This window comes from Melanotaenia boesemani, chromosome 5 (genome assembly GCF_017639745.1).
Source record: "Melanotaenia boesemani isolate fMelBoe1 chromosome 5, fMelBoe1.pri, whole genome shotgun sequence".
Lineage (NCBI taxonomy): Eukaryota > Metazoa > Chordata > Actinopteri > Atheriniformes > Melanotaeniidae > Melanotaenia > Melanotaenia boesemani.
Window position 1 is genome coordinate 7,682,062 of NC_055686.1, and position 59,879 is coordinate 7,741,940.

At 40.4% G+C, this 59,879-nt stretch overlaps 4 protein-coding genes and 1 long non-coding RNA gene across 6 annotated transcripts; 3 read left to right on the forward strand and 2 right to left on the reverse strand.

Moving 5' to 3' along the window:
- The first annotated feature begins 636 nt into the window (after window positions 1-636).
- Window positions 637-4,455, forward strand: LOC121640190 (ladderlectin-like). The gene is made up of 7 exons (XM_041985907.1): window positions 637-751; window positions 845-908; window positions 1,740-1,775; window positions 1,850-1,968; window positions 2,841-2,975; window positions 3,303-3,411; window positions 3,556-4,455. Exons 2-7 carry the CDS (start codon window positions 857-859, stop codon window positions 3,633-3,635), a joined length of 531 nt encoding a protein of 176 aa, XP_041841841.1. The 5' UTR covers window positions 637-751; window positions 845-856; the 3' UTR covers window positions 3,636-4,455.
- A 3,946-nt stretch (window positions 4,456-8,401) lies between these two features.
- On the forward strand, window positions 8,402-20,140 carry LOC121640214. Its single transcript, XR_006010400.1, has 3 exons — window positions 8,402-8,538; window positions 9,777-9,843; window positions 17,317-20,140. It is a non-coding gene; the product is annotated as an uncharacterized LOC121640214 (long non-coding RNA).
- A 1,636-nt stretch (window positions 20,141-21,776) lies between these two features.
- Window positions 21,777-23,328, reverse strand: LOC121640321. The gene is made up of 4 exons (XM_041986032.1): window positions 23,196-23,328; window positions 22,436-22,583; window positions 22,124-22,258; window positions 21,777-22,006 (listed from the first exon to the last, which is right to left on the reverse strand). Exons 1-4 carry the CDS (start codon window positions 23,310-23,312, stop codon window positions 21,777-21,779), a joined length of 630 nt encoding a protein of 209 aa, XP_041841966.1. The 5' UTR covers window positions 23,313-23,328.
- An 8,598-nt stretch (window positions 23,329-31,926) lies between these two features.
- Window positions 31,927-33,411, forward strand: LOC121640205 (ladderlectin-like). Of its 2 annotated transcripts, none has more exons than XM_041985929.1 (5): window positions 31,927-32,065; window positions 32,335-32,429; window positions 32,529-32,663; window positions 32,751-32,862; window positions 33,024-33,411. In XM_041985929.1, the coding sequence occupies exons 1-5, from the start codon at window positions 32,005-32,007 to the stop codon at window positions 33,089-33,091; spliced, it is 471 nt and encodes a 156-aa protein (XP_041841863.1). In that variant the 5' UTR covers window positions 31,927-32,004; the 3' UTR covers window positions 33,092-33,411. The 2 variants fall into 2 exon arrangements, with proteins under 2 accessions (XP_041841863.1, XP_041841865.1); XM_041985931.1 differs by having other exon boundaries at window positions 31,935-32,069; window positions 32,342-32,429.
- A 7,822-nt stretch (window positions 33,412-41,233) lies between these two features.
- Window positions 41,234-44,149, reverse strand: LOC121640322. Its single transcript, XM_041986033.1, has 3 exons — window positions 42,316-44,149; window positions 42,019-42,126; window positions 41,234-41,514 (listed from the first exon to the last, which is right to left on the reverse strand). The coding sequence occupies exons 1-3, from the start codon at window positions 44,147-44,149 to the stop codon at window positions 41,234-41,236; spliced, it is 2,223 nt and encodes a 740-aa protein (XP_041841967.1).
- Between the last annotated feature and the right edge of the window lie 15,730 nt (window positions 44,150-59,879).

Genomic DNA, 59,879 nt, shown 5'->3' on the forward strand with positions numbered 1-59,879 from the left:
CAGGACAGATGATCTAAGACAGGGGTCTTAGAGCCCTGTGTTTCTTGGTAGATCCTTTGAAGACCTTGGGTGATGTGGAGCAGAGGGTCTGGTGAGGGGGGAGAGCTGGGAGTTGACTGCCTCTCTGTGTGTCCTTCATTCTTATCTGTACACTCATGTTTAGGTTTGCCGTCCCAACAGCATGACGCAAGTGTGCACCAAGTAATCTGCATCCAGTTAGATTTGGATGCACACCATCAGGTCTGAGTCACTCCTTACAGTTCCAAAAGATAGTGAAGTTATCAGTGAACTTTTTTCTCATTGGGTGAACATAACAGGGACAAACAAAAACATTGAGTCCTGTTTGAGCTTTAATTACTTTCTTCTTTTATTATATTAAAAATTAAATCTAACGATCTATATGTTTTCATGATTATAGGTTCCTCCATAAACTGGTCTAAATGGAAACTGAGCTTTATAACTATTATATAGTTATAATATATTGTTGTACAATATATTGTTTCAGCTTAAAAAAACATCTGAAATAAAAAAGAAAAAAAAAGACAGATGCATGAATTACTCCTCTTTTGTACAAATAAATTGAGGAACAGTGTGTGTGTGTGTGCGTGCGTCAGTGAATTTTAACTTGCATCTGCTAAGTTCCTGATATATTGGAGATGGAAAGATAAAGAACTGGATATAAGAGCCGGTCCTTGGCAGCTCAGAACAAACCTGAAGATTCAGACTGAAACTGAAGATCGTTCTGCTGCAGGTTTGATACAAACTCTCTTACATCCTCCTGTTTTTAGGCTTTTTTATGGTCAAACAGAAGAATAACTAACATGACTGTCTCTCTGTACTGAAGGTGAGAATCATCATGACTCTGACTCTGCTTCTTGTTGCCGTGATGGCTCTGACCAGAGCTGCTGGTGAGTACATCCGTCTAAACTTGTGCTTTCTGACAGTAAAAACTTTAAATGCCCATCTTGGATTTCCTGAAATGAGTGAAGATAGTAACCAGTTTCAGGGGATGAATGTTGTTTGCTTAAATGTTTTAATATCAGCCTAAACGAGTATTTAAACTGAGGATGATTTTGTGGGAAATGGTTTCCCAGACTGCAGACATGTTTGGGCCAAATCCGGGCTACTTTTGGCTCAGTTACAACACTGGCAAATGTTGTGTGGGCCAGAAGTGGACCAGATGTCAGCTGCCAGCCTGGCTTGGATTATGGCAAGTCTCCTGTAGGCCACATGTGATCCAGATGTTAGTTGTTGGTCTGAATGTGGATTATGGCAAGAATTTACAGGGCCAGGACTGATCCTTAAACCGAAGCCTGCTTGTACATAGACTATGGCAACTTGCTTGTGGGTCACATGAGGTGGTGATGTGGCTGAGTTTTGGTGGCCACACTCAGATATCCCCTCCGTTTGTGTCACTGCTGCCATGTTGGCCAGGCTGTGTTCATAAAATAAATAATTTTATATCAAGCATCTGTCTGGTGAAACAAATGAAACAGAAAATGGGCAACGCCATAAGTCAGGACCAAATCTGGGCCAAAAATGTTTTTCTACTGTATCTGAAATGGATATATTCACACTCCATAAAACTTGGTAAAGCATGATTATTGAAGAAAAAAATCAGCTTTTGCCTGAAATGAGACTTGTATAAACTAACATAAAATAATTATACTGTGGTGTAAATACAATGATTAAATAAACTAAATCAAACCAAGTAACATTTTAAACAACTTCTCCTCCAGATGCTGCAAAACAGACAGAAACTGGACAGAAAAAAGGTAGCTATTTTTCCTCTTTTATGTGAAATCATTTCCACTTTGTCATGATTTTTTTCTAATGTAAATTATTTCAGATTTTCTTACAGAAGTAAATGGCCTTGTCAGGAGAGCGGTTTGTCCTAATGGGTGGACTCTGTACAATTGGCGCTGTTTTCTTTTTGTTCAAACACCAATGGCCTGGTCTGATGCTGAGGTAACACATGAACGTGTCCAATAAATGTACTTTATTTACTTCTTCCCTTGTAAAAGACTAAAAAAGACATAGACATGGGGATTGTTTTAAAGTGAAAGAGAAAAAAAGACCTTATTTAAAGAATGTATTTACATCAACTAGGTTCATGTCACATTACTCAGGGTAAAAATTACATGGAAGAGGTTCAGTGTGGTTCCCTTATAACATTGTGTAGAAACATCACGCTGGTTCTGTCACATTTTACATGTCATGTGGATCCATTTTAAGCTTTTCATTTGTCTTTTTGGGCATGTTAGTTTCAGGGTAAACATAAAGGGTAGACCCAGATAGCAAAACGTGTTTGGCCCAAATGTGGCCCACATCAGTTTTGATTTGGTCTGTATTTGGCCTTGACTTGCGGTGTTGATGCCATGTGAGTGTGGGGGCTGAAATTCAGCTGGCTCACCACCAGATGTGGCTCACATTACACTTTCTGTAGCCCAAATCCAGGCCAGCTAATGATATCTGGACCACGCAGGACCCACAAGCCACTTGCAAGTTACTTACTTACTAGAAGTGCCAAAAGTAGCTCACATTAGGCCCAAATGTGTCCGCTATGTGACTGGGGAGAGTCATCATTTCATAATAGTACATTCTATACAATTATACAACAAAGAAAGCAATACAATACACACAACATGACATGTTATGTTATCATTATGTTATTTCATGAAATCAGATTGAAAGAGCTTATTTGGATGGTTCTACATGATGTCAGTAGGAACAAGTCTAGAACACGATCTTTGGAGGACAAAATTTGTTAATGTCATCCAGCTGTAATATTCTCTGTTTTTGTGTTCTGTTAATTGCATCTCCATTTATTTCCACTGTAGGTCAACTGTCAGTCCATGAAGGCGCACCTTGCATCTGTACGTAGTGCTAAGGAGTACCAACAAATCCAGAAGATGATAGCAGATCAGACAAATCAAAATCCTTTAACATGGCTCGGAGGCTCTGACAGTGCAATGGTATGTAAAATTAATAAATACAAGAATCTGATTTTCCATGCTTTGATTTTGGTTGGAGCATTTAGAGATCCATTTTGTTAAAAGGTTCGAGATGTGACATAATTCTCCAGAGACAGTAATTGTACCAAAATGTTTTCCATATTTAGTGACAAATAAGATAATAATTCTTCTTCTTGTATTATGAAATGTATCTTGACCACATGTTGTTTTATAGAAATACTGAGCCTTCTTTGTGCTTTTCTTTAATTTGTTCATTTTAGTTTATGTTGACTTTAAATCTACTTTGCTTCAATTGACTTTTCATTATTCTTATTTTCTCTTATCAAGGAGGGGAAATGGCTTTGGGCTGATGGCTCACGCTTCTTGTATACAAACTGGTGCCAAGGAGAGCCGAACAACATTGGCAACCAGGATTGCCTTGTAATGAATTTCTCAGGTAACATGATTAAGTGATGTGACACAAACCAATGTCAGCATTGTAGTTGGTCATGAAAAATTACACCAACTAAAGCTGTATAAATAGTTGATCCACAATGCAAAAAATAATCCTAAATAAATGTTTTATTTCTGACATTTACAGGAAAGAATTGCTGGGATGATCAGCAGTGCAATAACCAGAGACCATCTGTCTGTGTCAAGAACTGGTCTTTACGCGGCTGATCCAAAAACATCAAGCATCTAAGCAAACAACCAAATTATTGGAAATTCATTCTGTCTTTATTTCTCTATTATTGCTGTGATGTTGCCTAAAAAGTGAATCAATAATTGACATAGTTGAATCTCTGAGGTCCTGTGCTCTTAACTCTTTAAACTCTGAACCGTTTTTTGCTATTTTCGGTCAGCCTGGTTTTGTGATGTAAAACTGGCTGTAGCTGAACCCTTGTAATCCCAGTCAACATCCAGACACGATGTTTTCAGGACAGCCTCAGTTGTCAGATCATGAGGTTAAAATGATGTAAAATGAAAGTAAAGGCCAACCGTTTAACACTAAACAGAATTTATTACTAACAGAACTTGTAGAAATAACACACAGATCAACAGTGGCCAAGTCTTTTCTCATCTTTCTCATCATATCGTTCTTTCAAGTCTTGACTTTCAGGAGAAAAAATATTGACATGGAAATAGAAATATTTAAACAGAAACTTTTTACATATTTACACTTTTCCTTCAGCTGTTTTTATCTATTTACAGTCATTTAGACGTGACAAGCCAGTTTATTAGTATGACACATTTCATGTAGAGAACAATTCAAAGTTCTTTACATAAAACATTAAAAGCATTACAAAAATAAATAGAGAGCCTATAGAGAACCTTTATTTTTGTTTTTAAACACACAGACAACTTTATTACTTATTGATCTTTGTCTGCTCCTGATTGGACATTACCATCAATTTATTTCTAGCTAATTGGTCAAACATTTGACAGGAAGCAGCTTCATTAGTGGCTTCTGGTCTCTTAGCAACATGGTATGATTGTGATCTTTTAATTTGTTACATTTTATTTTGCATTTGGATTGTAAACTTTCTGAAGGGGATATAAATGTTTGGAAAATGTCAATAGATCATCTCAGGGGAAAGCTATCCATCACATTTTATGGTACTGTTCCTGAGAAATTATTGACAAATGACGGGGCGCTGATGATCGAGCAGAGTTTTAAGAGTTGAAATTAGCAGACCATAAGGGATCGTTTTTAAAAATCATGCTTTTAGCTCCTCTTGCTTCTGCAGACTGTCCTGTTCCTTCTGTTACTGAAAATAAAAGCTTAAATCATTGAAACAAGCCTGTCTGTGAATGTTTGCTACACCAACAATTATAGTACCACTGAGTGATGTTTTACTCATATTTGAAAAAATAAATACATCCTCTTTAATTACTTTCCTTTAGCAGACACATTTATCCAAAGTGGTTAGGCAGTAGCGTTAAAAGGTCTTGAAAACAGAAAAAGATAAAATAGAAAGCCTTTATTGTTATTATACAGAGTACAATGAGATTTAAAAGCAGGTCAGTAAATGTGCACACATAGTAACATTTTTTTTCTCTAGAAGTGTAAATAAAATATAACGTAAAGAGTCTACACACACAACTGAAAGGTGTTAATAGAATAATTGGTTGCCTGGGGGAATTTTAGTCCTTTAAAAACACCCCAAAACTTTAGTGAAATACATACATTGTCACTATTTAAAGAAAAGGTATGTCATACTGTGACCTCAGGGTGGGTGTACAGCGATACGTGTAGCATGTTGGGGCTCCAAATATGAGGCCACAATGGTCAGCGTGGGTCAGACACATGCCATTTTATTAAACACAACTAAAACCTTAAAAACACAGAGGTGAAAGACATGATGATAGACAGTCGAGCTCCGGCCGAGAACCCAGACACTCACCGCAGCGGGACTGGGCTTATACTACAAACAAAACATAAATCCAATTACTTCCAAACAAAAACACCATGCTATAAACTGTGTGCACCACAAACCAAATCACCCTCTAAGTGAACTCCCAGTCCCAGACCACACCAGTGACAGAAGGACGCTCCAGCCACAGTACTAGAAGACAGGAGGAGACAGTGTTAAAAAGCTAAAACCACTTAAATGAATTATGCTAAAATGAAATAAAAAAGGATAAACCAAACCATGTAAAATCAAATTAAACAAATGGCAGCCAGTGCGGTCCCTAAAAACAAAACACATAAAACCTTAAGCTTCTTGTCACAGCTTATGTCAGACCCACAATTAAAAAAATCATAAAACAGTACAATAAAACACAACAATAAGTCCATCTTACCAGCAGACCAGGGAATCAATGCTCATAGTAGAGCTTGCCCACTGGGTTTAAGTAGTCGCACCCTTCAGTCACACCTGCCATGAATCCCTTCCGGCCGCTGCAGCCCTCTCGAGGTCAACTGCTACAATCCAAAAGCTAGTTGTGAGTAACTCACAAATTTGCCCTATAGAGGAATGGAGAATGGTCATGAGGTTTGATAAGTCTAAATTCATGCGGTTCACGAGTAGGGGTGGGGAGAAAAGCCATCATAATGGATGCACAAATATGAAAAAAAAAAATTTTTTAACTGTTGATTAATAACCCAATGTCACGGAATGCAAAAGGGGGAACTCAAAATTGTGGATGTGCACATAACAGACATGATGGCTTACAATGAAATCCATCCGACACCCTCTGCATTAAGAACTAGCGTGTGGAAGTGCTTTGTCTTCTGTAGGTGGTTTTATTTGCTGAAAGTCTGATTTGTTTGGGGAGGTGTGCATGTGCAAATGTGTGCTAATCTCAGTTCACTTCAAGAGAACCAAATACAGGAAGCAGATAATAATACAAACGGATTATGTGGTTAACACAACCAAAACATCTGTGTGTGTATAGGATGATAGGCAGATCTGGGGCCTCATTTATCAAACTGTGTGTAGCAAAGCAAACTACAGGTGGTGTCTGCGGCGCAAAAAGCAAATGCTGCGCACTTCAACTTTCAGATATATCAAAGCGTGCCCACACACATCCTACACCTGTTTCTGTTCATAAATCAGAATAAACTCTAAAGCAGGAGCACGTGAGGGAACTCCTTCTCACGCCCACATGGTGGCTATAAATGGTCAGGTGAACGCCTATAATACATATTCATAACATCATTTTCATGATGGCTCGGGAGAGAAAAAGAGGGAAGAAGGGGAATTTTTCGGGGTGTGAGACTGAGATCCTGAAGGACCACATTGAGAAATGTAAAAATGTTTAATTGGTGGGTACAGCGTGGGCATTGCTTGTGTCAGAAAGGCAGAATAGTGGTAGCAGGAGGTAGATGCTGTCATCACAGTTTCAGAAGGGAAGACACGCCAGAGGCATCAGAACATGTGGCTGCATATCTCAGTCGGTAGAGGATCTGTCAGCTGGGTGGGCGGTGCAGAGGGAAACAGCTTTTAACGAGGTGGCCAAGGAGTTGTGGGAAATAAAGACTGTTTAGCATTAGTTAAGCATTTCCTTAATTTTATTCTGTACCGTTGGTGTCGCCGTTTCCCGTTTTTCCAGATCATGTGCATACGCGTGGTTCAGAGATGCATGAAGGTAGGAACATTTTTCCCATCAAGCTTGGTTTTTATGAATCCCAAAAGTTGACTATATTTGGTGCACCAGTTTTTGTTCCTATGCCAGCTTTATAAATAAGGTGTCTGGAGAGAGTTTGGGATTTTCTGATCTTCAGTGTTATTGAGGGTCCTGATGAGCTTTATGTTGTCATTTGGGGTTATCTTTTAGATTATTTGTAATTAGGAAGTGACTTTTTAATGTATGAAGAAAAGAGATTACTTCTTCAAACTCAAACGTTTTTAATGTGGCCTATACTTAGCACTAAGTTTAGAATTTCCTAAACCTGTTTCCTTCATTATATTGTTGCAATGATGTTTTTATTCTCTGTCATGAAGACAAAATTATCTGATGCATGACCGAGCTGTTGCAAAACTTCAAAGTTTTGGTCAAATATAAGAAGCCACAGAGACAAACATCCCTTTTGAAAACCACAGCATGAGCTTTTTCTTTTGTTTTTTTTTTTTTTGCACACATGAAGGAACATAAGGAAAAAGGCTGCATTGTACTTGGTGATGTAGAGAATAATCACATAATTTAAAACCGTATGAATATTTGTCATTTTAATCCACTTCAGCCAACAAGCATTCACAGTGCTAAAAGTCACATAGTTCACATAGGATCTTGTCTTTCTTCCCCTGACACTAAGGCATTAAACATCAAAGAAAAAAAGAAATTGAAGCTAATTCTTCTGTCTTTGTTTGTTTTGCTGTAATGCTGCACAAGGAGTGACTTTGTTAATGTCTCTGAGGCCTGTGTTTTTATTAAGAGCAGACCACATGGGACATTTAAAAATGCTTTTAGCTCTACTTCTTCTGCAGAATGTCCTGTTTTGTCTTTTACTGAAATTAAAAACTTAAAGCATTAAAAAAAATTGCTGTGGATATGTGTTACACTTATAATCATAGTAATGAGTAATATTTTAATAATATTTGATCAATAAAATTTACCCTCTTCCAGCTATCAGGACCCTAAAAAAGAAAGGTAAAAAAAAAACTCATCTCTACCAGGGTTGAAAATTAGATTCATCCAACTTCACAAGAGTGGCAACACTTATTACGCTGTTATTATTTAGATCTAGTTCAAGTTTATTTATAGATAAAATTGGTTCAAAGTGTTGTTTAATAAAAACATTAAAGCAGTTACAAAAAATAACACAAAGAAGTAAATAAAAAACACAATAAAAAAGAATAAAATTTTGTGCTAAACGGCAGTAGGTCGTTTATTAGTGAAGGAGCTGCAGTACAGGAAGTCCTCGTGCATTTAAGTTTCTGGCCGTTTCTAGACCGGAAATTATTTATTGTGAAAGGCTGAAAGCGGAAGTCATATAACGCGGACCAGCATTGTGGAGATAAACTAAGCTAACAGAAGACCCACCTAATCTGTGGCCGTAACTGTTAGCGGCTAAACGGGGCTAAACGTTAACAATTTCTTTTATTCGCTTTCCCCCGGAAAACTTCGTGCTGAGTTCCAGGTAGGAACACTTGCTTACTGTGAACTTCCAGCTCTGTTTCTGGACTTTATTTTCAGTCATTTCTGACTCCGTACACCCGCTTTGACAGCACAACTTGTAAAGAACTAAGAATTTTGTTAGTAGTTTTTATTCAAATAGTATCTTCGAATAGCAATTATCGTTCCTGCTCTTGTTTAATTTTTAAAATCACTCTCATCTTAATGGATGTGAGGAACTTTATTCCTTATCGTTCAGCCACATCCTGCCTGACGTGGAAAACAACACAGCTCAAGTTGTGAGATAGTGAATGTAAACAATACCGTTTAGAAATACTCTGCCTGCGCGTTGTATTTATTTAGCCCCGTTTCCACCAAAGACGAACCGGTGCTGGTGGTAGAGCCGGTGAGAAGTGCCTTATTCTCAACATTTCATCATTAGAATTAATTTAAATGACATAGGTTAGGATTATACTGGGTTGCAGCTTAAGCAGACTGCTGTTTGCTGAGAGTAGTGTAGGCACGTCCAGGTCTTGGCCTTATAAGGTTGTGTTTTTTAAGAGACTGGAGTTCAGCAGCCTCCTTTAAATAAACATACGTGTCTCCATGTGGTTGGCTTACTCAGGACTGAGGAATGTCTTTGTGTGAAGTGTTTATAAGGGTGCCTCACACATGTGGGGTTCGGTTGTCATATTGATCCAGAGACCTCACTGATTTTTCTGCAGAAACCTGTTTAATAAAAAAAAAAAAGATGGTTTTATTACATCATCAAACAGGGAAATTCATGCTGTTTGCACAGAATTCATTTGTGTTTGCTCAGATTAAGTTTTCTTTGTGCAAAAAAATTCCCCTCTGCTCACTCAGGAACGAGGCACAATAACAATGCCATAGATATCAGGCTCCTCTGTAGGAATTTGTATCGCGCTAAACAGTTCCCTGACTCGTCCTTTATGTAAGGGTATTTCAAGGGGAATACATGGCTCCTGACACACCAGGTGCCTCCCCTCTCATGAGAAGGAATATTTCCCATTTAAATCATCTGCAACTGGCAGAGATTTATAGGTTTGCTGTGACACCTTGAGTCAGATCTCCTGGTAACTTGGTGCACTGACCTAGAAAAACGCTCGCTATTAGGAAGTAGGTGTTCCCCTAGAAGAACATGAGATTAGAGTCTGAGGACCTGAAAGGGACATTTTATAAGTGAGGTGACAGAAATGCAATAAGATGACTTAATTTCTGATTGAATGTTTGTTGATTTTACAGCTCATTGAGACGAATCCAGCGAGGAGTTTTTCATCACTGAAGCAGAAGCATGAGTTCCTCAAGAAAGGTGACTTTAAATCTTTCACTGCTTTACCGAAAAAGTTTCGCAGCCCTTTCTCTGCGTGATTTGATTTAATTTTTTATATAAAGTCATAAATATCCAAGGGTGGAGGCCTCAGTTACAGATATGAGCAAGAGATCCTGATTACAGCAACAAACACAAAAAGAAACAGAAACACACATGCTAGCATGTTGCTAATGTGCCAGTTTAGGACACACAAAACTCCGTTTGCTGGATGTTTTGTTTCATTAATGTGAGAATGATAAGTGTAGGCAGAGTTGCTTTTCTCCCCGAACCCTGATGGTCAGCCGCTGCCTCTACAAATACATCTCAGTTGGCAGAGCTTCCAGAGTACGATTCCGCCAAGGGATGGACATTAACGTCTTCTTGTTGGGTCCTTGGAAAAACCCGTAATGCTACTGCCTAACCACTGTAAGTCACTTTGGATAAATGCACCTGCTTAATGATTGTAATGTATGATCATAGCTGCAACCTGACCTTCATCTGAACAAGTGTGCCTCCAGGCTGCACTGGTCTCTGCAGACAGATAGTGGCCTCCAGTAACCTGCATGACTTTATTTAGACATCTGTTTGAGAATCAGAGGAGGTGCTGCCACTTAGTGATCATTCAGATTTTACCCTCAACACTTAAATATTTCATTAGGGTGAAGTTACTGGAATAACTTCATTACACTTATTAGGGCTGGGTATCGTCACTAATTTTCTCAGTCGACTCAGTTCGATTTACAACAGTTTATTTAGATTAAATTCGATTTGATATCGATTCATTTACAGTTAATTATGTAACACCACCTGTTTTTCTTGAATATTAAAGACATTCTCAGATAACTATTTTTTATAAAACACAGACTATTTATGTGGTAATCAAAATCAGTTATCTAAGAGTAATCAGATTACTGTAGTAATCTGATCTGACACAGTTTTGAAATACCAGAACAATACAGTGTTTCCTCAGTATCAGAGCAAGAAATGCTGTGATGGAAAATACTCAATCAGAAAAAAGTTAAACTTTTTAAATGTCCTGATGAAACCGTTTTATTCAGTGGAGTTGATCTAAATATTCTTAAAGTTGACACATCAAATAACGTGTTGATGTTAATAAAACTCAGGAAAAAAATGCTGAATCCATATAAACCCGTAGTACGATTATTCCTTCAATGACGTAGATTTAGATAAACTCGTTATCAGGGAGAAATACTCCATCTGCTCCTCACTGGAGCAAGAGGCTTACATCTTCACCTGCCTGAGAGAATTAAAAAAACTCTCATTTTTGTCTGATTTTCAGCAGGCTGACGTGTTTTCCGGCTCGTGCACTCCGTCCTCTGACAGAAACCAGTGTGTGCACGTGTCTGTGTGTGTGTGTGCTCACTGCCGTGGACACAGAGCAGCGATGACATGCCGTCATGCAAATCGAATAAATAGCATCAGACTGTTTACTTTTTGATGAACCCGTTCTGGAGAAAATGTGAATTTGAATGACCATGTTGGTTTTATTTTAAATGACGTGTGACCAGCCACGCAAAAACCAGGAACAAGTCTCCCGAGGGGCATTTTGAGTTATTTACAGATTCTGAAAGTGTGGATTCTGAGCTTTCCAGTGATGTTTAACACATGGTAATCAGAAAATATTTGACAAAGATGTGGCCATTTGTATGTTGGCACTCCTCAGACTAGTTTTCTGAGAAAAAGAGCCTTAAAGATTTTCCCTGGGGAGCCAGGTGGGGGTGGTAACAAAAGCTGTCCATTTGCATTACTTTGTTTGCATAAACCCAACCCCCCACAGTGGTTGTCAAAAGGTGCTCTGGGAACCCTCCTTGAGTGTGACTGGCTTATTGTTTGTCTTTACTTTACAACTAGTTACATAACAGTAGACCCACATTCAATTCTAAAGGGGCTGTAACCACTCTGAGTTCTGTCCATCAGTCGATATGCAGGCAACATAGTGATATCACACCATCATCATCCTCTTCTGTGTGCTCTTCTGGGCTGTGGCCTTTGGTGCTGGGCATGTAATGTCTTTTGCCTCTTCAGAACAGAAAGGCCTGATCTTTTCATAAAGATATGTGTGCCTGTCCATGGTCAGTCCAGGTGGGACCAGGACAGGAAGGCTGTCAACAGGGGGCAGAACTCCTGGGCTGCGCAGTAGCTGAAACCTGACAGGCTCTGCATCACTGTGAGTTCTAGCAAGCACCACACCAGGTCTGTTGGCATCAAAGCTGTGACAGAATATAAGCACACGCAGCAGGATGTTAAAAAACATTGCTCACTGTTTTCTCATGAAACACTATCATGTCTATGAAATTATTTTTATATACACATACACGGTGTGGAAGTTTGAATATACATACCTGAAGTGCTGATAACTCTTGATCTGTGGGACCTTTTAGAAGTAGGGACTCAGGAGTGCCTGCCAGTCGATGGTCTTAACTATCACCCTGCCATCTGCCATTCTGACCGGCTGCAGGATGTTGAGGCGGCTCCTGCTGCTTCTTGACTGCTTCAGATTTTCTCTCCTCTGAAGGGTTTGCACTTCTTAGCAGCTGGTCGTTATTCTGTTGGCACTGCCAGCAGAGATCTGTACGGGCCTGCAGCTTCTGATGTGTGGCAGTAGCTGCTTCCACAGTGCTTGATTTAAAATTGCCCTGAAAAGACAGATGATTATTATTATTATGTATGTATTTATTTATGTATTTATTTATCGTTTACTATTTATAATTTATTATTTATTTTTACACATACCAAGCTCCTTAGCAGACTTCATGTAGAGATGCCACACTGAGGCCTGGACACATGAGTTGGCAGTAACTTCACATGCCAATCCCTATGCCCAGAACGTCGGCCAGGCAGCATGATGGCATTGTCTTCAGCGTAATTCTTGATAAATTCCACAGCTCTGTTGATCTGTTCATGGCTGATGAACCTGTGTGTCTGTGGCCGTGGGCTCTTCTTCCTTAAACGTGGTCTTGCCCCATTATCATCAAAGTGTCTGATGATGTCAGTCAACGTGTCTTTGCCAATTCTGGAAAAGGCAAAGAAAATACTTGTTTCAGATTATGGTTCATGCTAACAGGCAGTTTAGCTTGTAAAGCAATCACCTGGGGGCAGTTTGGATGCATACATCCAATTACCAGATGTGTAATGTAACAAAGTATTAATACTTTGATTTTGTACTTACATTTTAGTTACTTTCTACAAAGTAAAATAATAAATTTAAAAAACATGCTCCCAAAGCTATAGTATGCATTAAGTATGGCCCTGACTTGTACTAGCACTCAGAGTGACTTTAATTTTTACTTGGGCCATTTTCTAATAAAGAATCTGTACTACTACTAAAGTGTCTTAGTTTACATGACCCCGAAATACCTTGGTACATCATTAGCATTACAGTCAACACTTTTCTTTGGTACATGAGTGTGTCAGCACATCATCGCAGTTTTCTGTTATTCAAATTAATAACAGTAGCTCACATTTTCACACCTAAACATCCCATTAACACTTATCATGTGAGCAGTTTCGATGTGTGCATAATTTTGCATTGTGAAACTTACCCCATGATAAAACTGAAAAGTCTTCCTGCAGACTTCACTGCCTCCGATCATATAAGAGGTTCTGGGATGCTTTCTTTTTGTCAGGGGCTTCTTGGTGGATGTAGTCATCTCTGCAGTAACCACTGTACGTCTGTTAGCTTCAAGATGTTCTATTATTCTCATGCCCCGCTTCTCTTTTTCTGCTGCTAAAGAATATCCATATGTTGTACATTAACTCTGGAGAAAGTTTGCGGCTACACGACTGTGTCCCAGGTTGAGAATTCTTATTTCTTCTTCCATAGCATTTACAATCAAAGTTACGAATCTTCTCCAGCTTTCTTTCTTTGTCTTCAAATGTTACAGTAGAGATAGCCTCAGATATCTTACGGTCCAGCTCCTCCGCCGTGAGTCCAATGGATTCTTTGTCTTCCTCATCTTCAGCTAAGGTCAGCTGTAGATTAGGAATGTTCATCTATTTCTTCAGCTTCATCATCTAATTCGGATCCAGAATCAGAAGTGAGATCGGCGTCGGCATGGTCGGGAGAATCTGTCTTCTGGAATAAGTACTCCCAAAATGTGCTGTAACGGTCATGATTCAGTTCTTATGCAGTGCGTTCCTCCTGGTCCATCTTCATTCAATGATGTAAACACACGCATGAAGTAAAAGTATCTTTACTTTGCTTAAATTCTACTCAAATAAAAGTACCCATCTAAAAATTTACTCGAGTGAAAGTAAATAAGTACTAAATTTAAAATTTACTTTGAGTAAAAATTACTTAGGCTAGGTTCACACTGCAGGCTGAAGAGACCCAAATCTGATTTTTTTTTTTTTTTTTTTGGCCCCTACTTCTTTTCATGACAGTCTGTACGACGCAGATCTCCTCTTTAAAACGATGCCATTCAAAATGTGCTGGCTACGGTTGGACAATAACTTCGCTGTTACCATCCATGTTTACTCCCGCAAACATCACATGCACGTGCACTGTCACGTCCTCCTGTCTTCTACGCATGCGGGACACTTTTGGTGCGCATGCGTGAGATCACATACAAGTCACATTTAATTGTAAATGTGAACGGACTCTCCAAAAACATCAGATTTCATAAAAAAGTCTGAATTGAGCATTATGCCCTGCAGTGTGAACCTAGCCTTAGTTACTTTCAATTACCTGATGTAAACAAAGGAAGAGTTATAAATCCAATGCCCCCAGTAGTGGTTACTGTCATTAACCCAGCCCCCTGGGTAGCTGAGCCTGCCCTCTGAACTCACCAAGTGGGCGCCAGTAAAGTAGAAGTAAACGTGCTTTCCCATCAGGCTCCAAAAGTCTCCAATAACACCAGAAAAAGTCATTAGATTAATCGCTATTCGTTTCTTTGAAATAGTCACTAGGTGGGTCTGAAAACCCGCTAAATATAGTGCCAAAGTAGTTAAATTAACAACTAGGGCTGCAACTAATGACTTTTCTGATAGTCGATTAGTCATCGACTATTAAAACGATAAGTCGACTAATCGGATTAGGTATCTCATAATTATTAAAATGCAACTTATTTCACTTTCAGCTTTTAAATCTTGCATGAGATTATGCAAGTCCGACGGGCAGAAAAGGCGAGCTCAGACAGACCCTCATTTACACGTCATAACCATAGACTGTATATAAAAGATGGACGGAGCCTCCGTGACGTCACCCGTAGGCTTGAAAGCAAAAGTGAAGCTCGTTAGGCGTTCCCACCATCGCCACCTTGGCAGCGTCACGCATGTCGTTATTCCTGGAAAATCCAAAAATGGGCAAAGAGGTGGAGCTGAGAGGGGGACTGTGAAGGTGGGGGTGGATGATTGACACCCATCAAACTCCAAGCTGCCTGTAGCTAAGAGCTAACCGAGCTAACCCCGAGCAACGGTAGCTAACCAGCTAACGGAGGTAGGCAGGCTAAAGCTAAGGCGCACTGTTAGCCGGCTAAAAACCGTGGTTGTGTTACACTCTCCCTTCTTTCCGCGGATATTGGGACACGTATGTGCAGTAGTGGGTTGCTAAACACGTTAGCTTTAATTATTTACTGAAGAACTTTGCTGTGAGAGTGAGTTTCTCAGTCATCATAATATAACAAACCACGCGTTAATTTGCAGTCAACACTTCAAAGAAGACATGGGTCAGCATAGCTCCTATGTTACATGCTTTTTTGTTTTTCCACCGCTAATGATCAGTCTGTGCGCTAGCATGCAGAGCCAGCGCATAGCGTCAACTCCCAACCAGGGAGGGCACTGAGCAGTGCTGACTCCGCCCACAAGTCAGAGGCAAATTTCTAATGAGCTACTGGTCCTGAGCTAGAGTTCCAAATAAGCATTGGAGTGGGTCATTGGTGTTTGAGCTTTGCAGATGTACTTCCATGGTACACAAGGTCCGCTTTACAAATTTCACATGAATTTAATTTATTTTGTAAGTTTAATGTGACGTTGTCCCAGACTTTTGACATTCTCTGCTGCCATGGTCCGCCGCCATATTTTTCCCCTGGCAGACTTTATTGCGCATGTGTAACTCTCAGCAAAGATAGGAAAGATGATGTCTCACTCTGTATTTTTTTTTTTTTTTTGTGCCAATAATAGTCAACGGTTAAATTAGTTGTCAACTATTTTTATTGTCGACTAATCGTTGCAGCCTTATTAGCAACACTGATTTAGCCGAGCTGAGATGTGTGCGCCACTCTAATCGATGTACCAGAAACCGCACCCAGACAAATGTTCCTCATTGTTAGGAACACAAACTGCGATTAAATGCGTAAATTTTTTAACATGTTAATTTTTTGTAATTAATTAATTAATCAATCATTCAAAATTACCGCAAGTCCCATCCCCTACTTTTTACATGTTACATAGAACTTTGTAAAAGAGAATTAAGGTTGTATGTAGGGTTTGAAGTCTTCTGGCACCGTGCTGAATCTTCAGCGTGCAGAGTTTTTGCAGCAAAAAAAGGGACACAATTTAAAAACTTGATGTGTGCCCTAATGTTGATTAATGTCACTGAGTTCATCTTCTAGTGGTATGGTATAATGTAATGTGCTAACCAATCAAAAGTTGAGCGGGGCCTTGGAAAAAGTGTGGATGAGATCCAGCTGAAGTTTAGATCTACGCTATCGGCTGTTGAGATTAGATAGAGCAGAGACGGTGAATACTGTAGCTGTAAATGTCGGTACCTCAGTTTTGTTGATGGGGTGGAGGTTAGGCCCATGAAGCCTGGTTGTTAGATGTTACGCCACATATTTTCGGACACATGTTCTCTTCTCTGTCCGCTGAGACAGGATTGTGAGCGGCATGCAACCATGTACGGTCTAAAATGACATGTTGTTATTTAAATAAAGTAAATAACATCAAGTCATTTAGCTTTTAAACGATGAGCCTGAAAGAAAAAAATGTTTGAACGCAGTCTGACATTAATGAAATTAGCTTCTGATCTGTGATGTACAAAAAAGGCAAATCCACCTCTGTTGGTGACCCAGACTCCATTAGAAGAGATCCGACTGAAGAACTACCATTTAAGATGTTCAAATCTGGACTGAATTATTCTACAATAATTCATTAACACATAGTTCAGTATATAATTAGGAAAGCTTTTATGTTATTTGTGAAAATGCAAATATGGGTTAGTTTTATGGGGGAGGGGGTTGTGATATGTTAAACCTTTATTTGATTTATTAAAACACATACATTACCCATTTATGTATGTTTGTGTCTATACTCCCCACCACCATTTAAAAAAAAAAAAAAAACACTTCAGACTTTGGATAACTTTTTGCCTTTACCCCTTGGGTGTCCAGAAAATAATTCACTTAATTTTTCTATGCCCTCGTCTTCCAGTATAGTCCATATGATTTTATGATTTAATCAGTGTTTGTTTTAAAATGAAGATTGACAGCATGCAACTCTTCTCTGCGATTACAGGAACATTTAGAAGAAGAGGAATCCAGACATAACCGGTGTGAGCACGACAACACATCACATTCAGAGATGGAAAACAAGCATCACACTGGGGAGAAACCATGCCGCTATGATCAGTCTGAAGCAGCAGTCAATACACCACAACTGCAGAACCACCAGAGGCATTGCACTGGACGGAAACTGTTGAGCTGTGATGTGTGCGGAGCATCTTTCACAAGCTCTGCTCATCTGAAGCGGCACAAATTAAGCCATGATAATAACAAAGCATACAGTTGTGATGAGTGTGGGTCATGTTACAGAACACAAGAGTACTTGAAGCAACACAAACGTATTCATACTGGTGAAAAACCATTCGAATGTGATCTGTGTGGGGCAAGTTTCTTCACATCTGGCCATCTACAAATCCACAGACGAAGCCATACAGGAGAGAAACCATACAAATGTGACCGCTGTGATCGAAGCTTCAGACAGCACAGTGACTTACAAAAACACATACGCATTCACACTGGAGAAAAACGGTACTGGTGTGAGGTTTGTGGTAGAAGGTTTGCACGTGGGTGCACGCTCCGAAATCATCAGAGGATTCACACAGGAGAAAAACCTTACACCTGTAACGAATGCGGGAAAAGTTTTGCCCGGAAATACACCCTGGATGTTCACCATCGACAACATACTGGAGAAAAGTTATACTGGTGTGAGCAGTGTGGAAAAACCTTTTATTCCTCCTGTGGTTTGAGAAATCATCTAAAAACTCATAGTAGCAAATAGAGCTACTCGGTTAAGGCAGAAATAATAATCTCGATTATTTTGACTGAAATAATCTTGAGATCTCGATTATTTAACACAGTTATTCATTATTCACTTTAATAATGTGAATTTTTATCCATCCATCCATGCATACATCCATACATTCATACATTCATTTGAAGTGTTTGGTAATACAGACTAGTGCCGTCATATACGGCTCTATGGTGCGGCTTGACCACAGATCCGTAGTGATACCGTTTGTGCAAAGTGTTGATGAATTTTTCAAATCCTGGGTTTTCACTGTGTTAATTGAGCAGTGGTCTTTGGCTAGAAAAAAAAGTTATGTTTGTGGGAGGAGTCTGCAGCAGAGCGCTGCAATGCCAGTGGTGCTTGACTTGCAACTGAAAACAGCGCAAGAGTAAATTGCAAAGGAGCAAAAAATCCGATCTTTTAATTTTTATGATCGTAACTGAGATTAAAATTTGATTATTCACCCAGCCCTAGTAGCAGAGAAGAAATTGCAAAGGTCTGATTACATTGACACCAAAACTAAACTTGATGGACACCCTCCCCTAATCGTCAGCTGGACGTTGGGACTAATTATTTTCTGTGAGCTCACTTTAGATTTCAGTGGGTTTATTGTTCAGATTTTTTATGTTTTGTATCATAAAAATATGGAAGCCTGTTTCCGCCACTTATAATTATAAGATTCAAAGTCATTATTATGATATTCAGAGTAAGGAATTTGATCAAATGTCATATTTACAAGATTGAATGTCATAATTATGAGATAAATCTTTGAGATACAACAGATAAATGACTCTTCTTTATCCCATCATGACTTTATATCTCATAATTATTACTTTATTTCCTTACTTTTTTTTACCTCAGTGACTTTATCTTATTACTTTTACTCATTATCATGACGTTTTATCTATATCTTTTAATTACTTTTTATAATAATTATGCCTTCAAAATTATGGGTCTCATAATTATGACTTTATCTCATAATGACTTTAAATCTTGTAATTATGGCTTTCTATCATAATTGTGACTTTGAATCTCATAATAATGTCTTGTACTTTAAATGTGGTATATAAATAAACTTTCTTTTCATTCGTAGACGGACTAGATTTCATATCTTTTAAGTTTCTTTGCCCCCCATCCCCCCAAACAAACTGGACTTTTCGATCAAACCAACTAGGATTTGAATGAGTAGAGCTGAAGTGAATGCAACCTGAATGTGACCTGTGTATGTACGGTCTTAGAAGAGTTCAAAAGTTTGAAACTATCAATTGGAAATTGGAATTTTGTTTGAACATGATTTTTTCTGCATTGCATTGTCTGGATTATATGACATCATTTTGATGAACTGACTGTGTTGAGGAATGGTAATGTTTTGATCCTAGAGTCAAGTGATGAAGCAGCCAAACAAGTTAATGTCGTTTACCTTCTTGCTACGTTGCTACTTATTAACAGGACAGTTGTGTTTAGTTTTAGTCTTCCTGAACAAAAAAAACTTGTAATCTGAGGAATAATGCCATCAAATTAATTTTAAAAGCTATGTTCACAAAAAGATATGTGTAATAAACTCTTTTTATATATATATCTATGTACTTACCTTTTGGATAATTTGGAGTGTATCGTTCTGCTAATTACTGTGTTGTGCATTCTGAAATTTCAATAAAATGTGCAAAACATTTTAATTTCAGTTGTGTAACAGATGCATGTTCAGTGTGACGTGTAAATTGACAAGGGATGTTCCGATATATTTTTTTCTGTCCGAAACCTACTCCATTAATAAATGGGGTTTAGGTATCTGCTGACAGAGAGTACTGATCCGATACCTCTGTTAATTTTATTAAGAGGTATATTAAATTTATAATTTAAATAACATTTATTACAGACTTTGATGTATGATTTTACTGTCATTCATTGACCTAGCCTAAGTTAATCTACAAAACATGAATTAACAAATGAAAACAATGATTGCCACCGGTCACCCAGGAAAATAAATTCAGAAACTTTCCCATTCATCCGAGTCTGATCCCAGTTTTTCCTTGCATGTGTTAGGCCGCATGACGTGCCAGTCAAAATAAAGTCCCGCCCTCTTTGAAGATTCGGCTCTCCCCAACTGGAGTTGGCTCGTCTCGTTCACTAGAAAAACATCTGTTCTTGGAGCCGGTTCGTTTGCAGACAAGAAATCGCTGCTTTCCAGCTGCTGCTCCAACGTTTGTACGCCTTTAAGGATTTATTTTGAAAAACTTGTCCGAGTGAACTTTTCAGTGAGCTGTTGGAAGTTTTTCAGCATCAGTGATGAAGAATTGCTGTAAGTGCTGGAAACCAGCAGGTGTCGCTGTGGTGCTGCATTTGAAGCTTACGATGTTTTATCAACACAGTAAACCTTCAAATATCACTGCAGGTCTGAACTTCCATAAAACTACAGTTTGCCAAAATCCAGCCGCTGTGAGTTAAGGCGGATTTATGCTCGTGCGGCATCTGCATAACCATCGTAGGCGCTGCGTAGCTCCGCACAGGCTTGAAGCGCACCTCTTCCAGACCTGACGTGCACCCCCGCTACGAAGACGGTTACACGGAGGAACTCCCTTGTGATTGGTCAGTTTGGGTTCACATGTTGCCGGATATCTGGATCTTCTCGCTGAATTTGTGTGGTAACTGCTGTTTTTAAAAACAACCAGTGGATCAAGCTGATGAGAGGTTGATCGAATTATTTCTTTGTTTTCTTCCACAAGCTAATAAAGACACTGAACCATAATGGACTCCATTGTTGTTTTAAAACAGAAAATACCTACCAAACCATCTAAAGAACTCCAACCTGGTGAGTTTACCGGGTGTTGTGCTCGAGCCATTCTGCTCGATCCCAAGTGTATCTGTCTGCGGCCTGCAAGACAGAGGCGTGTCGAATAGTGGGCGTGTCGAGTAGTGATGTCACTAAACGACACGCCCACTATACGCCATGTAGTGGGCGTGTCGATTAGTGACGTCACTGCTCGACACGCCCACTATTCGACACGCCTCTGTCTTGCAGGCCGCAGACTACATGGCGTATAGTAGGCGTGTCGAGCAGTGACGTCACTAATCGACACGCCCACTACATGACACGACGACGGTTCTTAAAGGGATATGAGCCCAATTAACTACTAATACAGTTTGAACGTTATTATAGCTGCTCAAAATTCATATTTGCCCTAATGAATCTATTCAAAAACATACGACCAGTGCACGCTGACCACGTACGGACCAGTGGGAGCGCGCACGGACCATCTGAGCTCCACAGTGTGTTTCACTGGTCGCCCTGCTGCAGGACTTAATATTAAAGTCGCAAATTATCCTACAAAAGCTGGCATTACTTCATACTCAGAAAAATGTATTTTCCATTAATCAATAGGGATCAATAAGGAAAGTTTTCTTTGACTCTCAGGAAAAAACAATGAGGACAATAACTAATGAGCTAAACAATAATAAATAGATAAGGTCAGCAGTTGTGTGTAAGAGCATAATTTGCAGATTTATTTGAAAAGGGGGGCCTATGTTGTAATATTATGAATGTGAAAGTAGTAAATTAAAAAAGTAAAAGAATGTCTAATGGCAGTAATTTTATTAATCCTTAATGGCTCCCATGCTTTCTCTCTTGACATCAACAGAACAACACCCAAAGACCTGCAGAACTCACTGGACTCAGTTAAGGTCAATGTTCATGACTTTACAATAAGATAGGCACTGGTGGTGTGAGTGGCAGAGGAGGCAGCTGAGGCACTGGTGGTGTGAGTGGCAAAGGAGGCAGCTGAGGTGGCATGAGTGGCACGGGTAGCATCGGAGAAAGGTGAGGCACTGGCGGCATGACTGGCTGAGGAGGCTCCATGGTCACTGGTGGCATGAGTGGCAGAGGAGGCAGCTGAGACTATGACTGCAGGGACGGAGGAGGCTGCAGTATTGATGGAGGAGAGAGAGAAACAAGCATATACTGTATTTAAACTGAAAATTGTGAGAAATGAAGGTGCATGTATGTTAAAATATAAAAAATATCTAAACAAAGGAATACCTAAGGTTACCACATTGCTGCAGGTGTTAAGATGCCTTATGAAGAAGTCCTGTGTGGTGACTGTGCGGCCACAATACAAGCAGTGGTGGTGTGGCGTTTTAACACAGCCACGCAGGCACCTGAATATTTTATAACCTGCAAACAAATACAAATTGCATTTAAAAACCATTTGTGCATGAAATTCTTATACAGTATATGTTCACTAATACAACATATATGCCACCATTGGTATGCCACCATTGGTATAAAGTACATATTTACAACACTGCAAACACATGCATGGAACTCTCTGGATTTGAAATTTAAACATACCTCCATGATGGACAGCTGCCCTTTCATGAGTTTGCACATGTGCAAAAATATTTGCATATTCACCATGTTTTTGACAAACTGCACATTGGTACTTTTCATTTTCACAAATCACTGGAGGTTTACCCCCAATGACAATAGTAGGGTGGAGCTGAAAGCAAACATAAACATAAATTTGAGCACACAACTCCATCAAAAACACAAAGGTCATGTAACCTCAGGATCCATTAACTATGGTCAAATCATTTCTGTTACTCCGACCAAAAAACATGTTGATGGCACACTCTCAGAAGAAACCCATACAAATTGCTTTCTCTGCACTTCTTTGTACATGTTGTTTAGTAAGCAGAGTCTGAGGCCAGTTCATTTGTTCAGGGTAATGTGCATTTATTGATTGAGAAACAGTAACTTTTATGGCTATAGCAAGTAGTGTTTGACTGTAGAAACAACTTTAGCAAAACTAATGGTAAATCAGAAATGCCTGCGGACAAGCTGTCAATTAACTGATATGGCCAGTTCATGTCACCATCTAGGTGATAGTAATAATAATCAAATTTACCGGTATAATGCTAGAAATTATTCCCTTTTAAGTAGAATAAAACGAATATGATGTAAAGTTATGTTGCTTATCAATATGGCTAATAACGTTCACTCCCTCTGAAACTTTTGAAACTCGTTCTCGTTCTCTTTATCCACTTATATTTTATAATGTAGATAAATATTACTTGCTACGACAATATAAATATAATACACTGACACTTACAGTCTGCATACGGTCCTTCATTCTTCTTATTTTTTTCTTGTTTTTTGGCGGGTGCCGGAACCAACGTTCAAGGTTAGTTAACTTCCTGTTTATTTTTTTTTTGTAGCTTTGGCGCATTTTACATCTCGCGTGGTTTAACGTCATTTCCCTCTATTTAGTGGGCGTGTCGAGTAGTGGGCGTGTCGTTTAGTGACATCACTACTCGACACGCCCACTATTCGACACGCCTCTGTCTTGCAAGCCGCAGACAGACCCTACTCGCTCGATCACGTGTCGAGCATTGTCTCTGAGCAGGATTCAGCATGCCAAAAGTCACGTGATAGACCAAACGAGGCCTCGTTACGTCATCAGCGCGTATCGAGCAGCTAGCGGGATCTTTGAAGGGATCGGTCTTGTCAATCTCTCAGAGATTCCAAACGCCGAGGAGATCGCGGGTTTTTGAGAGGAGATTCTGCGACATTACATTTTGACAACAAAATTAGGGAAAGCATCACATCAGCATCAACTTGTACTGGATTACATTTAGCTTTTAGAGATTTTGGGAAACAAACATCTGCCATGGTAACTGTTGAAGGAGCTCGGAGTGTGAGAGAAGGACGGAGCGGACGGTGCCTTCAACATCACAGGTAAGCTTAATTCCCCTTTCTTTATATAGATGTTTTTTTTTAAATAGCCTTGCAAAAAAACAGACTTTAAAGTTAATCATAAACTACAACCAGAAGCATCAGAGGAAACGTCTCAGTCTATAGCTGCAGAAGAAAAACCACAAGCTGCAGGACCTTAGACACCAAGCTGGTTTCTGATCACCATCAGCAGAGAATTTAATGATATTAACGTTGGTTAATTACAATTTTGTTCTTGTGTTTCTTTAAGATGCAACCTCTCCAAGCTGGAAAGGTAGTGTGCCAAAAGAGGAGCAGACTGAAGCCTGACAGAAAATACATTTTTAAATAAAAACTTGACACGTCACAATGTTGCCAAAGTTTTTTCCTCATAATACATTTCAAAATTCAAAGTGTTTATTGTCGTTTGCACAGTAAGGAAACAAGTTTCCCTGAACAATGAAAATCTTACTTTGCCGTCCACCCTGAATGCCATAAATTATAAAATAAAAAATAAACAATAAAAAAAAACTAGACAGAAGATAAAGATAACAAAAAACTGAGTAAATAATCTATGTACATAAATGTGCAGTGTGCCACATTCAACAACGATCAGCTATGCAAAAGAAAACAACTCATGAGGTAGACGATAACACGCATTTGCAATATCTATTATAAATAATAAGACACATAAAACAGTAAACAATTTTACTACAGCTGTATAAAATCACTAATACAATCACTATCCCTGTTGCACAAACACTCCTTCCCTCATGCCTTCCCACTGTGAGTAACTACTATCATTACAGATTGGTTTACTTAAGTTACACCACAATTCTGTTACCTAAACAAATGTTACCTAATACCCCTCCTTGTTATTTATATGAACAGCAGAAAGTAAATATGACAGATGTGAGGTGTAAACGCTGTCCTTCTGATGCATCAGACTCCCACAGCCTGCCGATGGAGCACTTTGATTTGGTCAAATGATTCAGAACAGCAAACCATTTTCATTTGGGTCAAAGTTGGCTCGATGATTCATGAGGCCTCGGTTTCACCATCCCTACCGACACCACCCCTGCTGCCACCTTCAGATTAGGAGGAGAAACTGCAACATGACACCAAAACAACGCGCACCCCCTACGCTTGAGTGCGAAAGAAAACTCACCAGCGTCAGCTACGCCATAGCCGACCGCACATAGACACCACGTACTGTGAGTGGTGCATTAACACTGATGTTAATCATAAACTGACCATGAACTAAACTAAACAAAGATTCCAACCCAGCAGCAGATCTGACAGATGGCTGAAGAAGAAAAGAATTAAGATGTCTAAAGTCCAAACGTCAACCTAACGGAAATGTCTCATGGGACGTTAAAGAGAGGTGTGCATTAATGAACTGGTAAGGACCAAGGTTAACAAAAATGGACTGAAGTGATTCATGTTTAAAAGCAGATGTGCAAAGTTCCTGAATATTAGGCAAAATGTGTATCAGGTGTTATTTTGTCCTAAAACATCGTTTTACCCCCACTCACCCGTTGACCCTTTCAAGCACAGTGTGTGGACATTTAAAATCTGTTTTCTACTAAATTCATGGGTGAGGATGGTATGTTTGCAAATTAGACACTTCACTGGACATTAGTGAGTCATCCAGTACTCACGTACAACTAAATATTATATAATTTAACATATATACAGACTATTTCCAAGTTTGCCTCAGTAATAAACGAGGAAAGATGATACAGCTGTATTTATACAGAATACATGTTATAGGTAATATAGTGACTTCCACAATCGCTGGTGAGGCAAAGTGTAGCTGCTGTTTTTATTGCTTTAAAAATTTGTGGATTTTTTCTGAAGATTCCTAGAACCCGAAATGATTTATTGTGAAAGGCTCAAGGCGGAAGTCATGTATTGGTCATCTTCACTGTGGCGTCCTTCACTATTGAGGAGGTACACTGTGAGCAATGCTAACGTTTGATCAACTGCCACCAAACCCGAACGGCAGAAGAAGTCGCATGCACAGAGCAGAGCTCACATATTGTACACCCACAGTCTGCCTGATTCGGAGATAAACATGTCTTTCCTGCTTGAGCTATGGGCCAGTGAATGTAAACGATACCCTGTATGGAAATACGCTGCCTGCACAAGACACATTCATATGAAGAGAAGCAATGTGACAGCCATGGTTACCAAGGAAACAGGGCTGTGGACACTAGTTCCTTAAAAATAGGACTGTTTCTTTCATGTTTCCAATCTGCAGCCAGGGGTTATTGCCTTATTGTGGACTTAAGAAAGCAAGCCCAAAAACCTGCAACTGATGAAATATCCAAGCAATTTTACAGAAACACAAGCCCAAAGTCGTTTTTAAGAAGCAGACTTGGCAACACTGTGTCTGATCAGTTCTGTGACAAGCTCGCTCAACTCACTTCAGCTGTATCACAGTTCCAACCAATCACAGGCTTGGTTTAAGACATTCTGATTGACTGCTTCGCTGTATCATAATAACACTGGAAAAGAGGGTTTATATGTCAAAAGGAGTTGTTTGTTTTAAAGGTTATTACATTACATTTTCAATCAGTGTTATATTTAATTCCCATATTATTACATAATTTGACACCCCTTCCAATGTTAAACATTTGCTAAGGATGCATGGAAATATAATTTAGACCAAAAATTTAATATTGTAAAACATGGAATAGGGTGGAATTAACTCATATGTTGTTTACTATTATCCTCATCAATTTAAGAGTTGTTTTTACCTTAATTAAATAAGGTGGTATAAACCTGTTCTAGAGGAAAGGGAATCTGAAATGACCTGAACCCTAGTTATCCTGTAGTAACAGGCATGGTTTCTCGCTGATATACTTTGTGTGTGCTACAAAGTGCCTTGGAAAGTCCAACAAATGTTCCTCCTTCACCCACCTACTAGGATTCTGCGCTTCCTGTTGGAGTGAAACCTAGAAAGTGGCCATGAAACCTAAGGGAAAATAAAGAATAGGGGAATACTGTTCCCAGTGGTTAAAACAGTACGACAGGGTAACTAGGGTCCCCCTCTCTGCTGATGTCAGAGAGCCCACTGGTTTGTAGCCTCTCCTGGCTACCACCTTGTTGGGTTTGTGGACAATGATAATGCCAGTTTCATCCATGTTCTAAATGGACTTGGGTTCAAACTGGTGTCTTTGCACCACTTTATTCAACTTGGTGAAGAACCAGCTTTTGTGCTTATTAAAGGTACAGGCACATGCAAGACCAGTGGCCCCGAAGTGCTGATTGAAAGGGATGGATTTCTTTTCAAAAAGCCGATGAACCAGTCTTTCCCCTCTATGTCCTTCTCAGCCCAGGAGCATTGTTGTGGATTGGATATTTGTATGCCAGTTTTCAACTCAAGAAAAAGGCCAAAATAGACATCTGAGACTGTGACCAGGAGTCTTATTTATCAAGCTTGCGTGGGAACAAAAACCAGCGTACGCCAAAAATAGTCAACTTTTGCGATTTATCAAAACCAAACGTGACAGGAAAATGTTCCTACCTTCACGCCAACTCTGACCCAGGTGTACGCACAAAATGTGGGAAAACAGGAAACTGTGACGCCGACGGTCCAGAATAAAATCAAGGAAATGATGTGAAATATGAGACATTTCTGCAAAATCCACTATTACCTTTTACACCACGTTAGATATTAAAGCTGTTTGCAGAAATTAATAAAGATGCATATTCGATATTAATTCTCCTAAGAGTGCATGCACAGAAAACAAAAATAAAACAAAACAGGATTTTCAAGAAAAAGGGAGATGATATTAACAAGAACGTCAACCACTAAAATATGTTCTGTCATTGTGAAACAAAACATCCATGTTATAAAAAACATTCAACTAAATAAGGTGACAGTCTGCTTCCAGCATGTCAGAAAGTCATTCAGCAAAGCAGGACGCAGACTGGAGGCTGGAGGCATCTGTAAATATTTATTTTATAAATTAAAACAAATGACTAAACTACCGGCACCCTTGCTGCCATTTAGCAGACACTCCTCTCCAAAGTGATTCATCACTCTGGGAATCGAACTTCGGTATCCCTCATGGGAGACGGATGCTCTACCAATGAGATATCCAGCCGCACGTTCCGATACCTCCGGCATGTCTTGCCTTCTGACACTGCCATGAGACCATCTACCACCTGCTGCCACTATTCTGCCTTTCTGACACCAGTAATGTCCACGCCGTGCCCACCAATTAAACATTTTTAGATTTTTCAACACAGTCCATCAGGATCTCTGTCTGACACCCCGAAAAATTACACTTCTTCCCTCTTTTTCCCTCCTGAGCCATCATGCAAATTATGTGATGAATATGTATTACAGGTGTCCACCTGACCATTTTTAGCCACCATGTGGGCGTGGGAAGGCGTTCCCTCACGTGCGTCCTCTTTAGAGTTGATCCTGATTTATAAACGGAAACAGGTGTAGGACGTGCGTGGGCACACTTTGATAAATCTTACAGTTGAAGTGCACAGCATTTCTATTTTGCGCTGCAAACACCACCTGTAGTTTGCTTTGCTACACACAGTTTGATAAATAAGGCCCCTGGTATGGCAACAGCTAAAATTCCTGTTCCTCACCGAAAAGTAGACAATTTCTGACAAATCCTACAGTTAGCGATTGTTGCGCTTAATCTCCAGAATGGATCAAATTCATGGCAGCATCTTGTGAACGTTCTGTAGTTAATCTGAAACTCCTTTGCAGTGCTTGGGATGGATTTATTAAACAGCTTCACTGCTCTGACTAATCGGAGCATGACATCAGGTGGTATCTGGCCAAACTTCCTCTGCACAAATTTTCTGCCCATTTTCTATCCACAAAAAAGAAGAAATGAATACATGTATCACCATGCATGCATGTGATTTTTTTTTTTGCAAAGCTGAGCTAGCAAGCAAATACAATAGTGTAGCAAAGAAAAAAAAACTATCCTACTGCTCTCTCTTTATAATTAAATTGTAAGTTTTTAATTTAAACCACTGTGTAGAAGACTAAAACGAAGAATGCAGAAAAACTGAAAAGTTACATTTAGGCTCAAGTACACAAAAAGTCCTCTTACCTCAATGTGAAGAGTTTAAATATTAAACTAATCGTGTAGCTAATCTGTAACCACTATTCTGGATATTTCACCACCACTATATTTAAACAGCACCCTCTAGTGGTTGAGATGTAGCCACTGTGACAACGAGCCCCGTTCTCCCTATTTATGATTCATGATTGTTTGTGTTCAGTAATTTCCATCAACAATTAAAAGCCATTTAGTTTTTTAATGTCAGTGATATAGGATATTGTATTTAGGGAGTCACATCAGTTAAATATATATGTTTCAGGAATTTCAAGGGACAGCTCAGGCAGGGAGGGTAAAAAGATCTGTAACTCTGACAAAAATACCCAGTTCCAGCATGTGACCAGTTGTTGTTCTTGTCATGGAAAACATAAGCTCTAATTGAATAAAAACACAGTTATACTCCTCTTTGACAGGAGCTTCCGTTACTTAACAGACATATAAAGCACACTGACAACAAGTCGAAAGTCAAGACCAGACTCAGCATCAAGGTCTTAGTCTGTCTGGATCATAGTCTGGGTAGAGTCTTCCTACCTCACCTAAATTCCATCTCTGATAGCAGCTTCTGCGGGTCTCTTATGGTAACACACAGCAATTATCACCTGTACAAACAAACATTCACACACCCGCACACACACACACACACACACACACACACACACACACACACACACACACACACACACACACACACGCACACACACACACACACAGAGCCATCCTCAAGCACACATAAACACTGACACAACCACTTTGAGGCCAGAACTAAAGGGTTAGTTATTGTACACATGCTCCAATAATGTCTTCCTGCAGTACAGCCTGATCACCACTTGGTGTCACTGTAGTCACACTTATGATAAACTATTAATCTTTACATGATCCTGACAATCTTACTCTAAACAGAGTTTCTCACTTCACCTGCAAGCATGCAGAAGGACACAAAGCATCCAGTTACAGAGACAAACACAAAGACAAAGTTTAAATGTTGAAACAGATTAATTCTGGCATTGACTTCTAAATTCAGCTAAACGCTGTAAAAAATATGAATTGATAAGAAACAAACAAATAAATAAAAAAATTAACAAGACAAAGTAATGTTTATTTGCAGTGGTTTTGCTTACAGAGGTATGAAAGGCAGTTTTAGATGAATAACAATTCATGTAAAAAATAGTATATTTCTTTATTTTAGAGACCCAGATTGCAGGTATTTGAAATTGTGCAAATTTCATTCATTCAGTCATTCAGTTTCTACTGCTTTGTCCATTAGGGGCCGTGTTTAAGCTGGAGCCTATCCCAGCATTTTAGCAGGTGAGAGGCAGGGTACACCCTGGACAGGTCACCAGTCCATCGCAGGGCCAACAAAGATTTCATTTCATTTTCATTTCATTTTCATTTCATTTTCATTTCATTTTCATTTCATTTTCATTTATTAAACAGGAAAAGATTAAAACAATCGGGCCTGACTCAGTTTAATAACTGTTTTTCAGCAGGTTCCTGCTCTGCAGAACATACAAACCAGACTTACATCACAAATTCCAAGACAAGACAGTACGATCATACAAACACAAACCAAGAGAAGCAGCTTTAGGGGAGGCTATGTAGCCACCTCAGTGGTCACAGCTCTACCTGTCCATTAGATGGCGAGCAAATATTCTTTTAAATAGTCTCTGATGTGCTGTGGGATCACATGCCAGGCTTTAGTGAGCACATAAAAGAAAGCTCTCTGACCATAGCAGTTCCTAAAGGCCAGTAAAGGCAAAGGTCCATTTGTAACAGATCTAGTCGAGCGTTCGGACCTTGAGCTGAGTTTTGGTACCAACGCAGTAAGTGCTGCTGAGATGTGTCCATTCAAGATTTGATAATACAATTTAATCCCATGGCTTATTGTATAGTTCTGAAATGTCAAAGCATTAGACAACGATAGATTTGGGATTGGGGACAAACAACCATTCACTCACACACTCACTCCTAGGGAGACTTTAGAGTCACTAATTAAACTAACATGCATGTCTTTGGATGGTGAGAGGAAGATACTGACTGTGATATTTCCATGTAACCATACTTCATTAGAGACAAGCAGTGTGAGCCGAAGATGCAGTGAAGATGATATCACTTAAATGGACCAAACACATCTGCAGGTAAAGAAATCACTTTAAAACAAGCAGGTTCTGTCATGGGTGATTGAGGTTTATTTATGCCATTTAGGCAAAAATGGAGTGACATCCTGGAATAAAACACAGACAGCTGAGTCAGTGATTTATCCATCATTTAATAACTTATTTGTTATCTAAAGAAACTGCACTGTTACTATCAACCATATGATGAAGAAGTGTATAGAGTAGTAATATATGGAGTTCTGTCTGCTTTGGGACCATAAGTCCAGCCTCCTGATGTGTTTATATAAGCTTTAACAGGAGAATGGCTGACCTGTTGCTCATGATGGCAGCTGCTAGTCACAATTAGGAGCCAATAGTTTGTTAATTCTTAGCTGTGCATTTTCCATTATTCATTTTCATTGAGAAGTTGGAGGTAATTGCCTGAGAACGGAGCCAAATTTGTTGCATGTCAACCAACAGATTGCATCCTTTCCCTGCTGGGATTCTGCACTGTCTAACATTGGTTGTCTCTTAACAATATCATTACTTATTTGTGGTCACTACTGATGCATTGGTTCTTAGATTTCATATAACAGTTAGTTCTTTGTTTTTGGTTGTTGAGTTTTGCAGCTTAGTCTGTTTCCAGAAACACTTTTGTACAGTATTATATACAGTTTACACAATCTGTGCATAAACCTGCCTCTCGTTCTCTCCACACATGAACTTTTTAAGTAAAATTCTACAAACCAAAGTCGCCCTTTCAGCCACACTGACTGTGAGACTTTTAAGTTCCCTTTTACCATCAAACCTTTCAACTTTTTCTACCCTCTAGCATGCATCCCCTCATCGTGCATGTCTTAAGTTCCTTCATTTTTGAAGATGGAAAGATAACTCAACTATATAAGAGCTGATGTTGGGTTTGTTTGACATGAGACAGGAGGGCTGAGCTAAGCTGGAGAAAAGTGCCTTTATCTGAAGGTGATCGTCATCTTTAACCTGCATTCGGTCCATCATGAAGATCCAGACGCTCCCTTTACTTCTGTGTGCTGTGATGACTCTGACTGGAGCTACAAGTGAGTATTACTTGTACATTAAGCTTTTTCTCAGACAAAATATACCTGGAAATAGAAAAACATTTCACATTCTCTGTTCATTAACACACTTTAGAGTTTTCTAAACTACACAAAATTAACTTACAGCTATTAAAAAACACATACATAAATGAACTAAGAAGACAGGAGCACATTGGGAACAACATGTCCTTCAGTATTTTGTCCAAACACATTTTCAGATGGAAACTGAAAACTGCTGCTCTCGATTCTTTCTGTGATTCACTATCTAGAAAAATGGTCCTCAACTTGTCCTGATAACTGGACTAAAATCAACGGTCGCTGTTTCGGCTACGTTCTGACACCTATGAGCTGGCGTGCAGCTGAGGTGAGACAGATGAAGAATGATGAATCCTGCTAGAAACATGACGTTGTTTTGTATTTGTTCTCAGTGACTCCACTCCTTTATGTTTCTATCATACTGTAGAGGAACTGTGTCTCTATGGGAGGACATCTTGCATCTGTCCACAGCGCGCAGGAATATCAGGACGTACAAAGCCTGGTATGGTCCATCACTCGTAACTATAATGAAGCATGGATCGGAGGCTCTGATCAGACAAAGGTAATAATTAAAATGGAAAATCTGATTTCTACTGAAAAACATTTTTATAAATTATTCAAACATTTTCTTCTCTGATCTGTCCTCTAGGAAGGTGTCTGGACTTGGACTGATCGTACAACATTTTTCTTCAAAAGCTGGTGCCCTGGAGAGCCCAATAATTTTGGCACTGGGCAGCATTGCCTGCACATAAATCATACAGGTAAAACACATTTCTAGATGGACTAGAAATAGATAAATAAAGGTTGTTGATTTTTTTTTACACAGCTGCTATCATCTTGATGTAAAATGTGTTTGTATACAGTCATGAGATCATCCTGAAGTTTTGCTTTGTGCAGCATTGACTGTTTTTGGTACTTACAGGAAAAAGGTGTTGGGATGATAACTGGTGTCACATTAAACTTCCTTCTGTCTGCGCCAAGAAAATCTGACGACTCCTGGACTGATTCAGGGACACGATGAAGCTTCCAGCGTTCCAACACTGGTGGATCTGTGTTTCTGTTCATCCTGTTCAACCACATGTGTAACCTTCACTCATTATCACTCTCCATCTTTATTCTTCTCTATCGCTGTAACGCTACATAAGGAATGAAGCAACCAGGAACATAATCAGTAGCTGGATGTCTGTATCAGGTCTTGTGACTTTAATAAGAGCAGACTGAGTTATGAAAATGATGATTTTAGCTAAACTTTCCTCTGCAGACTAAACTATCTCTTCTTGTCTTTTCCAAATTAAAAACTTTAAGCATTGTAGTAAATTGTTCTGTGTGTTTGTTATATCTTGTATTTTTATTTACTCTGCATGTTACACAGCTGCAGTAGCAACAGATTTTATAAAAGTTAAGTTCCATATTAACATATTTCATGAAAAATTTTAGCTCATTATTGACTTTAATTGCAACAACATGTTTTCAAAACTGGAATGTTAAAACAAAAGGCTGGAAAACAAACTGCACAAAAAATAAACAGTAGGGGCAACATGTAGCCCCTAATTAGTTTATTAGACAGCAGGTCAATAACATAACTGGGTATAAAAAGAGCAACTTAGAGAGGTAGAGTCTGTCAGAAGAGGTAAACTGTCTACAGATCGAGTATTTTCAGCAGAATGTCTCTCAATGTAAAATTATAAACACTGAATATTCCATCATAGACTGGACATAATCTCATCAAATGATTTAGACCATCTGGAGACAACTCTTTGTGTAAGTAACATGAATGAAAACCAGTATTGGATGGAGCTCTTCGGACCCTGAGGCAGCCATACATTAAAAACACACATGACTCTATCATGGAAATCACTCACTGGGATTGTGAACACTTCCAAGAATCAGTTCACCGTGTCATCCACAACAGCAGCTTAAAGCTCTATCATGCAAATAAGAAGAAGAAATGCTGCTGCCCTCTCCTGGTCAAAGCTAAGTAGAAACAGACGGAGGCAAAGTGGAAATTCTTTATGGATATCATGGACCATCTGTGTTGTTAACAACACTCAGTTTCATATAACAAGGACAACAAGGAAAATTTTTTAGTACAAATCAAAAACACCTGGAGGAGCATTTGACGACTAATTAGGTTAATTTGTAGCAATAACATGACTCTGGATAAAAGGAATATTTGAAAGGAAAAATTGGCATTTTTTTTCCATGTTAAGGTGAAATTTCTTATCTGATGTTGTTTCTGTTCTATTCTGAACAAAATGAGGGTTGGTGAGATTTGCAAACCATTGAGTTTAGTTTTTAATTTAAAATTATTTAATATTTAATTTAAATACAATTTAGCCACCACATGTACAGGTTTGTATGTATGACCTGAAATTACAAAGCAGCTGCAGGTTAAAAGTTTGATTTTTCATTAATAATAAAGTATTTGACCTTTGATGTAGGTGAATTATGGTGGATTTTCTTCCTCTAAATGATGTTGTTAGTATGGCCATTTGAACACAGTGTAAAAGTATTTAACTCTGCTGAATAACATTAGTCATTTTCCAAAAGAAAAAAAAAAACTACTAAATTATTCCACATAAAGCAAACTAAGACATGGCTTAGCCTGATAGTTAAACATGATGAGGTTAAACTGTAGATTTTTCTCTATATTTAAGAGAATTTGCGCTTCTTCTTTTTTACTTATTGTGAAATTTTGTGGTTTCTAATTTATCTGTTACTTCACTGAAAGTTTTGTAAGAGTTTCACCAGGTATCTGATAATTACTGCTTAGTCACTGAGACAGAGAATTAAAAAACAGAGTCACTATGAAACGGGAAGAAGTCAAACACAAAACAGCAAGGAGTTCATTTATGGTCCAAGTCTTTCCAAAAACAATTGAAATGTCTGTTTGGGCTGCAGCAGAGATTCTCAGAGGTCCCCGACTTTCCCAACAGGTTCTCCAAACAGTACAGGGGGTCCACAAAGTTTTGACTATGACAGAGTGGGCGTGACATCCACACAGAGATGAGCTGAGGTGTATCTGCTTACTATTTAATTATTTAGATGTTTTGTTCACATGGATTTGATGTTTTAGGAGCCTGAAAAAACTAACTTTAGAACCTAATCCAGGTCCTGAAGTGAATCAATGAAGTCATCAAAGTCTGCTGTACAATGTGTTAAAACACATATCCTCAGTCATTAAAAAAAACTTTATCGTACGTCACACCTTGTGTATCCAACCTATTTTCATCCTTGTACTGTGGGTTATTGAGGTCGGCCGTCAATGGTCAAAATTCTTCCAGACACAAACATGTTTTCACCTACAAGTGAACCCAATGGTCTCAGGTGCAGCTATGACTGTACTGCAGGTAATACTTCAGTATTCTGTACATGTGTATTATCTTCTTCCATGTGCCTTTTAAGGCGTTACTCAACCCGAGCAGTACTCTACCACCTATTAAACAAAGCTGGTAAAGCAGTTTTAAAGCTCAGAGGGTTGACTTCAAACAGAGTTGAGATAGAGAGTTGTTTGTCCATTCAGAGACACTGTAGTAAAAATGGTGGCACAAATATGGCAGCTACTACATATGAGGACCCACAGCAAGTAGATAGAAATGGCTCATTCTAAAAGAATAAAAACATAAAGGTTATTTTGTTAGGGATTAGATACCAATAGGAACAGCTTTTAATGATGTATTCTGTTATTGACATTTGATTTTGCTACACGCTGCACCTTTAAGTTGTTGCTTAACAGAAGGAAAATATCTACAGCCATTCCCTATACTTACTCAGTAAATACCCTCATAAAGTACTGGCAGGTATTACCAGTTCAGGTTTAAAGTCAGATCCAACTAGTGCAGATTCAGGAAGCAGAAGAGCATCCAGAAATACCCGGCTCTATAAAATCTAACCTGATTCACTGCTATTGCCTCCAGATGCACCCGGCTGGACTCAACTGTAATGGCGAGATTTAAAGTAAGACACTCAGACACAATGCTTCACCTGCAGCAGCTCTAGCATGAATGAAGCATGTGTAGAGCTCCCTCTCCTGATCCCTGCAGGCATTACCAGTGCAATCTCTTCCTCTCTTCCTTAGCTAGGCTATTTTTCTGATGAATTAAACTATAAGAACACAGTCATTATTAATGAGAACAACGTGGGTTTAACTGGACTATAATTGAACTTGAATGAACTGTATTGATTGGACTGTCTAGGTAAAATGCTTTAATTTGACTTTGTTGCTAATTGGTACCATACAAATTAATTTAACTGAGTTGAACTGAGGTGAATTAAATTAAATTGAATTACATTTATTTTAACTGAACTAAATTGTTGTGATAGACTGGAGACCTGCTTCTCGTCTGCTAGATGTTGGGACAGGCTCCAGCTTGGATGGATGGATGGATGGATGGATGGATGGATGGATGGATGGATGGATGGATGGATGGATGGATGGATCGATTGATGAAACATCCTTTGATATTAAGTCATTTAATGCATGAAGCATCTAATCTCATGTGACAAATGAAAAATTTAGGATTTTACATAAAATCCTGAACATTATTTAGTGTCTTCATTTGTCTCAGTGTCCAACACAGAAAAACTGTCGATCCATGCAGGCCAACCTTGCTTCAATAGATGAATATGAGTCATTAATGACTTGATAATAATATTCACTCACAGCAGTCCTAGAACATGGATTGGAGGCAATGTCTGGTAACTGGTATATGTATATATATATATATATGTATATATGTGTGTGTGTGTGTGTGTGTGTGTGTGTGTGCAAATTGTTTAGATATTACTTTTGAAAAATTAGCAGTAAAATTAAACATTCAAAGTGAAAAACAAATATGTAATTATTAGCTATCAGTATAAACACAGACACAGTGTACAGACATGAAACATAAACTGGCTTCAATGTGCTTGTTACTGTATTTGGCATTTACTTAGCGAGGGTGTTGACCAACTATGTGTGTTTGTCTATAGCAACATACTGATTCAGTTTCATAATTAAATGATAACGTTTCCAAAGAAGCTCACACTTTGGTAGTTGTTGACTTTTCTTATTTTGCTACAAAAACGCTGGAACATTAAAATGATTCCTGAACACTCAGAACCACAGAAAGCGTAAATACCCCCTGATGTCTTCAATAGCAAAGTTTAAGAGAAGAAGTAGTTTGTTGGGTGGAAACAAATCTCTTCAGCAGAGTATTAACATTAATGCTATGTAGACAGGCTCATATAATTTAAACATCAAATAAGACAAAGAACAATGAAGACAGTTCGTTATGAAGTATATGGAGAAATTTCTAGTTCTGGTGCTGGAACATATACACATATAGTAAAGGCAATGAGCTCTTTGTAAACTCAACTTGTCACACTCAACTGTATTAGAGACTTCGATGAACATTATAGTTTCTTTTGCTTCCTTTTAAAAAAGTTTATTAATCAAAAGCTCCGTTCACACTGCAGCTCAAATAGGATTTTTGACCCATATCTGGCTCATATCAGATTTTTTAATGATAGTCTGAACGGAACAATTCAGATTTTTTACAATCTGACCCAGGCCACTTTTATATGTGGTCCTAGATCAGACACATATCCAATCTGTTTGGAAGTTCAAAAAGTGTTAGTGTGATGACCCACGAAAGGATGTGGGACCATTATATTTACCAATAAACATCTTGTGGGCTGGTTTGGGGTCAGATAGCAGATGTAGGGTTGGTCTGATCATTTCATAAAGAGTATCAAATTAAACATCCATCCATCCATCCATCCATGGTCTTCCGCTTATCCGGAGTTGGGTTGCGGGGGCAGCTGCCTAAGCAGGGAAACCCAGACTTCCCTCTACCAGGCCACATTCACCAGCTCATCCGAAGGGATCCCAAGGCATTCCCAGGCCAGCCGAGAGATGTAGTCCGTCCAGCGTGTCCTGGGTCTGCCCCGGGGCCTTTTCCCTGTGGGACGTGACCAGAACACCTCACCAGGGAGGCGTCCAGGAGGCTAAATCAGAGCAGGTGTGTTTTTACAAGGGTATATAATCAGTTTGTGGGGGAAGCTCTCGAGAGGGAAGTAAGGAACCAGAGAATGCATGTGGATACAACTGGATTAATAAACCTTGCTTCATTAAGAAACACAGGACTGCTGATTTTGTTTCTTCCATTTATTCCACCAGTTTGGCCTCTATCTTACAAATGGAGGCAGTGGTGGGATCCAGGCCATTAAAGCGCAGCAATGCAGAAATCAACTAAAGGAAGAAAACAGCAGGTATTAATGGAGGAGCCAGTGGAAGATGTTCCAGCTGAAGGGGATCTCCAGGGCACAGTTGGTGGACAGTCGACTGAGGGCCATAACCTGACTGAACTTTCCAGTTTTATTCGGGGCTTGATCCAGCAGCAAAAGGATCATGAGACAAAATGGGAGCAGGAGAGACGGCATCAGGAGGAGCAGTGGAAAAGAATGCAGCACCAGTTCAGCCAGCTCAAGCAGGAGGTACAGTCAGAACGCCGAGAGCGCCATCAGGCGCTAGGGGGAGCAGCTGCTGGGCTCGGCTCCATCCAGAGGCCTACTGCCGGGCAGTCCGTTTCTTCTCCAGATCCAGGGCGTACGCAGTCCTTGGATAATTCAGGAGTTTATCAGCCACTTAGTGTCTTGAAAACCCTCGACTGGAAAGGTCCCAAGATGCACCCTTATTGGGAGGATGAGGATATTGAACATTACTTAACAACTTTTGAGAGAATTGCTAATGGATGTCAATGGCCAAGGGCAGAGTGGGCGTTGCATCTTGCACCTCTTCTTATGGGTAAGGCACGAGCTGCTTATGTAGCTATGGACACTGCAGAGACAATGGATTATGAAAAGGTGAAAAGTGCTGTGCTGGAAAAGTTTGAAATTAGCGCAGAGACTTACTGGATGAGATTTCGGGATACAACAGTGAAGGACGAGGAGACCCCCAAAGAGTTGCATACCCGTTTTGAAGGATCTTTATGAAAAGTGGATCGTTCCGAAGGAGAAAACAAAGGAGCAAATAGGAGATGCCATAGTGATGGAGCAGTTCATGAGATGTCTCAGCACTGATCTTCGCACATGGGTTAAAGAGCGGAAGCCCACTTCTTCAAAGCAAACTGCAGTGATGGCGGATGCTTTTTTGGCAGCGCGGCGTACACCTAAAGGTTTTACTAGTACACGATCTAGGCCAGCAGTTGGCAATGGGCATAAATTTAGAAATTCAAAATCAGGTTTCCCCACCAGGGATGGACCCCAGATTCATGAGTTTAAACCCAGAGGTTCCTTGGCATGTCATTTATGGTGTCAAGTAGGTCACTTTAAAGCAGATTGTCCGAGTCAGCATGTGGGTAAAAATTGCATATCCCTTTCACCAGATTGTATAAATTTGCAACGAAGTGAGGATAATGTATGTATAACCCCTAGTGAGCCGGAGCGCACTATGTGCGTATTTATAGAGGAAAGTAAGGAACCAGAAAATGCATGTGGATTGTTGTGGAATTTTTAGTTATCAAAGATCACACACTAAGTGAGAATCGAACAAAGTAGTTTTATTAAGAGCCGGCCGGCAATGAGAGTCACACAGTCAAAGGAGTTTGTCTGCGAGAGTCTGCCAGATACAAGTGAGCTTAGTTAATATACCAGGCATGAGCTGATAACATCACAGTAGGAGGTCATTGTTTTAAAATTACTCACATAGCTGTTAACAAATGTTACGGAGTGAAGGGTGCAAAGGAGGAAGCTCATTAAACTCTCAACATCTGTTGAGGGGATGAGAGAGGGGGGAAGGTGTGAGAAGGAGTTCTTATCTAAATACACAGACATACAAAGGGGATGAGAGAGGGGGGAAGGTGTGAGAAGGAGTTCTTATCTAGATACACAGACATACAAAGTGTAACCTACAAACTATAAGGGTATATGAATAAATTTTCCATTACAATCCACCCCTTTGATTAAAATGCAACATATTAATCACACATAAAGAGGTTAAATTTTCCAAAGAGATTGATAGATCTTCCACAGTCCATGCTAGTTCCCCAACCCCCCACCAGGGCAAAGCCATCATAAATCCTTTCATCTGTGGAGAGAAGATACCGCGTTTAACACGATGGGGGTGATGAAAGGGTTCAGGAAAAGGCCGCAATGTACCATTTGGGGTTAGAGTAAACGCAGAGACATCAGGGAGCAGATAAGCCAGATAACATGTTCCAGACCAATTGACAGGAAGGTAAATATAAGAGTGTCTGCCACATGTCCAAACCATGTTGTGAGGACATCCAAAGCCGGTATCTGATGGGATATAAGACCAAATGGTGTTAAGAACAGAATTATTGTACATAGGAAGGTCAGGAAAAGGTAAGAGAGCTGTAAGGTTAAACACAACAACTCCTGAGGCCCACTCTGTAGAGGGAGAACTATCAGGGAATAAATCACAAGGATTTAAAGTGAACGGGTCAGAGCGTTTGGGGCAAGGTGAGGATATACATGAGGCTGAAATGATACGCTGACAACCTAGAGTGTGTCCTAAAAAGAATAGTGCATCTGTCCCATTTCGCTGAAAACAAAGAGGTGGAGAAGAATATGGATTTGTACGATCCCTTAAGCGGAAGACAGTTCTGGATGAAACACAAGTGGAGTTTGTGTTGCTGGAAAACTCAGCTGGTCTCCTCCAGGAGAGGGGAGGGCACTGGTGTGGCCAAGTAATGTTCCTAGGGTGTAATCTATTACCCATGATCAGAGTCCACAAAGTGGTATTCAAAGGGACTGGATATGGAATAAAAACTGATTGAGTGGGTGTGGCATGCGGCACCAGTCCACAAACATAGCAACTGTCATTTGTCAATTTATGAGCAGACATATTGGCAACTTGCCACCAATGATTCTCAGTGTGATCATGATGCTGAAGGATGTGGTTATCTCGGCGGTGCCTCCTGAAGGAGGGTGCTTCTGTCCCCTGCAGTCGTCTGGCGGGTTGGGACGAAGCTGGGGTGCGTTGTGTCAGGTGAGGTCCGGTTGGATCCAGGTACCAGAGGAGGGAGGTGATAAGGATGAAGAGGATGACGCACGACCATCCCCTCACGGCAGTCTGGGTGTACTTCATGTTGTCCCGTGGAGAATGGACCATCTCGCACGGGGCTGACCTCAGGGATTATTCTGCCCTGTGGTTGAGAGGTCAGCTGGAGTTGGGGTACTTTGAAACCTTCTACAGTGGGACGCGTGAATCCACGTGGACCTTTCAGCGACCTTCACGGCTGTATGAGTGACCAACAGGACCTGGAAGGGACCCAGCCACCTTTTAGACCGCCAGTGCTTTCTCCTCGTCTCTCGAACCAAGATCCAATCTCCCGGAACCAAGGAGTGAAGCAGATCTGATGCTGGGCGTGGCAGGGCCTCTTTCACCACACTCTGCACCTGTGAGAGAACTTTGGACAGATTTTGACAATAAGCAAGCATGTTACTTTCACAGTATGTGGTAGACACGGAGAGTCCTGGAGGATCCAGACCAGTGTAGGGAGGTCTGCCAAACAGAATCTCAAATGGACTAAGATTTGTCCGGGCACGTTTTCTCATTCTCATGTGCATAAGAATGAGTGGGAGGGCTTTTGGCCAAGACAGTCCTGTTTCTTCACAACATTTAGCCAACTTACCTTTTAAAGTGGCGTTCTCTCTTTCAATTGCTCCGCCTGATTGCGGGTGATAAGCACAATGAGTCTTAAGCTGGAACCCCAATAGTCCACCTACCTCTTTCAGGGCCGCATTGACAAAGTGTGAACCATTGTCAGATGAGACCTTAACTGGAATCCCCCATCTTGGAATGATTTCGGTCACCAGAGCCTTAGCCACGACTCAACTTGTGGCATGCTTTGCTGGAAAAGCTTCAACCCACTTTGACCACATGTCTACCATAACTAGACAATATTTCTTACCTTCTGCAGGTGTTAACTCAATGAAATCCATCATCAAATGATCAAAAGGCTGATTAGGTGGTGTATGACCAGCTGGAGGGCAGGCAAGAGGGCGGGCGGTGTTATAGCCTGCACAGATCAAACATTTTTTACAGTAATTTTCAGCCACCACAGTGAAGCCTTTTGTGAACCACAGAGATGTTGTGGAAGATACCATCCCCCCTTTTGACACATGGTCCAACCCATGTGACAACTTAGCAAACCAGGGGAAGAAATGGCGAGGAAGGCAAGGTTTTCCATCAACAGAGCGCCATACACCTGCAGAATCAGGGGTGCAGGAGTTAGCCTTCCAGACAGAGCGTTCCTCTGGAGTAGAAAAAGACTGGATGTCCTGTAGAGAACAGGGAGGAGAGTGATCCTCTTCTGTGAGAGGAGAAGAGGTGAGAATGTGCGGAGAGGCTGACAGAGCTGCCTGCTTAGCAGCCTGGTCGGCCAAGGCGTTGCCACGGGCAACAGAGGAAGTGTCTTTAGTGTGAGCTTGACATTTCACTACAGCGACATCTGAAGGAAGAAGAATAGCGTCAAGGAGAGCCGCAACCTGTGTGGAGTTCAAAATAGGCTTACCATCAGATTTCATAAAATTACGGTGACGCCACAACGCACCAAAGTCATGAACTACACCAAAGGCGTAACGCGAATCGGTATACACAGTCAGGGACTTACCTTGTGCGAATTTACAGGCCTCAGTGAGAGCAACAAGTTCAGCTGTCTGAGCAGAGAATTGTGAAGGGAGGGAGCCAGAGAGGAGAACCTGATGCTCATCACAGACAGCAAAACCCACGCTGTTCTTACCAGAATGGTCTCTGAAGGAGGAGTCATCACAAAAAAGAATGAGATCAGAGTTAAGAAGAGGCTCATCAGATAAATCTGGTCTCGGAGTGCAGATTTCAGACAGAACAGTCTCACAACAGTGATGAACACCATCTTCTGCGGTAGGAAGAAGAGTGGCAGGGTTAAGTGATGTACACCGTTTCATAGTGATGTTAGGCATATCGAGAAGAACTGTGGTGTATCTCAGCCATCTAGCTGCAGACAGATGAGAAGTCTTTTGTTCGAGCAAAATGATGGATACAGAATGAGGAACAAAAACAGTTAGCTCACTGTATCCCACAATGTCACGTGATGCAAGTACAGCCTTCTCACATGCAGCCACAGCTCTCAGACAGCCAGGAAGACCCGCAGCAACAGAGTCGAGCTTGGAAGAGTAATAGGCCACCGGGCGCTTGTGAGAGCCGTGCTGTTGAAGGAGAACAGAAGACATGAAACCATGTTTTTCATCAACAAACTGAAAGAAAGGTTTGGCTGGGTCTGGCAGAGCCAGGGCTGGAGCAGAACACAGCGCTTGTTTCACAGACAGGAAAGCCTGCTCAGCCTCCGGGGTCCAGAAGAAATGGTCATAAGCAGATAGATTCTTACCATGTATACAGGAAGTCAGGGGGGCCTCAAGTTCAGAAAAATGTGGAATAAAGGCCCGACAAAACCCTACCATACCTAGAAATGACATCAGCTGTTTCTTGGTAACAGGTTTTGGTGCTTTCTGAATGGCCTCAATCCGTTTAGGGGTCAGGGCCTTGGTGGTGGCAGAAATGTGATGCCCTAGAAAGATGACTTGAGGTTGGCAGAACTGTAGTTTACGCAGACTGGCTTTATGACCCTCAGAATGAAGATGGAGGAGGAGGGCCAGTGTGGCCTCCTCACACAAGGAGGCAGAAGGACAGCAGAGCAGAAGGTCATCAACGTAAGTTAATAAAACTACGCCCTGTGGAAGCTGCAAAGAAGAAAGAGAATCTCTTAGTACCTCATTGTAGATTGTGGGGGACTCACAGTACCCCTGGGGAAGCCGGGTCCAAGTGTATGGTTTCCCATTGAACTCAAAAGCGAACCAGAATTGGCTGTCTGGATGAACAGGAACAGACGTAAAAGCATTTGCCAGATCTACCACGGAGAAATGTGTAGCAGTAGGAGGAATCTGCGACACGATGGTGTGGGGGTTGGGCATCATAGGGGCCCGTGAAATAACTGCTTTATTGACAGCTTGGAGATCTTGGACAAAACGCCAGTCAGGTTTGGCTGGTGGTTTACGTGGTTTCATGATTGGGAAAATAGGAGTGCGAACAGGCGAATTTGGACAAGAAACAACAATACCACTCCTAAGATGTGAATTAAAGACAGGTGTAATACCCTCCAAAGCTTCAGGTTTGAGAGGATATTGCTTCTGGCAGGGGCGGTAGTCAGATTTCGGAGTGATGACTACTGGGGGGCAGTTCTTAACCAGGCCCACATCATGGGGAGAGGTAGCCCACAAATCAGAGGGAACCTGAGAGAGGGCTGGGGGAACAGGTGGCAAGGGTGAGTCAGCAGATAAACATGTCAGAAAATCATCATCTACCAACTGAACACTTTTCTGGCAATGAATCACAGAGAGCATGCTCTGCTTAAACACACCCAGCCTTGGAGAAAACAAAACTGCTGAGTCATGAGTGGATTGCCACTGAGACTCTCTGAGAGCAGTAGCAACAAAGGGGCCCAAATCCTTCCACTCAGTCGAGTGGGACTTGGAAAGAGACACGTGTGGGTGTGTGTGAAGTTTAAACAACCTCTGTTGGTCAGAGGTTAGTGAGACAGACAAAACACACATACTTTCATTCCAAAACATACATGTCACAGTCAGTTTGTCAGAGCAGTCCCTAAAAAAGATTTTTTCATACTGCTGATCTGGCCCATCAGGACAGATGTAGGATGTGCAATGTAATTCCCTCTCCCCCATCACCTCTGCCCCAGGGGAGACTCTGGCTCTGCAGAGGGACAGCCAGTGTGAAGAAAGAGGGGAGCTTCCCATTTTCCACTGATAAGCATAGCAGGGAGCTCTTGGGTTATATTTAACCATCATTAAATCTTTTTCCTCAGTGTCAGAAGATGAACATGATATGGTCAGCCCCTGAGACCCAGAGGAAATCTGAATTCCCAGTTTGCACATCAGATCACGGCCCAGTAAATTTACAGGACAAACTTTGGACAAAAGAAAGGAATGTGTAAATGGATGCTCACCTTGTACTGAGCAGGTTAAAGGTACCGTGAATTTTTCTTTGTCATGATGGCCTCCAGCAGACACAGAAATAACAGTCTTACCACTGAGTGGTGGAGTGGGATTTAGGGTGCCTGTCTTAAGAACTGAGTGAGTTGCACCACTGTCAACCATAAAAGAAACTGGTTGATTATTTACAGACAATGTAAACAAAGGAAAACGTTTATAAGCTATAGTAGCTAAATGAGTGTATGTGTGTGTGTATGTGTGTGTGTGTGCATTTCACTTCCCTCAACAGTTGCTGCAGCGAAAACTGTGGTGGGTGGAGAAAAAAGCTCCTCTGGAGTCCTGTCTCCCGGGTCCGCCCCTCAGTCAGCCTGCTGGTATTCCTTCTGGTGGGTGGGCCCATTATCCTGAGGGCAGTTATCCTTCCATATTGGCCACAGCGATGACACGGCCCATGTCGTTGTGGGCAGTTATCCTTCCAGTGTCCATATTTGTCACAGCGATAACATGCCCCACGCTGTTGTTGGTTGCCGCCCCTCTCTCGTCTTCCTCTGCCCCTTCCTCTGCCTCTCCTATCTCTATTGGATTGTGGCTGATTTTGGGAGGTGAACAGAGTCAGGGCTGTTGACATCTGTTTTTCTTTCTTGGATTCAGCTTTTTTCTTGTTTTCATCCATGACATCTTGTGCGTGTTTTGCTTGACGTTGAAGCTGAGCCAGTCTGGTCTCATGTCTCATCCCCACATACTGTCTCTTCACCACTTCCAACATATCTCTGTTCATACCTTCAATGATGGTCTGACAGAGAAGGCGTTCCCATGGTCCTGGAGTGTTCCCCAGTTCTCCTGCAGGGCGCTCCAAGCCAGAGTGTCTGGTGAAAACAGTTTCACAGCGGTGTAGAAAAGCCTCCATGCGCTCATCTGGGCCCTGTATCAGATTTCTCAGGGCAGCCAGGCTTCCTCGATTAGGGAACACAGTCTTTATGCCATCACAGAGTGTGGTGATGGCTTCTCTGTAAGGTCGGTTCGGCTCATCGTCCCAGTTTGGATTTTTCAGGCCGGTGTCATCAGGAGGGAGGTGGGGACGGATCTTAGCCAGATCACTAGCAGTGAGCATTTTAGCAAGAATTTTTCTCAGTTCAAGTCCAGTGGGGCGGTGTTCACGGCAGAAAGTTCTCCATTCCTCGCTAGCTTTCTCACCATCTTCAGTGGGGTCAGGAAGATTTTTCGCATGTTCCATGATTTCAGAGGGGGACCAAGGGCGATAAACCAATATGGGGCCGGTGGGTCCTGATACTTCCACCATGGGGGCACTAAAAATCTCAGTGTCTTCATCTTCAGCAGTATTTTGTCCCAAAAATAGGCCCTTTGCAGTCTGTCCAAATTTGTAGAAAGGGGAGGTTGCTGACACCTCCGGTCCATAGATCTTCCCGGACTTGGTACGTGAAGGGCTGGTCATGTCTGCTGACGGTCTTTCGGTTCCCCCTGTAGCTTGGCCATGGTTGGAGTCAGCGGGACCTGATGTCTCATCTCTCCGTCGGTCCTCTGGACGACGCTGCTGAGGCTGCTGGGGCTGTTGTAACACCGGGGGACAGGAGTCCAGATCTGGATCCACCTTCAGCGCCTGTAATCGTTCCTGCAGTGAACGATATGGAGAGGGTTGTGAATGCCCTAAATTATTATTATATGGTGGAGGTGCACTAGACAGGGATGCATTATCCCTCCTGTTTCCTATATCTCCAGTCATATCTAATCCCCCACCCATTTCTTTAGTATTAGCTTTCCTAACCCTACATTCACTCTCATTTTTCCACATTTCAATGCATTTATTATGCCGTTCCCACTTCTCTACATCCGTTGCCTTGATTTTCTTTTTTTTTCTTTTTCTCATCCCAGTCCTTCTGTGCTGCCTCATTCAGCTTATCTAATTCCTTCTTACTCAAACTCCCGTTCTCTGGAAAACCATGTTTCTTTGTCCAGTAAGTCATGCAGTCCGTGCAGTCAGGTCCATATTTCTTTTTCATATCTCTTAAAATTTGGGAGTCCCATTTACTCTCCTTCCCCGTCACAGCTGTGTTTCCCATTGCAGCTAGGACGTCTCCTTGCTGGATTTTCTCTCGGTTTTCGGGTCGCCCAAACCCAGGCACAAAAATTGACTAAAACGCCTATTATTACCACCGAAGTTTTCACCTCAGTGCCGGACTAACTCTACTCTACCGCAATAGAATAGTAATCTACCTTGCCTCACAAGATAGCGGGACCCTGCGAAAAGGAGCAGTAAATGGGAGTCTGATATGAAAACTTCTCACCGTGTGTGATTCTGGATGCTGCTCCACACGCAGACTTCGTTCTGGATATCAGTGGTGTCTGAACGGAGTTCCTCCGCCGTCCCCTGATGGTTAAGGCTGACCCAGGGGCTGAAGTATCCTTCAGGATGATCAATCACGGGTTCTGGTCCTCCGGTCAGTCACTCAAGATATCCTGCCGACAACGCCAAGAATTGTTGTGGAATTTTTAGTTATCAAAGATCACACACTAAGTGAGAATCGAACAAAGTAGTTTTATTAAGAGCCGGCCGGCAATGAGAGTCACACAGTCAAAGGAGTTTGTCTGCGAGAGTCTGCCAGATACAAGTGAGCTTAGTTAATATACCAGGCATGAGCTGATAACATCACAGTAGGAGGTCATTGTTTTAAAATTACTCACATAGCTGTTAACAAATGTTACGGAGTGAAGGGTGCAAAGGAGGAAGCTCATTAAACTCTCAACATCTGTTGAGGGGATGAGAGAGGGGGGAAGGTGTGAGAAGGAGTTCTTATCTAAATACACAGACATACAAAGGGGATGAGAGAGGGGGGAAGGTGTGAGAAGGAGTTCTTATCTAGATACACAGACATACAAAGTGTAACCTACAAACTATAAGGGTATATGAATAAATTTTCCATTACAGGATACAACTGGATTAATAAACCTTGCTTCATTAAGAAACACAGGACTGCTGATTTTGTTTCTTCCATTTATTCGACCAGTTTGGCCTCTATCTTATGCATGTGCATGGTATCAAGATAAAACACATATGTGAATATATTTATCTTTTTAAAGAACATTTTAAAACAAGAGAATAATCTTTCACTCTTTAACCAGACGAAGAGATTCCTTTCTGTGGTGTGACACAGAGAAAACCTTACATGTTTTATTACCCCTCTGTATGTCAAGAATAAAAATTTCTCGGTGTGAATTTAGCTCCAATTGTGTCCCCCACTTTGCAGCAGTCAGGGGAGCAACTACGAAGACAAAAGAAGAACATATTTATAAAATTAAATAAACAGAGCTGAGGTTGAATTTTAATTAGGGAGAAAATTGTGGCTTCATTTTCTTTAAGGCCTAGTTCACACTGATTAGCTGAGATTGTTAGCATTAAGAAGGTCTGTAGCTGTCCCAGGCTGTGTGTTCATCTGGTGGATAAGATGATTTCTTACCAAACCGATGAAACTTTAAATCCCCATGTCTCTGGTGAGGGAGGTGACTCAGGTCTGTAAGAGACAGCATGAGGGTTTCGATGGTTCAGCTCGTTAGATGACGGTTCATCAGTCAGGGCGAACACAGTGTCAGGTCCACGGTGTTTAGTCTGCAGATGTTTCTGAAATTCACAATTCACAAATTTCCCTGAGGACCTCCAAAGGGATTAATAAAGTATTATTTCATTTCATTTTTCATTTCATTTCATTTCATTAACAAACGTAAAATAAACAGAGAATTGAAGACCAAAGAAATTTGTACCAGTACTGAAGGGTTCATTCAAAAGGAACCATTTCTAATAGTGTATTTTATTATCATTTAGAAGGGACTCCGTTGTGTTATTGAAATATTAGGATTACATGAGAAATTGTCATGACACTAACTGATGGTGAGTAAAATTAAAAATGGATGGTATCACTTCTTCCTTTAAACCAGTGGACTGTCCAGTCCTGTTAAAGTCCTCTGGGTTAAAATGATGGCTGCAGACGACTGAACAGTCCTTCGGCAAAAAGTCTCTCCTCCTGAGTGCTGCCACCTATTTTGCCTCCTCCATTTATCTTTTGGAAACATACCAAACAACTCCATCTGAACATCGTTCAGTTCTCAGTTCTTCTGTAGCTACGGGTCAGCAGTTAAAGTTAATGTTAGCACCATGAAACTGATTTAATAGATGATGTTGGAATGACCTACTTAGCACAATTATATGAAGTGGGTGATTGCTAAATGCCACTTAAACCATCTTACTGTAATCATCGTCTTACTAAAACATTTTTTTCTTGTCCTGACATAAGCTGGTTTAATTTATGTTAGCTTAAGAAATACACCAAATTCAACAATTCATAACAGTTAAATAATATAAAACCACTTCTTACTTTCTTACTGAAATGTTATCTCTCTTATCTTGGTTTCAGTGTGTCTTTTACAGGAACATCCGTATGCAGCACAAAAATCTGCCATATTGGTTTCACACACACAGTCTGACCCAATATTTATTCCAATTTATTAACTCTGAAGAAGTTTCTTCTCTACTCCACCGAATATGAGCTCATCCTCATTGGCTTCGTATGCTGCCTTTCAAATGTGTTTTCAACAAACTTTGAATAGACCCCCACCCTCCCCTCCCTTTACCTCTTGTGTTACACTGAACATTCACATGTCTGCCATCTAGTGGTGGAAAGTAGTAACAGGTTTAAGCTCTTTCCCTTGTCACTGGTGGCCCTGATAGACCTCTAGCCTTTATGGCAGCGGTGATAAAGCATTTCAGCTGAATAGCTGTGGTGTGCAGTTGCTTACTGCATACAGGTTGCCTTCATTGGCTGCAAGAGCACTTCACCGGTTGTGGGTCAGTCACCAAGCGATTCAGTGGCTGATGGAGCTGAGATGGCGGGTATGTAGAGGCCTTCTGTAAAGTATCACCTCTATATAAAAAGATGGCGTCACCCAGCTCAGACGTGTCACTTGGTCTCAGCACATCATGCAAAGTAAATGCTACAAATAACAGTACCAATGATACAGAACTTCTTAAAAAAGCTGCTGGTATTATTACTGACCTTGAGGAGGACAATCGGCATCTCAAAGCTGAGCTGAAGAAAAAAGAAGTACTCCTCCACAAACTCATGGACGTGGCTTGTGGACAATCCAAGCGTCTTGCCTCACTCAGCGTTGCTCTTCAGGACACTGCTCCGTGGGATCCATCCACCTGCCCACGGCCCTCTTTCTGTTCAACTCCCAGGCCAGGGTTGATATCAGATGAAGAGGTATTTGTCCGCGGGCCAACGAGGATATCAGAAAATACGTCCCGATCGCCGCCCCTGAGCCTGTCGAACAGATACGTGGCCCTGGCTATCTACTCCCCGGCGCCCCTTCATACTAGCAGAACGGCACAGGTCCCTCCAGACCTGGAGTCCTCTCTTGACTTCCCTGCGCTCCGGAGGAGTACCCCAGATTGTACTGCTTTGCTGTGTGATGGTCCGGCTGATGCTGCTCCCGTTCTGGTGGAGCCCGAGACTCGTCCATCTCCTGGCCCAGTGTCCGAACACCACCGGATCCCTCAGCGTTCCACATCCCGGCCTATGACTTCGGCCTCCCGCCAACGTAGGCTCCTCAAAGAGGCTGTGCTCCGGCGCTCCGGGGGTGTTTTTCCTTCTTCCACACCACCTCTGGCAACGCAATGCGCGGGGCTCGAGTCTGTTGTCCCACAGCCTGTCTCCGACATGAGAAAATACAATCCAGTTGAAATCTCTTCACAACCCCAGGACATCCTACATTCATCCCCACCAAGGCCACTTTTCTCTCCTACTACGGTGATATTTGGAGATTCAATCATAAAACACATCCGATTTTTCAATGCAGTTACGCACTGTTTTCCTGGTGCTTCAGTCTCCGATATTTTAAGTAAACTCCCGGTCATCCTGCAGTCAGCTCCTGTCACAGTCCACAGGCTCATAATTCACATGGGGACTAATGATACAGCACACGAGCATTCTGAAATCACTAAAAAACACTTCATTGAGCTTCTCACTTTCCTCGACTCTGTAAGACTGAGTGTCTTCATTTCAGGCCCCATTCCCACGTTGTCCCGGGGCACAGGCCGGTTTAGCAGAATACTTGGACTTAATACTTGGCTCCACTCAATCTTCAGTTCCCATAATGTTAGTTTTATTGACAATTTTAATTTATTTTGGAACCGTGCCTCACTGTTTTGTGGAGATGGCCTTCATTCGAACAGGTCGGGTTGCCGCATACTTGCGGCTAATATGCAACACGCGGTGCAAACTTGCACACGTGCATGACTGTTTACATTTACATCAAACACCCCCACTGTGACCTCAGCCTCTTCTTCTCCGATGACTGCACATTCCACCGCCGCTGAGGTCGCCTCCTGCTGGCCACTGCAGGTACTTCCCATTGGAACAGTTGTACGGGAGAGAATCCATGGTGCCATTGGGTCAAAATCAAAATCATTTGTTCCTTTTTGCCTTAGAAAAAACCTAATTCAGGTTAAAATTACTACTCCTTTTCTTACCCCATGCACAACTAATTTTTGTCTTCTTAATGTGAGGTCCCTAACAAATAAGTCCTTTCTCTGCCAAGAGTTCATCATGTCAAATAATATTGATTTTTTATTTATTACTGAGTCGTGGCTTACACCTGGCTGTACTATCCCCTTAACTGAAGCCTGTCCACCTGCGTACTCTAGCTTCAATCACCCAAGATTGTCTGGTCATGGAGGTGGAATTGCGGTGACCTATAAATCTGATTACAAATGCTCCGCCCTCCCTAATGATACGTTTTCTTCATTTGAATCCCTGGTCTTTCTTCTCTGTGGCCCACCACCAACATTCTGTGCAGTTATCTATAGGCCACCTAAAGCCACCAATGAATTCATTGAAGAATTCTCAGATTTTCTTGTGTGCACTATTGCCTAATTTTGTTAGTCTTATAGATTCTTTTAACTTAGTCCAACATGTAAAAAATCCAACCCATAACAGAGGACATACTCTTGACCTTGTCCTCTCCCTCGGAGTTGACATTGATAATGTAAACCTCTTGGATTTCTGTGTTTCTGACCATTCAAAACTAATTTGCATTCTACCATACAAAAGCTTACATCAAGCAGCCGTACTCGCAGTTTCAAACCCAACTCAACAAACAGTTTTAGCACCATGTTTCTGGCTGCACCGATTAGCAATTTGCAAACAAATGTGTCATCAGTAATTGAACTCCTGGACAATTTCAATAATACATGCCAGGAAATTCTAGATATTATTGCCCCGTATAAAACAAAACCTATCAAAAGGAATTTCCTACCCTGGCTTAATCATCATACGAGGCAGTTAAAACAACAATGCAGAAAAGCAGAATGCAAATGGAAAAAAGATAAACTTGTGGTATCTTTAGAAAACCTTAGACACCATATGCTTGCCTACCAATTGGCAGTGGAAGAAGCACGCAAATTGTATTTCTCAGAGTTAATCTCAAACAGCAACAACTCTAGAATATTATTTAAAAGAATAAACTTAGTTACTTGCCCTCCTACCCCTCCTATCGATGCTTCTGCTGCAAAATGTGAGCAGTTTCTCATTCATTTTGTTAATAAAATTGCCAACATTAGGAATAACATTCCACCTGCCCCTGGCAACTTTGATATCCCGAACCAAACTGGGTCCTCACTGACACATTTTAAACAAATTTCTTTATCCAATTTAAAGGATCTTATTCAGCATGCAAATCCTACTACCTGCAAATTAGACATTCTGCCCACTAGATTTTTGAGGGACATCTTCGACACCGTGGGTCCCCACATCCTCTCTATTATTAACAGTTCATTGTCGTCTGGTTGTGTCCCTCCTGGTCTAAAGAGTGCCGTAGTTCGACCGATTCTAAAAAAAACCTCAATTTTTGAACAATTTCAGACCTATATCAAATCTGCCTTTTTTAGCCAAACTTTTAGAAAAGACTGTTGCCACCCAGCTGACCGAGCACATGAAAAATAACAACATGTTTGAAAAGTTTCAATCCTGCTTTCGCTTACACCACAGTACAGAAACTGCCCTTATAAAAGTCACCAATGACCTGCTCTTAGCCACTGATACTGGTCTATGTTCAATTTTAATTTTACTTGATTTAAGTTCAGCATTCGATACAGTTGACCACGCCACTCTGTTAAAGCATCTCAGAAATTTTATTGGCATTACTGACTCTGCATTATCTTGGTTTTCCTCTTACCTTTCATCCCGGTCATTCTCTGTAGTACTTGGAGAGTTTTCATCTTCCTCTGCCCCCCTATCATACGGTGTTCCACAAGGTTCCATCCTTGGACCTATTTTATTTTCCATTTACATGCTTCACATAGGTCAAATCATTCAAAACCACAATATAAATTTCCATCTATATGCAGACGACACACAACTATACGTCCCGCTGGCTATGAACGACCCTGAATCATTCACTCCCATTTTTAACTGTCTTTCTGACATAAAGGTCTGGATGTCCCAAAATTTTTTAGAACTCAATGAATCAAAAACAGAAATAATTCTATTCGGTCCATCTCAAGTCACTCAAAATCTCACTTCTCTTGATAGTTTATCCAATCTGGTAAAACCATCTGCCCGTAACCTGGGGGTTATTTTAGATTCACAATTTGATTTTAGCCCTCAGATTACAAAGGTTGTCCAATCTTGTTTTTATCAGATTCGTAACATAGCCAAGATCAAACATTTTATTTCCCAGTCTGACCTGGAAAAGGTGATACACGCACTAATTTCTTCCCGGTTGGACTATTGCAATGCACTATACGCAGGTTTAGGTCTGAAGTTGCTCAGTCGTCTCCAGCTGGTCCAAAACTCTGCAGCAAGACTTTTAACAGGCACTAAAAAACATGAACACATCACCCCTATCTTAGCTTCCCTACATTGGTTACCGGTCAATTTTAGAATTGATTTTAAAATCTTATTAATTACTTTTAAAGCCCTCCATGGTGTAGCCCCCACCTATATTTGTGACATGCTCTCCCCCTATGTCCCGGGTTGGTGCCTGCGCTCCTCAGGTCAGAGCCTCCTGACTGTGCCCCCCTCCCGTCTCCTCACTAGAGGAGACCGAGCCTTCTCAGTCAGAGCTCCTAAATTGTGGAACTCTCTGCCTGAGGAGCTCAGGGCAGCCAACACTGTAAGCACGTTTAAAACTAAATTAAAAACTTACTTTTATAGAATGGCTTTCTTATTGTGAATTTGTTTTTATTAATTTTATTGTCTCTTTTGAATTCATGTTTTATTGTTTTACCTTTGTGTATGTGTTCTTAAATGCTGTGAAGCACTTTGTAACTTTGTTTCGAAAAGTGCTATACAAATAAAGTTATTATTATTATTATTATTATTACACTGAACATTCACATGTCTGCCATCTAGTGGTGGAAAGTAGTAACAGGTTTAAGCTCTTTCTTCAGATATGGCCTCATGCTAGATATCATTTTGCAAATAGTTTAGATATTACTTTTGATAAATTAGCAGTAAAATTAAACATTCAAAGTGAAAAACAAATATGTAATTATTAGCTATCAGTATAAACACAGACACAGTGTACAGACATGAAACATAAATTGGCTTCAAAGTGCTTGTTACTGTATTTGGCATTTACTTAGCGAGGGTGTTGACCAACTATGTGTGTTTGTCTATAGCAACATACTGATTCAGTTTCATAATTAAATGATAACGCTTCCAAAGAAGCTCACACTTTGGAAGTTGTTGACTTTTCTTATTCTGTTACAAAAACGCTGGAACATTAAAATGATTCCTGAACACTCAGAACCACAGAAAGCGTAAATACCCCCTGATGTCTTCAATAGCAAAGTTTAAGAGAAGAAGTAGTTTGTTGGGTGGAAACAAATCTCTTCAGCAGAGTATTAACATTAATGCTATGTAGACAGGCTCATATAATTTTAACATCAAATAAGACAAAGAACAATGAAGACAGTTCGTTATGAAGTATATGGAGAAATTTCTAGTTCTGGTGCTGGAACATATAGACATATAGTAAAGGCAATGAGGTCTTTGTAAACTCAACTTGTCACACTCAACTGTATTAGAGACTTCGATGAACATTATAGTTTCTTTTGCTTCCTTTTAAAAAAGTTTATTAATCAAAAGCTCCGTTCACACTGCAGCTCAAATAGGATTTTTGCCCCATATCTGGCTCATATCAGATTTTTTAATGATAGTCTGAACGGAACAATTCAGATTTTTTACAATCTCACCCAGGCCACTTTCACATGTGGTCCTAGATCAGACACATATCCAATCTGTGTGGAAGTTCAAAAAGTGTTAGTGTGATGACCCACGAAAGGATGTGGGACCATTATCTTGACCAATAAACATCTTGTGGGCTGGTTTGGGGTCAGATAGCAGATGTAGGGCTGGTCTGATCATTTCATAAAGAGTATCAAATTACCATTTTGTGAATATATCTGTATATCCAAGTTATTAAGCCCTTAAATGAAACATCATTAAATCATCAATAAATCATTGAAAAGACACAATAAAAATAGTAAAAGGTTATACCTTACACAAACACAGTTATAAAGTTTCAGATGACAAATTAATCGAGCTTGTTGATTAAACCTTGCACAAAAATGATTATATGCATGTGCATGGTATCAAGATAAAACACATATGTGTATATATTTATCTTTTTAAAGATAAATAAGATTATTTCTTACCAAACCGAAGAAACTTTAAATCACCATGTCTCTGGTGAGGGAGGTGACTCAGATCTGTAAGAGACAGCATGAGGGATTCGATGGTTCAGCTCGTTAGATGACGGTTCATCAGTCAGGGCGAACACAGTGTCAGGTCCACGGTGTTTAGTCTGCAGATGTTTCTGAAGACATAAATTAGCCCATCTGTTCCTCTTGCCATTTTCATATGAAATAAAGAACCCACATTTACCTCTAATGTGAGGAGCCCAGCAAGTAATGAACCTGATAAAGGTACCAAAGAACACAACACCAGTATAAAACAGATGTTTTTTTTTAACACAGTGTCAAAGAAAATAAAACAAACATACATAAGAAACGTAAAATAAACAGGGAATTCAAGACCAGAGAAATTTGTACAAGTACTGAAGGGTTCATTCAAAAGGAACCATTTCTAATAGTGTATTTTATTATCATTTAGAAGGGACTCCGTTGTGTTATTGAAATATTAGGATTACATGAGAAATTGTCATGACACTAACTGATGGTGAGTAAAATTAAAAATGGATGGTATCACTTCTTCCTTTAAACCAGTGGACTGTCCAGTCCTGTTAAAGTCCTCTGGGTTAAAATGACGGCTGCAGACGACTGAACAGTCCTTCGGCAAAAAGTCTCTCCTCCTGAGTGCTGCCACCTATTTTGCCTCCTCCATTTATCTTTTGGAAACATACCAAACAACTCCATCTGAACATCGTTCAGTTCTCATTTCTTCTGTAGCTACAGGTCAGCAGTTAAAGTTAATGTTAGCACCATGAAACTGATTTAATAGATGATGTTGGAATGACCTACTTAGCACAATTATATGAAGTAGCTGATTGCTAAATGCCACTTAAACCATCTTACTGTAATCATCGTCTTACTAAAAAAAAACATTTTTTATTTCCTTGTCCTGACATAAGCTGGTTTAATTTATGTTAGCTTAAGAAATACACCAAATTCAACAATTCATAACAGTTAAATAATATAAAACCACTTCTTACTTGTGAAATGTTATCTCTCTTATCTTGGTTTCGGTGTTTCTTTTACAGGAACATCCGTATGCAGCACAAAAATCTGCCATTTTAGTTTCACACACACAGTCTGACACAATCTGATTAATCTGCCAGGGTCCGAAATCCCGGCCCAAGATGGCGGCCGTGTTGACGTGCCTGACAAGCCCGAACGCAGCATCTACGTGTTTATATCTATGGCTGCCGCTGTTGATGGTAAAGTAGCGCAATACTGTGTTTGGTGCTAAAGATTTATTACAGTGAAGTAAAGCAACTCTCCACCCAGTTATTTTTATTGTGAACAGAAATATCCATCCATCTGCGCCAAGAAAATCTGACGACTCCTGGACTGATTCGGGGACACGATGAAGCTTCCAGCGTTCCAACACTGGTGGATCTGTGTTTCTGTTCATCCTGTTCAACCACATGTGTAACCTTCACTCATTATCACTCTCCATCTTTATTCTTCTCTATCGCTGTAACGCTACATAAGGAATGAAGCAACCAGGAACATAATCAGTAGCTGGATGTCTGTATCAGGTCTTGTGACTTTAATAAGAGCAGACTGAGTTATGAAAATGATGATTTTAGCTAAACCTTCCTCTGCAGACTAAACTGTCTCTTCTTGTCTTTTCCAAATTAAAAACTTCAAGCATTGCAGTAAATTGTTCTGTGTGTTTGTTATATCTTGTGTTTTTATTTACTCTGCATGTTACACAGCTGCAGTAGCAACAGATTTTATAAAAGTTAAGTTCCATATTAACATATTTCATGAAAAATTTTAGCTCATTATTGACTTTAATTGCAACAACATGTTTTCAAAACTGGAATGTTAAAACAAAAGGCTGGAAAACAAACTGCACCAAAATTAAACAGTAGGGGGAACATGTAGCCACTAATTAGTTTATTAGACAGCAGGTCAATAACATAACTGGGTATAAAAAGAGCAACTTAGAGAGGTAGAGTCTGTCAGAAGAGATAAACTGTCTACAGATCGAGTATTTTCAGCAGAATGTCTCTCAGTGTAAAATTATGAACACTGAATATTCCATCATAGACTGGACATAATCTCATCAAATGATTTAGACCATCTGGAGACAACTCTTTGTGTAAGTAACATGAATGAAAACCAGTATTGGATGGAGCTCTTTGGACCCTGAGGCAGCCATGCATTAAAAACACACATGACTCTATCATGGAAATCACTCACTGGGATCGTGAACACTTCCAGGAATCAGTTCACCGTGTCATCCACAACAGCAGCTTAAAGCTCTATCATGCAAATAAGAAGCCGCATATGCACAAGATCCTGAAATGCTGCTGCCCTCTCCTGGTCAAAGCTAATTAGAAACAGACTGAGGCAAAGTGGAAATTCTTTATGGACATCATGGCCTGAAGAACAGATGGACCATCTGTGTTGTTAATAGAGCTCAATTTCATATAACAAGGACAACAAGGAAAGTATTTAGTACAAATCAAAAACACCTGGAGGAGCATTTGACGACTAATTAGGTTCATTTGTAGCAATAACATGACTCGGGATAAAAGGAATATTTGAAAGGAAAAATTGGCAATTTTTTTCCATGTTAAGGTGAAATTTCTTATCTGATGTTGTTTCTAATCTGAAATTACAAAGCAGCTGCAGGTTAAAAGTTTGATTTTTCATTAACAATAAGTTATTTGACCTTCGATGTAGGTGAATTATGGTGGATTTTCTTCCTCTAAATGATGTTGTTAGTATGGCCATTTGAACACAGTGCAAAAGTATTTAACTCTGCCGAATAAGATTATTTATAGCCGTATTTTCCAAAAGAAAAAAAACTACTAAATTATTCCACATAAAGCAAACTAAGACATGGCTTAGCCTGATAGTTAAACATGATGAGGTTAAACTGTAGATTTTTCTCTATATTTAAGAGAATTTGCGCTTCTTCTTTTTAACTTATTGTGAAATTTTGTGGTTTCTAATTTATCTGTTACTTCACTGAAAGTTTTGTAAGAGTTTCTACCAGGTATCTGATAATTTACTGCTTAATCACTGAGACAGAGAATTAAAAAACAGAGTCACTGTAAAACGGGAAGAAGTCAAACACAAAACAGCAAGGAGTTCATTTATGATCCAAGTCTTTCCAAAAACAATTGAAATGTCTGTTTGGTCTGCAGCAGAGATTCTCAGAGGTCCCCGACTTTCCCAAAAGGTTCTCCAAACAGTACAGGGGGTCCACAAAGTTTTGACTATGACAGAGTGGGCGTGACATCCACACAGAGAGGAGTTGAGGTGTATCTGCTTACTATTTTATTATTATGATGATTTGTTCACATGGATTTGATGTTTTAAGAGCCTGAAAAAAACTAACTTTAGAACCTAATCCAGGTCCTGAAGGTCCAAGTGAATCAATAGAATTCATCAAAATCTGCTGTATAATATGTTAAAACACATATCCTCAGTGAAAAAAATTAATAAAGCTACATCGTACATCACATCTTGTACATCAGATCTATTTTCATCTATGTACTTTGGTTTATTGAGGTCGGTGCTAAAGTAGCTAAAGTAGTGGAGTACTTCATGTCTCCTGGTAACTGTAATTTATTTCCTGCACCATTTCATTGATGGGACTTGTCTGAGAAATACTACAGAACAGAAGAAATATAAGCCCATGAGTTTAGAGTTGTCTTTACTCTGGTTTTATTTAAGGCAAGGTACGGAGCCCCTAAAGGGACACAGAAGAAAAAAAAACAAAGCCTAATAACCCGTGCTCACGAGAAACTATCTGGTGCTCACGAGAAACTTTCTGGTGCTCACGAGAAACTATCTGGTGCTCACAAGAAACCAAATGTCCTTTGCGCGCAAAAGTCCATTCATTACAGTGACGTATAGAAATGACAATACATGATTTAACTGAGCTGTATTTTAACCTTGGACTTGCCTACAAAGTGGCCCAGCGCCACCGTTATGTTATCTTGGAAAGACAATTAAAACGAGTTTTGAAGTCATGTGGTCTGTTTCGGCGCAGGGCATACACCAGCCTTGATCAGG

What these genes read in the sequence shown, in the direction of transcription:
- LOC121640205 (XM_041985929.1), top strand. Translation starts at nt 32,005, where the DNA reads ATGAAGATCCAGACGCTCCCTTTACTTCTGTGTGCTGTGATGACTCTG. An exon ending in GACTCTGACTGGAGCTACAA is followed by an intron (nt 32,066 to 32,334) that starts GTGAGTATTACT and finishes TTCACTATCTAG; the next exon opens with AAAAATGGTCCTCAACTTGT. An exon ending in CCTGCACATAAATCATACAG is followed by an intron (nt 32,863 to 33,023) that starts GTAAAACACATT and finishes TGGTACTTACAG; the next exon opens with GAAAAAGGTGTTGGGATGAT.
- LOC121640190 (XM_041985907.1), top strand. Translation starts at nt 857, where the DNA reads ATGACTCTGACTCTGCTTCTTGTTGCCGTGATGGCTCTGACCAGAGCT. An exon ending in GGCTCTGACCAGAGCTGCTG is followed by an intron (nt 909 to 1,739) that starts GTGAGTACATCC and finishes CTTCTCCTCCAG; the next exon opens with ATGCTGCAAAACAGACAGAA. An exon ending in GAGGCTCTGACAGTGCAATG is followed by an intron (nt 2,976 to 3,302) that starts GTATGTAAAATT and finishes TCTCTTATCAAG; the next exon opens with GAGGGGAAATGGCTTTGGGC.
- LOC121640322 (XM_041986033.1), bottom strand. Translation starts at nt 44,149, where the DNA reads ATGAAACCACGTAAACCACCAGCCAAACCTGACTGGCGTTTTGTCCAA. An exon ending in CTGCACCCCTGATTCTGCAG is followed by an intron (nt 42,127 to 42,315) that starts GTGTATGGCGCT and finishes TGATCTGTGCAG; the next exon opens with GCTATAACACCGCCCGCCCT. An exon ending in TGAGTTAACACCTGCAGAAG is followed by an intron (nt 41,515 to 42,018) that starts GTAAGAAATATT and finishes ATCTGTCCAAAG; the next exon opens with TTCTCTCACAGGTGCAGAGT.
- LOC121640321 (XM_041986032.1), bottom strand. Translation starts at nt 23,312, where the DNA reads ATGCGCCAAAGCTACAAAAAAAAAATAAACAGGAAGTTAACTAACCTT. An exon ending in TGAAGGACCGTATGCAGACT is followed by an intron (nt 22,584 to 23,195) that starts GTAAGTGTCAGT and finishes GTTTGCTTTCAG; the next exon opens with CTCCACCCTACTATTGTCAT. An exon ending in GGCAGCTGTCCATCATGGAG is followed by an intron (nt 22,259 to 22,435) that starts GTATGTTTAAAT and finishes ATTTGTTTGCAG; the next exon opens with GTTATAAAATATTCAGGTGC.